The sequence below is a fragment of the Physcomitrium patens genome, chromosome 14, assembly GCF_059467195.1.
Source record: "Physcomitrium patens ecotype Gransden chromosome 14, ASM5946719v1, whole genome shotgun sequence".
NCBI classification, from domain to species: Eukaryota; Viridiplantae; Streptophyta; class Bryopsida; order Funariales; family Funariaceae; genus Physcomitrium; species Physcomitrium patens.
This window is the reverse complement of record NC_143423.1, coordinates 16,018,102-16,089,252: the sequence shown is the minus strand read 5'-3', so window position 1 is coordinate 16,089,252 and position 71,151 is coordinate 16,018,102. Positions and strand designations below refer to the sequence as shown.

General features: G+C 34.8%; 5 protein-coding genes and 1 long non-coding RNA gene across 13 annotated transcripts; 3 read left to right on the top strand and 3 right to left on the bottom strand.

Annotated features, from left to right (window-relative positions):
* The first annotated feature begins 4,176 nt into the window (after positions 1-4,176).
* LOC149987887 (uncharacterized) lies at positions 4,177-6,660 on the top strand. The gene is made up of 2 exons (XR_016506443.1): positions 4,177-5,173; positions 5,491-6,660. It is a non-coding gene; the product is annotated as an uncharacterized LOC149987887 (long non-coding RNA).
* On the bottom strand, positions 5,595-9,528 carry LOC112291251 (serine/threonine-protein kinase PCRK1). Its single transcript, XM_024538403.3, has 4 exons — positions 7,500-9,528; positions 6,899-7,153; positions 6,678-6,800; positions 5,595-6,550 (listed from the first exon to the last, which is right to left on the bottom strand). The coding sequence occupies exons 1-4, from the start codon at positions 7,893-7,895 to the stop codon at positions 5,747-5,749; spliced, it is 1,578 nt and encodes a 525-aa protein (XP_024394171.1). The 5' UTR covers positions 7,896-9,528; the 3' UTR covers positions 5,595-5,746.
* Positions 9,529-35,786: 26,258 nt separating this feature from the next.
* LOC112291252 (serine carboxypeptidase 24) lies at positions 35,787-40,339 on the top strand. 3 transcript variants are annotated; one of them, XM_090256049.1, is made up of 12 exons: positions 35,787-36,052; positions 36,361-36,502; positions 36,877-37,357; positions 37,803-37,916; positions 38,161-38,256; positions 38,396-38,488; positions 38,596-38,681; positions 38,841-39,113; positions 39,243-39,376; positions 39,508-39,609; positions 39,711-39,816; positions 39,949-40,339. In XM_090256049.1, exons 3-12 carry the CDS (start codon positions 37,102-37,104, stop codon positions 40,090-40,092), a joined length of 1,404 nt encoding a protein of 467 aa, XP_090112175.1. In that variant the 5' UTR covers positions 35,787-36,052; positions 36,361-36,502; positions 36,877-37,101; the 3' UTR covers positions 40,093-40,339. The 3 variants fall into 3 exon arrangements, with proteins under 3 accessions (XP_090112175.1, XP_090112176.1, XP_024394172.1); XM_090256050.1 differs by lacking the exon at positions 36,361-36,502; XM_024538404.3 differs by lacking the exon at positions 35,787-36,052 and having other exon boundaries at positions 36,078-36,502.
* A 1,534-nt stretch (positions 40,340-41,873) lies between these two features.
* Positions 41,874-49,498, bottom strand: LOC112291249 (uncharacterized). 3 transcript variants are annotated; one of them, XM_090256047.1, is made up of 24 exons: positions 49,053-49,498; positions 48,574-48,917; positions 48,160-48,298; positions 47,674-47,832; positions 47,345-47,416; positions 47,154-47,231; positions 46,926-46,997; positions 46,678-46,749; positions 46,451-46,522; positions 46,105-46,176; positions 45,806-45,877; positions 45,534-45,599; positions 45,365-45,430; positions 45,033-45,151; positions 44,801-44,869; positions 44,503-44,661; positions 44,143-44,363; positions 43,834-43,908; positions 43,623-43,674; positions 43,373-43,458; positions 43,063-43,208; positions 42,778-42,922; positions 42,532-42,678; positions 41,874-42,369 (listed from the first exon to the last, which is right to left on the bottom strand). In XM_090256047.1, the coding sequence occupies exons 2-24, from the start codon at positions 48,662-48,664 to the stop codon at positions 42,151-42,153; spliced, it is 2,469 nt and encodes an 822-aa protein (XP_090112173.1). In that variant the 5' UTR covers positions 48,665-48,917; positions 49,053-49,498; the 3' UTR covers positions 41,874-42,150. The 3 variants fall into 3 exon arrangements, with proteins under 3 accessions (XP_090112173.1, XP_024394168.1, XP_090112174.1); XM_024538400.3 differs by having other exon boundaries at positions 48,574-48,870; XM_090256048.1 differs by having other exon boundaries at positions 48,574-48,870; positions 49,099-49,498.
* Positions 49,499-51,566: 2,068 nt separating this feature from the next.
* On the bottom strand, positions 51,567-58,235 carry LOC112291248 (uncharacterized). 3 transcript variants are annotated; one of them, XM_024538397.3, is made up of 13 exons: positions 57,867-58,235; positions 57,566-57,666; positions 57,255-57,401; positions 56,946-57,125; positions 56,522-56,620; positions 56,034-56,093; positions 55,088-55,681; positions 54,867-54,963; positions 54,106-54,588; positions 53,901-53,957; positions 53,345-53,639; positions 52,384-53,171; positions 51,567-52,082 (listed from the first exon to the last, which is right to left on the bottom strand). In XM_024538397.3, the coding sequence occupies exons 1-13, from the start codon at positions 57,955-57,957 to the stop codon at positions 51,958-51,960; spliced, it is 3,117 nt and encodes a 1,038-aa protein (XP_024394165.1). In that variant the 5' UTR covers positions 57,958-58,235; the 3' UTR covers positions 51,567-51,957. The 3 variants fall into 3 exon arrangements, with proteins under 3 accessions (XP_024394165.1, XP_024394167.1, XP_024394166.1); XM_024538399.3 differs by having other exon boundaries at positions 57,566-57,628; XM_024538398.3 differs by having other exon boundaries at positions 51,952-52,082; positions 52,374-53,171.
* Positions 58,236-59,774: 1,539 nt separating this feature from the next.
* On the top strand, positions 59,775-62,451 carry LOC112291025 (uncharacterized). Of its 2 annotated transcripts, XM_024537959.3 has the most exons (6): positions 59,775-59,916; positions 60,094-60,588; positions 61,125-61,330; positions 61,508-61,606; positions 61,820-61,893; positions 62,033-62,451. In XM_024537959.3, exons 2-6 carry the CDS (start codon positions 60,282-60,284, stop codon positions 62,292-62,294), a joined length of 948 nt encoding a protein of 315 aa, XP_024393727.1. In that variant the 5' UTR covers positions 59,775-59,916; positions 60,094-60,281; the 3' UTR covers positions 62,295-62,451. The 2 variants fall into 2 exon arrangements, with proteins under 2 accessions (XP_024393727.1, XP_024393726.1); XM_024537958.3 differs by having other exon boundaries at positions 59,806-60,588.
* Positions 62,452-71,151: the final 8,700 nt, after the last annotated feature.

Genomic DNA, 71,151 nt, shown 5'->3' with positions numbered 1-71,151 from the left:
TTGACTTGTTGTAGAAATCCTCAAAATTTTGATTTTGTTCCATCAAACTTCTTTGACATACTAGTCTTTGTCTATATCATACTTATACAAGCACAATTTGCTAGATTTGGTTATGAGGTCGATCTACTTGCTTTCTTCAATTGCACAACTTCTTACTGCAAACTTTGAATTTCTTCCATAGGTATAGGAATAGTACCTCCATGATTCAAATTAAAAATATGTAAAATTTCTATTCTTAAAATATTGACAAGCTCATGAAGATCTGTAATAGTTACAAATCTATTTTTATTTTTGCTAAGAGTAGCATCTATAATCTTTCCTTCCATAGATAACTCAAACAAATTCAAAAGTTAAATTAGAGGAAGATAATCTACAATTTTTAATATCAAATGAATTTATTTAGAAAGCAGAATAATCTATTTTCTTTAAAAAAAAATCAATGTTAAAAAATAAGATTATTTTTTTAAAGGTGGCTAGTCTACAACCTTCAAAGTACAACAATAGAAGTGGGATAATCCACTCACTTCTAAAATAAGATAAAAATAGTAAGTTAGCATTCTTGTCAAATTATCAAAGATATGAGTTTTGAAAAAAGAAATCCTTAATATACTCTTGTGTCATTGAAAAAAACTAAAAATTCAATCAAAGGTGATGTAATATTGAATTAGAATAGCTATTGCCAAAAATAAGAAGTCTAGAAAGTCTTGAAACAAGACTAAAGATTAGAAAGGCATTGACAAGAGTAAAGAAGACTTCACTCTTATCTCCATATATATTCTTAATTAGGAGCTATATGGCAATGTCCTATGAGACCTCCAAAATATGTTGACTTTGCAAGATATGTATCTTAACTTACAAAGCAAGTTTTTTCTATATGCGCCTCATAATTAGTTTGTTCTATAAGTTATTAATACTTTGTCGTGTTGTAATATGACTATATGGTAAAAGATGATAATATGGATCTTATTATAGAAGATCCAAATTAAAAGAAAAAGTAGAAAAATATAGATAAAAGATAGGAAGGTAGTAAAACTTTTAGTAGTAATGCTGCCCTTTTAAAAAAAATAGCTTCTACTTACTTTGTAGGACCAAAAGTAAGGCAAAATAAGGTAGATTGGAAAAATAAATGATATAGACATCTTTAGAAGGAAGTCAAGAATAAATTCTAGTAAAAATTACTTAGAAAAACTAGATGTTGATACACGGAGAGGGCCGGTTATGAACAAGGGTCGAAATCAGACCCTAAGGCACAAAACTGAGTCTCAACGACGACTCCAAGGTTCTTTGGCAAATTGGAGAGTGGGATTTGATAGAAGATTGAATAGAATTTTTATAAGCATTGGTTTTAGGTGATTTGGATCTGTATTGACTTTGTAAGAGCTTTGTAAAGTCAAGGTTTGTTTTGGATGACTTGAGTTTTATGAAATAAAATAGGATTTACGTTTTGAATGATTTCAAGTTTTTTATAATAGATCTACAAGTGAAATTTTGTGGATTATTGGTTATAGTTGTGTTCAATATGTATTGTGAATTTGAGCTCGATCTAACAGTTGAATTGAGGGTTATTGAGGTCTAAGTGGGTCACGGTCTCAGAAAGTAGAATTTTATGCCTAGTGAAAGTTTTTAAGTTTTCTTGCAATTTACTTATTGAATTGGAGTAAAATTTATATGAGAGGATATAAGACTTGTTTTTCTATGTGTATGAGAATTTTGAGATCAATTGAATGGTGAAAAAGAGAGATATTGGCTCTAGGAGATTGGCATTAAGGTTGAAGAAGGAGGCCGACTAATACCCAAGCACATTTTTGAGGTTATCGTCTATTTGGTAATTTCGATCTTTTTCAAATTTTTTGTACTTGTTTTCAACTTAGTTTTTAAGAAGTGTGCAAAATTTAAGTTAAGATCAATGGTTCATTCATTAGTTATTGAGGTTTGAATTTGTTGTAGAAATTACTAGGGTTTAGAATTTGATTAAGGTTTCATTTAGGATTTGATTAGGATTTGATTTAGGGTTTAAAGTTTGGTTAGGATTTGGTTTAGGTTTTGATTTAAGATTTAAGATTTGATTAGGATTTGATTTAGGGTTTAGGGTTTGATTTAGAGTTTGATTTAGGATTTAGAATTTGGTTAGGATTTGATTTAGGATTAGGGTTTGGTTAAGATTTGATTTAGGGTTTAGGGTTTATTTTAGGATTTGGTTAAGATTTGGTTTAGGATTTTTTTAGAATTTGATTTAGGATTTAGGATTTGATTTAGGATTTAGGGTTTGGTTGGAATTTGATTTAGGATTTAGGATTTGATTTAGGATTTAGGGTTTGGTTGGGATTTGGTTTAGGATTTGGTTTAAGATTTGGTTGGAGTTTGATTTAGAGTTTTTTTGGATTTGATTTAGGATTTAGGATTTTATTAGGATTTTTTTAGGATTTAAGATTTAGTTAGTTTTGGCCTAAAGTTTGAATGAAGTCTAATAGGATTTTAACTAGGATTAAATTAAGATTGAATTGAGAGGTATTTGAGATATATTTGTGATCATTCTTATATTTTTTTAAGATTTCTTATTGTTTCTTTGAAATTTCTTTGAGGTTTCTTTGAATTCGATTAAAGCTTGCTTAGCATTATTATGATCTAATTAGAGTTTAGTTAGTATTCTATTATAGTTGGGATTTTGTTGTTGCAATTTCCATTCTACCTTCCACAGTTAGATGCCCGAAGCATTCTCAAGCAAGACTTCACGTATTACAACAACTTAGTTAATTTGTTGACAAAATTTCTAACCTAGCAATGAACTACAAATATATGTAAAATCAAAGTAGCATCTATGAAGCTTCTAAAAAGATTTTCTAGAAGATATTATAAAATTAATCTATTTTTATCTACTTTTGCCTATTTTTACTTAATCATATAGATATTTATTAAAGTATGTATGTATATATGTGACAAATTGGTAAGTTAAAATATTAGCCAATGTGAGGATAATATTTACTTTTTAATCTAAATCATGAGATGGCTTCAATTAAAAGTTGCTTATAATTGATAGTATTAAGTGGAAGGTAGAATAAAAAAAATAATAATATAAAATAAATGAAATAAATTTTTTCAATATAAAATAAATGAAATAAATTATGATGGTTTAAAGATAAAATATAAATAATAAAAAAATCAAATTAATAAGTTTTACTTTGAGGATAATTTTCATAAGAAATCAAGATTTTGAACCTCACCAAAGTTCATAAGTAGTGTATATGGGTGTCTTAGATTTATTATTGGTCATCCTATTTTTTGTTAGTAGAAGTAATATTTTTCTATTTCTGATTATATCATAGTATTTAAATATATCCAATTAGCTTAATAACCTTATATGACATTCAAATCTTAATCTATTTATTCAGAATGACTTCTAAGGTAGAAAAACTTATTTTTATTAACGACTTAAAATTACTCTAAAAATTCTTAAATAATTCTAAATAAATTCTAAATAAATTATAAAAATTCTTATAATATTTTTTTAATATTTTATTTAATTTAAAGTTTTATTTTTATATTTTAATAATTCTTTATAATAATAAAATTAATTTAAATCAACTAAAAATTATATTTTTTTATATAAAAAAACTAAAAAAATATGAGGTTCTTTTTCATGTTTTTTTTAATTACTAATTAATATATATAGATTTTTTTATAAGTAATACATGTAGATAGAAGGCCAATGTAGACATTGATTTTAATAACTAATCATTAATACTTTATAATAAGTAAAGATTCTAAACTAATCAAGATTATTGCCTTCTAGACTTATTAAGATTTTATTTTTATTATTTTTTATTGATAAGATTCTTATATCTTCTATATATATATATATATATATATATATATATAAATCTAGTAAATATTTAAATAATAAAAAATACTCTCTAATTCTAATATTTTATAATTAAATAACTTAAAACTATATTTTTTATATTTCTACCAATTAAGATTCATTGGTAGGACTTACAAGTAAGAAGTTACCCATGTATTGGATATGTGTCAAAGGTCCTATAGAATGTTGCCATGTAACTTCTAATTAGATAGTATATATAAAGGTAAGAGTAAAGCCTTCTTCATTCTTGTGAACTCCTTTTTTGTTCTTATTCTTGTTTCAAGAATCTTTTATCTTCTTGTCTTTAGCAATAGTCATTCTAATTTTACTACTATAATATCTTTGAGTAAACATCTACTTTATTTGAATAATTCAACAATGTATTGATGTTTTGGTTGTTTGTGATTTATGTCCTTGATATGGAAATGGAACATCACTCTACAAATTTGAATCTATATTTGACAAATCAAACAAAATGTAGAGACGAGAGCTTGCCTACATCTTCTATCTTTTGTTTTATATGGTTAAGAAGGCTTATCTTTCTCTCTTGTTGAGCTGAACTTTTACGCCCTATTTTTTGTAGCCATGTTAAGAGCCTCCTTTTGGATCTAGAACCAAGGTTTAGGGTGCTATGCAGCTCAAAATGTGGTATAATTGCATATTTTTGTTGTTCCAAGGGCTGGTGGGTTGATTATCCAGAGCACCAGATAATGAAAATATACAATAATCCATTCCAAAATCTTTACCTCCATACTTGTGCTTGGCAAGCATGGAGGAGAATTTTGAATCTGCAGGTTGGCTGACCTCGTTGAGTTGGAGGTGTGAGGGAGAGGTTCGTGCAAAAGCCGCTAGAAGAGGGAGTTCCAATCCCTCTACAGGGTTGCCACAGAGTATACACCCAACTAGTGGTCAAGTCTACGGGGCTTGAGAACTGTCAGTGAGACTGTATGTTGTGAAAATAATTGTCAAGTCAGGTTCTGTCTCTTAGTCCCACAAGGAGCATCCCTGCTTGCTTCCCTTTGTGGTCCTTGTATCCAGTCCGCGACGTGGTGGGTTCCTCTGTAAGGCCCTTGCATTATTTGAGTCGAGGTCCGACTTGCTTCCGAGTACCACTCCCATGTACTCACCCCGAGTCGGTTATGGTAGAACGGTCAACATATTCTTAGCTCCTTCTGCCTTGGAATTGGTGTCCATTGACGCGTCTAGATCCGTGGAAGGCGGATTTGGTGTTGCATGGTCGATGTTGTGCAGATCAAGCCAAGTGTCTGATATATAATACGGCTCCGCCGCAGAGGTGGCATCTCAAAACTTGAAGTAAGCTAGAAGAAATTATCTCTTCAATCATGCCTCGTAACACATAATCAAAGGTTCCTTCAGATTGCTTAGCCCCCAGTTTCTATTTTATTTCTTTACTTTTAACTCATTTTTTGGCCTGAAATGGAGGCAAAGATTGTTTAGTGATGCATTTTCCACGCCAGGATGACTAACAGTCAAGCTGAAGTCCACAGAGTCGGCGATCAGTGAGTCAGCATTCAATTCCACACAACACCATGTAATTAAAATTTTCAACTGTGATGTGTGAGTTCGAAAGGTGTGATTTAAGACAGTTTGTCGCACTTGACTCCATGCAGTGTTTTTTCATGTGTGCTGGTACAAGCCCAGAAAGAATGAGCTCGCAGCTATATCGTGGATCCAGATAGAGGTACCCGAAATTCAACACAGATCGTCCTTGCAATTAGATAAGATTTTCGTTTCATTAATCCGATATGGATAGCCTCAGATTTCAAGAGACGCAGCTGTATTATTCGCACTTGGCTAGGGTGGTATCCTATTCCTCAATAGGGTTGCTGTAGTTCAACTCTATGGTCCTGATCTACGGTTTAGTTCTTAAGTTCGAACGCTATTCACCTTGTTGATCCCCACATCAGGTTTGCATGGAATTGATTGAGGTTTGAATGAGTCCAGGGGTGGTAAAGTATCTGGAGCTCTAGTGGTAAGTCTTCTCTGTGCATGTGGAGTGTTGAGTGGAACAGGGACATCCTGAGTTGATGCCCAGTCCATCAGGTTCGTGTGCTTCATCGGAGAAGACGCTATGGAACGATAAGCAGGTGTAGGTGTTCTCCCCGATGCAGTTGGAGAAGGTGATTCAGGTTGATTGGTGCTTCGGCGAGGTGATTTTAACTGTGGAGCGGCGAGATTAGGGTTTTCCCTGGTTTCACCTTTTCGACGAGGCAGTTTAGGGCTTATGTTGTTGTTGTTGTTGTTCTCTGAGGCTGTGGCTGCCTGCCCGGAGCGAGGAGTTGTAGGTGTCGAAAGCTTGGGTGACTCCCACAAGTATGTCATTTCGAGGACTTTCTTCAAGCCTTCGACTACGTCAACCATCTGCAGCCTTGCTTTGGGTTGTTTCTCAAGACACTGAATTCCAATAGTTGCAAATTTTATGGCGGCTTTCGTAGGGTACTGTAGTTCTAGACGGGGGTCCATTGCGAGGTGAAACTTTCGTGGGTCGTTGATGAAGGGTTTCACCCAATCTAACATTCTCTGCTCCATCTTAGGTCGATTGCTATCCAAAGCCCTCCGGCCCGTTAGCATTTCCATCAATACCACCCCGAAACTGAACACATCACTCTTGAACGTCAAATGGCCCGTCTGGATGTACTCCGGAGCTGCATATCCATACGTGCCCTTTAGCTGCAGCGATTCAACAGAGGGGGTCAATGACAATGCATGAGTTCTCGTAACCTTTTTCGCATGGTTTTATAAACATCGTGTTCTGGGAAAAGGGAATGTACTGTTTCCAAGTGAAGAGGTGTCATACCCCAGTGGTGACATGAGTCTTGCCTACGTCTGGCCCTTGTCTAGCAAGCCCAAAGTCGGAGAGTTTTGGATTGAGTTCCTCATCCAGCAGTACGTTTGCCGCCTTGAAATCTCGAAATATTACCTGCAATGCACACAAAGATGATTCCCAATCAGATTTCGGATGTGAAAAGAAAGTGACAAAGAGGGCATCAATGTTACATGTGGCGTTGGACTGCTTACTCCCTTCTCATTGTGCAAGTAGGCAAGTCCTCGTGCTGCCCCGAGGGCGATTTTCACCCTGGCTTGCCATGACAAAACTGGAGGAACGGTGCGGAAGATATGGTCATCGAGGCCCCTGTTTGGCATGTACTCGTACACGAGTAGCCGTTGAATCCCCCTCTCGTCCTCATCGGCGCAATACCCAATCAGCTTCACCAGGTAGGGATTATCCACAATTTCCAGAAAATGAACCTCCGTTATCCATTCACGGTGCCCCTGCAAGCTTGATTATAAGCATAGGATCGGACTGCTTGACTCATGACAACCAGGAGTGCGTAAAAGGCTTATGCCGAACTTAGACCATAAATAGTGTGAATCGAAACATGTAACAGCGAAGAATCTGCTGCAGAGCTGTGTAGACTCGCTGCACCAATTTCCCAATTACGGTGACCTAATGAATTCATCTGCAATGCTGTAGCAAGCGCCAATTTTCATAACGTCGACTCTTCCGGCTCCAAGCCCAAGTTTCCACAGATTTCCACAAATCATTTACGTGCATGGGATTGTGGCAAAAAGCAAAATTTGGGCTCCTTTGACAACGGTACTAGTTCGGATGTATTACCTGTGGTCCACCATTGTTGAGTTGCTTTACAGCAACCTCAATTTTCTCCTCAACGCCTTGCAATTTCGATTTCTGCTTGATGGTTCCCTTGTAGACTTGTCCGAAGCCTCCTTCGCCGATCCGATTGCTCAGAGAAAAATTTTTGGTCGCAAATTTCAGCTCTAAAAGAGTAAACGCTCGAAGCTCACGACGTTCGCTATTAACCAAGAAAGTTGAGTCCTTGCTTGTGGTCTCTCCGTAGCCAGGATGGGACATCGACCCAAGCTCAGGTCTTGCTGTTAGACCTGGCGTATTTCGCCTTGGAAATTCCTCGGGGTCAGACTTGGTACCCCGTCTCCGAGTGACTCTTACCTCGAGCTTCCGTCGTCTCTTGATATCTATTCCGAAGCAGCTCATGGTTTACAAACCTTTGCTTCGATTCATAAGGTTATTAGTTCGGTGATCGTCACACCCAAAATCTAAAAACCACCTTTCGCAAGAAGTTGTTGCTACCTAGTTCAGACACAATCCCTTCGAAGTGCCGATAGAGCGCAGTTTGTTTAATTTCAGCGCTTCCGAAATTGGTACTATCAAAGGGAAGAGAATCAAAAGAATAACTGACATACGAATTCCACTTCCATGCAAGGGGGAAGATGATCCTCGCGCCGCCTGGATAACCTCTCGCACCCTAGAAACCTAAGTGACCTGTGACGTTACAATTGAAATCCTCCGCCAATTGATACGATTACAACGTAATGGAGGTTGGAGAGTACACAGTGATTTTTGCATGTATTGAAGCGTGATCTAATCTAACCCGATCGGTCAACGATTGTATGGACTTGACCAATTACGATGATCAAGAATGGTGGCCATGAAATGTGAGCCAATTGTAAACGTCACTCAGCCAGCAAACGGAACCTCCATAAACTTTAGAGAAACCCGTCGTCCTACTTTCAGTGCGTTTAAACGAGAAGTATTTCTAGATCATGAACAGCGAAGTGAACAGTACATTAAAAGAAGATCTTGCCGGGCCTTCAGGAAAAGAGTGACCTACTTTGTGAGTTTGACGTCAACAGCGTGTCAAACTCAGGTTTAACCAAAATCGAACTCCTGTGCGCCGACATCACCGATCCCCAGCGCGAGGCCACTAAGAAACCATGTGCTTAGAAAATCAGGGACACCTCTGATCTCGAGAACAGACAAACCTGCAGATTAGTGGACAAAATTTAAAACCCGGAGCTGAGAGCTGTATGAAGATCTTTAACCTTCCCTCAGCTCATCGATCGCTCAAGCATTTCGGCTAATCAACACTGAGTTTAATAACTACCCACAATGAAACCTTCAAAGTTGAACGCGTTACCGGAAATCACCGAGAGAGTTACAATCAAATTAAGAGCTTCAAGTCAGTCAATTTTCCTTCGACAACCCTTGTCCAGAGAAAACGCAGCTAAATCAGGAAGAAAAGAGCCAATAGAGAACTTTGGCTTCACAGAACCATCTCGAGCCTTACAGACACAGATGACTGCACGACGAGGCATAAGCTGACATCTGGAGTCGGATTCCAGGCACAGAAGAATGAGTGCCAGGGAAAGTTGCTTTTTGTGTTTGTCCAGGCCATTTCGCCACAGGAGGCGGTTCAAGAGAAGTTCTATTTGAACCTAATTACTCTGGGGAGATGATCAACATCTCCTGCGTTACACGGAAAATGGAGGTGGAACAGTCAAACCTACAAAGTCCAGCAGCGTTTGTTGAGAACCATGTTCCGCCGTTGAACAGTATGGTCAAGCTATTGTCGCTTAAGCATTGGCCCTACCTTGAAACCTTTGCATTGTGACGTGGTTCATGTCTCTATATTATTCTTGTGTGACAAAATAGTCGCTAGGACTCCTGGCGTACCTACTTGTCTCCAGTTGAAAAGTGACGTCCCTCTCGACCTCAATAAATCTGTCGTCTACTCTCATGACCCTCTCAACAACGCGAAATTACCTTCGTCTTTTTTCGAATTCGAGTAAGACTGCGTTAAGTTACATTGTACTGTGTAAATAATATTTCCTTCCTCCCATTCAACCCACGCCTTCATCACATCGTGTGGCGTCTGCGGAAAATTAGCAAAACGAATGATGAGATAACTGCAATTGTCAAATCTGCCTGCATGTAATGAACCCGCGACGACTGAGTTTCCTTATCTGCTCTTCTTCTGATGCAAGCAACTGACAATCGATCCCGACACAATTAGCCGAATCTGCTAATGCACGTTCACGACTTCATTGATGCTCTTCGTGAGCACAATTTTGACAACACGGTGAAAACATGGTACCGCAGTGGTGAGACTTTGAAACTCATGCAGGCTCAAGAGCACTCACGCCGGCAACGAGTAACTGAACTTATTGGTTGGTGATGTTTCGCGCTCACTGCTGTGGCTGATCACTTATTGTACCAAAAAAACACTTTCCATCTTCTTCAATACATCATCTGCTCATTACTCTCAAATTAAAACGGCCTACCGTCCTGCCTTCCTTCCTGACCCAGCTACAGTCTGACAACACCCTGCTCGCGATGCTTCAGAGCACAAACGGGTCCACGATGTATCATTTCCTTCGCTGCGGTTTATGATGGTGTCGGTGGGTAGCTTTCATGATTCTGGCTTCCTTTTCAGGTTACTTGGGTACACATGACACAGCGTGACGTGCTCAATATGCTGTTGAGCGTTGGAGTCAGATTCTAGAAGGGTGGGAATGTGTCTCTCAATCTACAAATGCCGACCACGACACTGTTCGCCGAGGATCCCGCGGAGAAGGAATGCTTTTTCGCGGCATTCTATTCTTTATTCCTGCGGAGACCGCGATCGCCGCGTCGAAAGGGGAAAGCCAACTGTCTGCTTGTGCACTTGCCTCGACAACAGTTGGGAATTGTTTCTCCTTCGAGATGGTTTGCGTCACAATTCGTCAACTCCATCCCGGTTTGAAAAGCTGGCTCTAGATTAGATTCGCGTGTGAGGAATCATAATCGAAACCTCTCTCCACATCCCTCATCCCAGTGCGGCGGATTTGAATTTATTATTATTATTATTATTATTATTTTCTTCTTGACACAGCCGGGTTATATCTGATGCATTGATTAGTGAGGGGTAAGGACTTGGCCTTTAAAGGAAGGACCTGAGAAGCAGGTGACTCGGCTGTGAGGGAAGCTCAAATTCTAGGAATCAAATCATAAGTTATGGTATGTTAGTTGTTGAACTAGTATGAATTATTATTTTGTTGTGGAAAAACCAAAGATTCCACACAAATTTTTTTTAACGTGTAAAGTCTAACAATTTCTGAGCTATCTATGCTCTATCCCAACTACAGAGCAAGGTTTCACTCTTGTTAGTTTGTGTATTTAGTTTGTCCTAAATGAGTTTTTATAACAAATGGCCATAATTCAAAAGACTTGATCAAATCTCAACATATACTTGCTTATTATACCATACTTTGTTGTTAAAAGAGAATTCATTATGTTGTCTTTCTAGAGATAGAAGAAAATATTATAGATGCTATATTTAACAAAAGTGAAAATAGATTTACAACTATTGCAAATCTTTATGAGATTATCAATGCTAATTATTTCACATATTATCAAAGTCAATCATAGAAGTACTATTTCTATACCTATAAAAGAAATTAATAATAAAATTTAAATTTTGTATTAAAAAGTTTTGTTGTTGAGAGAAGCAAATAGATCAACATTACAATTGAATCTAAAAGTATTTTATTATTAATATGAAGGAGGTAAGAATAAATTTTCTAAAAACATTTAATAGAATATAATCAAAATTTTAAGGATTTTTACAATAATTCAAGCTTTATTTATGATTGCATCCTCCTCAATATCTTAATGGATTTATTCAAGTTGGATTCATGAATGTATTTTTTTCTTGAAGTACTTTCTTTTTATTTATAATTTTGATGGAAAATGAAGCAAAATTTCTTTGTGATCTTAATTCATTCTTGAAATTATTTATAGCTATATTTGGAGAAAATAATCAAGAAAAAATAGTAGCAATCAAACTCCTATTTTTATAATGAGATTTATATTTAGCCACTATATATGATGTTAAAATTGAATGATAAAGGCTTTTTTATTTTAATCAATGTCAAAAGTAAGGTTTTGGAATTTATCATAAATTACAAGATAATATAAAAGATATATTATTGATAATATTAAAAATCGATTTATTAAAATAATTTATTATTCAAACAAATACATGTAATAATCAATTTTTTAAAAGATGTCAAAAACAAAGATTTGATTGGAGATGTACAAAAGAAGTCATAGCCATAATTCTCAAATTTTTAAAATTTTAATTAATGAAGGCAAAACCAATACAAAATTATACCATATGCTTTTAATCTCTCAATGAGTAAAAAAAGACTTAATATTATTGAATAAGATTATCCTTATATTATAGAAAATCTAAAATTACTACTCAACATTATTCAAAGAAGCAATATAATTATAAAATAAGCATGATTGTCAAAAAAGACAATATATTAAAAAATAAGTTTTTTTAGTTATAGTATGAACCGTGCACCTAAAATCTTATACAATATCTAGTCAATATTATATTCTTTTCTTAGATCCCTCTCCTTGATTTATAATAGATATTTATTTAGAACTACAAAATAACAAAATTCTTATCTTAGATTCAAAAGCGTAAATTCCTTTTATTGACAAAGACTTTGTTAAAAATCAAGAAATTCTATTAATCAAAAAAATAAAATTTGTCCATATAGAAGTCGTAAATGGTCATTTGTATTTTATTAAAGATATCATCTATCAAATTATTTCTTTAAATATAAAAACTAATGGATATTAAAGCTCAATAATATTTAATATGATTAGATCTTTATCCAATTCAATTATTTTAGGATTATTGTGGCTAGATTAGTATAATTGTTGAATAAATTAAATTTCTTGCAATCTTAATTTTTTCTATAGCCTAAGACCTTTGAAATAAGTGCTAAATCCAATATAGTTCTATTTTCATTGATTAAAAATAGGTTGTGGATTAATTAAAATAATGTTAAGTTGGAAGCAATAAATAAAATTTATTGTACTTGAAATAGGTTTATAAGAACTATCAATAAGTGAAAAATTTTAATTAGTTGAAGTGGAATAATAGTATAATTGGTACCACGTATCATGCTTTTGTAAAAGTTGGATTCTTAGTTTTATAACCTACCACTGCTCAAAATAAATTAAATAGGCCTATATATCAAAAATAGATGAATGAACATGTAAAAAAATAAAAATGAAAATAAATATGTTAAAAAAATCTTTACCTAAAATATTTATATAAATTTTATTTTTAATCCAAATTGTATTGAATATCCCATATTGTACTAAAAGCTGTGACTTATCTAGTTTTTAACTAAGACACAAGAAGTACCTTTCACTTGACTTTTGATACTTTTTGATAGCAACAAATAATATCCTTTTTGCTTTCTTCCTTTCATCTTATTTTTATAATATGATATTAGAGCTGGATGAACATTAGTTTGAAAAAATAGAATCATGGATGAATATTAGTTTAAATGAATAGTATCAAAAATGAATATTAATATGGATGAATAATATTATGGATGAAAATTATTTTGGATGAATAGTATTATGGAAAAATATCAATCTGGATAAAACTAACTATTTTTTGTAGATTTTTTATTTTTTTGAATGATCTATCTACCAAAGCTCTATCATTGCTAGATTGCTATCAAAGCCGAGGAGTTGCTAAAGCCCTATTGGAACTGCTAAAGCTGAAATTAAAATTCTATTGATTTTGGATTTTACTTATTTTAATCCCATTTGTTGCTAGTGGTGAAAACAAGACTTTTTTGCTCCAATATAGCTTGGTACTTCTACTTTCTAAATATTATATTTTATAGATTATTTGTTAATTATTTTCTTATAATTATTTGTTGGAATTGTATTAATTGTATTTAATAATTGCATCTTCAATGGATCATTATATTGATTAATTAGATGAGAAAACTATGGCATATAGGCATTTTTTATAAAAACACTTGATGCACATTTGTAAGCTCTATATGTATGTAGACAAGACATTAAAATGTCCTATGGATGTTGATAAAAAATTAAAATAGGAATCAAGTGAAGAAAAAGTACAAGCATTGATTGCATTGAATATTAAGCCTTTGCAATTAATTCATATATGAAAACATAATTTTACAAAAGAAATATAAGACGCATTGGCTAAAATCCACAAGTCCTTAAGAATTATTATTGAGATATTTTTAATGAAGAAATTATATAATCTTTGATATGTAGATAGAGAATCTATAGAGATTTTCTTTGGAGAGATTTTTTATAATAAGAATCAATATATTGAAGCCAATGGTGAAATAAAAAAATAAAGTATAATATTTTAGCTCAAAAGACATCATTTAATTCTAAAACAATGATTGTATTATTTTTTTAATTACAACATTATATATGCATTGATAGTATAGAAGATATATACATTCAAGGAGACAACAATAACCTTTTCAATTTTGATGAAAATACAACTATTCAATTCCAAGGCTATAATCGTGGCATTAATAAATCATGAGGCTCAAGTGAGATGCATCTCACAATTTTAGATCCTATAAAAAAATGCATTCATATAATTATGAAGGATGTCCATTGGATTCTTTGAGCATATGATACTTTATTATCAACTACAACTTTATACAAGAAAGGTTATAAATTTAACTTGCATGTCAATAGAAATAATTGGATTCTACTTTTAGATGGCTTATTCATAAGAAGCATCCTAGCAAGTAAAGCTTATCTTATGCCTTATAAAATTGAAGAGGTTTCTTTAATTTTTAGCTCATCTATTTCAAGTCATATACATATTGAAGGGCATCAAGCATTAGCATATATTTTAATGCATATAATAATAAAGACAAAGCAGATTAAAGATCAAGAGAAGAAGGATAAAATACCTATATGTAAGTCATGTATTATTGACAAGGTCCATAGGCAACCTTTCTCACACAAGCATAAACATGCTAATAGTATTTAAGATGTAATAGTATTTGCTCTTGGTTATTCTGATACAATTAACTTTGGTGGTCCTAAATGGTTAGTTGTGTAGATTGACAAATTTTCTAACTATTGTAGCCTTACATTTCTTCAAATTAAGGATCAAATATATATTGCTTATAAGACTTAAAAATAAAGGAACAAAATTTTTTTGGAAGAAGGATAAAAACTTTTCTCACTAATAAAGGCATTGAATTCTTGAATAGTAAGTTTGGTTTTCACTTCAAAATTAAAGGCATTCAGCACATGATCACTCTTGTATATACAAATGAAATTTTTGACATGGTAGAGCATATGATGCAAACTATTTTTGAAGGAGTATAAATATTTCTAGACAATGCCAAGTTAGATTGTCAATATTAGATATTTACGGTAAAATTTGTGACGTAGACTTGCAATTGTCTTTTACTTGCATGACTTAATGGTAAGACACCACATGAAGTTTTTTATGGTAAAAAACCTTCTCTTCAAAATGCTCATTGCTTTGGTTTCCCTACTTAGTATTACATATTAAAGGAAAAATATCAAAAGCTTGATGCAAAGATAAGGAAGGGTATTTTTGTTTGATATTCAAAATTAACAAAAAGATATGAATTTTTTCTATGTAAAGAGAAGAAGCTGATCTTTAATCAAGATATAATCTTTTTTAACAACAAAGATGAATTACTTGGTGAACCACTAATTCATCAAGAAAAAATTGGAAAAGATATGGATCATAGAAATAATCTTGATATATTAGATTTTTAACATCCAAATAAATTAGAAATATCTAAACCTCAAGCCTCTAGATTACATGTATACAATAGATTGCATGAAAAAATAATTGAAGCAGAAGCAAATCCTATACCAAGAGAAGTAGTGGACTTCTATTAACCAAAAGCAAAGGCAATCACTTAAGCTCTACTACCAAGACATCATTATATATGTGGCATGACTTGACAAATATTATAAGTGATAATAGGATGTATTACATGCTTTAGGATATATATATATATATATATATATATATACATACATATGCATTTGACAAATTTATAACTTGTCGATTGAAACAATAGATGTGATTTATATTGATAAATATTCAAAATCAGAGACTATTGAATAAGCCATGAATTCACTTTTTTGCAAAGAATGGAATCATGCCATGAAAAAAAACTTTATTTTTTGAAAGATTATGGTACATGGAAATTTTTATTTTTATCCAATGGTAGAAAGGCTATGGATTAAAAATGGTTTTTTTAAAAAAAAATCTTGCTAGCAATGGTTTCATTAAACATTTTAAAGCATGATTGGTAGCAAAGAATTTTACACAAATAAATGAACTTGATTACCAAAAAAAGTTTGAACTGATTACTTGCCGTGCAATAATTTACATATTTGTTAAAATTGCCACTACCCTTAATTGAAATATGTTACAACTTGATGTTGTTTCAGCTTATTTAAATGCAAACTTTAAAAAAAAGATATATATATATATATATATATATATATTTCAAAATATTTAGAAGTTCTATTGGAACATAAAGGCAGGGTGTTGTGATTTCTAAAAACTTTATATGGCTTGAAGCAATTTGGACGTAGATGGAACAAGAGTTTGGATAAATCTTTATTGAATCTTATTTGAGAATATTTAAAATCAAATCCTTCTTCATACATAATCTATATTAATGAACTAATTCTTATATTGATTATCTATATCAATAACATACTTATTAGTGGCAAGAACTTTGAGATCCTTGTAAAATGCAAAGATGAATTACAAAAGTGCTACAAGCTGAAAGATCTTGCTGAACGAAGCAATTTTATTTGCATTGATTTTTTAGAAAATAAGAAAAATAGTACTATTAGTTTGAGTTAAATTAAATATATTTGTCGAAAGTTGGAAGAATTTGGAATGCAAGATGTAAAGAAAATTGCTACATCAATGGTACAAATTCATATCACTAAGTATGAGAATGATGATTTTTTGGACATAGAAGATATAAAGCTTTATCAAAAAGCTTTAGATTTGTTATTGTACCTTACAAATGGTATAAGGTATGACATTGCATTTGCTTGTTAATACTTTGCTCAATACATGGTATATCCACATGTTTCACATTAACAACAAATCAAGCAAATATTTTATTATTTGCGAAGAACAAAATATTTGATATTATAGTATGGAGAATAGGAAGCAAATTTGCAACTTGTAGGTTAAGTGATGCAGATGGAACAGGTTGTGTAGAGACACGTTGTTCAGTAAGAGATTATGCAGTTATATTTGGTAAAACAATTATCACTTAGTTAAATAAGAAGTAATCTTTAATTTCTATTTTATCAACAAAAGTGGAGTATGCAACTTTGGTTGCTACAACAAGACAAATTTTATAGCTTTATAAAGTACTTAAGGATTATGACATTCTTGAATTGGAAAGAATTCTTATTTATGAAGATAATGACAATGCCATTGCTATTACAAAGAATCTAGCATACTACGATTGTACAAAGCATTAGAATATAGAACATTATTTTATTAGGCAATGTATTGCAAAAAAATAAATTGATTTGGAGTATTGTCGTACAGAGTAGATTGCAATAGATATCTTCACAAAACCTCTCCCTAAAGATAAGTTTCTAACTTTTAGGAATATATTAGATCTTGTTTCAGTAAAGAATTAAGTCCTGCTTTTGGAGGAGGAGTGTTGAATATCCCATATTGTATATACCAAAACCTATGACTTATCCAATTCTTAACTAAGATACCAGAAGTACTCTTTCTTTGGCTTCTGGCACTTTTCATTAGCAACAAATAATGTCCATCCTGCTTTCATGCTTTTATCATGTTTCAGTAACAAATTATGTGAAAACACTTAAAGTCCTGTAGATTTTTATTTCCCTACACAGGTATTCTTTTTCCATTTTTACACATACTGAAAATATATAACATATATACGTGTATATATATATATATATATATATATATGAACACACTGAAATGCTTAAGTTATCAAAAATGGGTTGTTTACCTTATATCATTCTTACAGAACTCATCCTGACAATGAGCTTGTTTCTGCAAGGCATTTCGAAGTGTGTGACGATGAGCGGCAGTGAGATCGATCTATCGATGCCTGGATGCTCTGATCGATCGATGCCTAGATTCTCTGATCGATCACGCTCTGGCACGTGTGAAAAGGTAGAGAAGATATCACGCAGCGCTTAAGAATTGGTGGCATCGCAATTCGTGATCTCGTCTAGCAGGGCTCAGATGATCCAATCCGCCTGCTGGAATGGATGCTACCTCGTCGAACGGCGTTACTGCCATCCCTGGGCCACATATAAGGAATAAAAATATTAATGTCAATAATAATAATAATAATAAGACCGAAGACTGATCGATGCTCATCACTGCTACTGCACCAAACAGTGTGTCTCTTCCAACTCAAATTCCATGCAGACTCCCCTCATCCTCCTCGGCCAGGCGGTAAAGCCTGACTGTCTAGAGTGATGGCTAATCTCTATCTCCCCTCCTCCCTCTCCTCTGACGCAACCTGAATCTGCAAGTGGCGCATGACCACGCCTGCAAGCGTCAGCTATTGGCTCTGTAGCAGATATGCCGATTCGGTATGCTCACTAACAGATCCGAAGTTGACCACTCCAGGCACTGCGCAGATTCACTACATGAAAATTTTCGTCAGTGACAGATGACCAACGCTCACAAAGCAACGATAACTCTCTCCTCAGCACCCACGTGCTGCAGTCTTTATTACAAGTGTTCAACGCTTCAGGCTAAGTTGCTACATTCTACATATCTGCCTTCTCTCTCTTTTTTTTCATCAAGTTTTCGATCTGATACCAGAGTATCTGAAGAACGTTGTCTTGTAATTCTAGCTTTCGTTGGCGTCAGTAGGTGAGAATCACTCATACTGACGGATGCTGAGTAACGTCATGAGATGGGCTCTCGCGGACTCACTGTGCCCGTCATACAGCGGCAATTATTGTTGTGGAGAGGAGTCCATCCTTGAAAGCCAACTGGTGGCAGAGTTCATCACGTTCAGGGATTAGATGATGACAATCCGGAGCACCCAGCAGTGTAGTGCAAGGAGCATTCGAGAGTAGGAGCACTGCTGGCATTTATCTTAGGACTAAGTAACTGTTTAATAGCAGTAGTTAGGGGGCATTTAACCTCAATCCGATCTCTTCGTCGTACTTGCAATGAATGATAGAGGTAATTAAGGTTTTTACTATGGTTACTTTGAATTGGTCCCATGAGTGATTTTATGAGATCTTTATAGTTAGTACTCAACATGGTTTAGTACTCAACATGGTTTTGTATGTAAAGATATTTAAGGCAAGGAGGTTTAGTACTCAACATGGTTTTGTATGTAAAGATATTTAAGGCAAGGAGGTTTAGTACTCAATATGGTTTTGTATGTAAAGATATTTAAGGCTAGGATGGTGCATGCTCCAATGGCACCTACCACCTCAAAGGAGGGAAGGTAGGTGGAAAGAACATGCAAACATGATCAAGTGGAGCCACAACATCAAATCTAAGCAAGGTTGCCATTCTAGGTGAAGTTCTTTTTGAGGACTTATTCTATAGTAGTATTAATTTTTTATTGAATACTTGTGTGATAATAGTACTTTTAGATAGGAAAATAATAAAGGTAGAAATGAACTACTCGCAACGATGAGTCAACATTGCCTATTTTGTTAGAAGACGACCTTTCAACAAAACCTTACAAACCTAGCTTGGGCAATTGAAAAAAAAGGTAAGAGAAGATATGCAACTCAATCAATAGCTTAGACATGGATTTTTTTCAATTAATAAGCAAGATTGAAGCTACATCTTAAAAAATCCTTATTTAAATCCTACACATCTTACAATAGTGCATGTGCATTTTCTAACCATAGAAAACATGATTCAATTTGAACTACTCCATTAATATGAAAATGCTGATATAGGTTTATCAAGGATATGAATTTCAAAGAAAGAGAATCCTCAATACACTCTTCTATCACTAAAGAGAATTAGAAAGTCACTCAAAAGGTAATGTAATATTAACTAGAATAGTTATTGATAAAAACAAGATGACTAGAAAGTCTTGAAACAAGACTAAGACTAGAAAAGCATTGACAAGAGTGAAGAAGGCTTCATTCTAGCCTCCATATATACTATCTAACTAAGAGCTACATGACAATGTCCTATAGGACCTCCAACATGTGTTGACTTCAATAGTCACATGTCTTATCTTACAAGGCAAGTTATCTATATATGTGCCACGTAGTTGGTTTGTTCCACAAGCTACTACACAGAGATTACTTGTTCCACAAGCTACCAATACATGGTTAGCTTTTTGGCCAAGTTTCTAACCTACAAACACATCTAAACTCAAAACAATATCTATAAAGCTTCTATAAAGCTTCTCTAGAAGACTTAATGAAATTATTCTAATTTACCTACTGTCAAGGATATGAATCTTTAAGAAAGGGAATCCTCAATATATTCTTCTATCACTGAAGAGAACTAAAAAGTCATTCAAAAGGTGATGTAATATTAACTAGAATGGCTATTGCTAAAAACAAGAAGACTAGAATGTCTTGAAATAAGATGAAGACTAGAAAGGCATTGTCATACTATAAATGCTTACAGTATGTAAAAATTAGTCAAAACATATTATATATTAATAAATCTAGATGTGTGTTAGAGTGACTAGTAGATTAAATTAAAAGGAGTTGGTATAAGAAACTTTACTTTGTTTCTTTACTTGTTTTGATTTTGACATTAAAAAAAATATATATATATATATATATATATATATATATATATATATATATATATATATATAGGATCCATATATTTAGTATGAAGCCTTGGAAGAAGGTAGAAGCCTAAGGATGAAAAACTAAACTAGTATGAGTCTAATTGGAAGGGATGAAAGCAAGGCATGGTCGGATGAAGGCAAGGAATGGAGAACTTCATTCCTATTGGTTGAATACCATGCCCAATTAGCTTTGAGGAAGCTATCCTTGACCTTAACAAGGATTTTCATGACTTCAAAGAGAGAATTCGGAGATTACAAGCTAGGGTTGTATACTTTAGGATTTGGAGTACAATTTGTGTATAAAAATTAGAGGATTTGGAGTTAGGGTGAAGAAGTTATAGCCGTTTGAAGTTAAGGTATTAATTTAAGACATACTATTACTCTTTTGAGGATACGAGGAGATGTATAGTAGCTTTTGAAAATCGGAAGGTACAAATGGAATGGCGATTTTAAGACCTACATCTTTTATAAAATCATTATTGCTTTTGAAGTTCATGTGAAGGAGTTATAAGGAGTTAAAAGTGGCGCTTCCAAATCAAAGGCAGTAAGTGAGCGGTTTTGTTTATAGTAATAGTTGGAGCCATGACTAGAGTTTTCAGACAAATTTTTGGCTCAAACTTTTTGGAAAATATAAAATTTTGTGTTAAAAAGCTATACATATAAATTTCGTGGAATTTAAGCTTATATTTTGTGAGATATAAAGAAAATTGCACGTAGGTGTATAAAGACAAAGGTTTGAAGCGATTATTAGGGTTTTCAAAATATCTCAAGATCCGTAATGAATTTGCAGTTGAAATTTGTTGTAGAAGTTAATAGAAATATATCAATACTTCATGTAAAATTTGATTTTGTTTGAATAGTCGGATTAGGAGATATGAATTGTTGAAGTTCAAAAAAATTTCTACATAAGGATATATAAAGTTTCAAAGGATTTATCATATTTTGGATTTTGTTGGTTACTTGAGGCTTGTATATTTGGTGTAATTGCTCAAAAAAAAAAATTATATATAAAATTAGGGCTTCCCATATTTTAAAGCTTGATTGAAAGATTAGTGACAGTTAGAAGCCCAGTGTTTTCTTGAGGCAAATTCTCTCTACTCCCACACCGTCTTTCTTTTTCACAAATAAGATAGGAGCCCCGTTGGAGATTTAGAATGGCCTATGAAGTTCTTTGCCAAATTTTCATCAATGTACTCCTTTAATGCAGCCAATTCATTCTACGATAAACTATAAATTGGTCTGAATGGTAGTTGAGCTCCTTCTTGCAGATCAATTGAACAATCATAAGGTCGATGTTTGGAGAGAATATCTACATTCTTCTTTTCAAAAACGTCTTGAAATTCTTGATATTGCTTAGAAATACCACTCGATGTTGTTTCACCATTAGAAATGGGTGTAGCATATATAGCAAAAGATGATCCTTCTTTTGTAGCATGCATGAAGGCTTTTGTACCTACTAATAAAGGTTTAGACATACTGGACTTACGTACTTCTACTTTCCTAATGCAATCTTGGATTAAACTATCAAGAAAGTTAAGGTTACGAGAAATCCAATCTATTTGAGGGTTATATTTTTCTAGCCATAATAATCCTAAAATAACCAAATTAGAGGGAGATTTTATTATATTAAATACTATTATGCTGTTATGATCTTTAATTGCTATATCTAAAGGAATAGTTTTATGGTAATATTTCCAAAAGACAACAAATGACCATCTATGACTTCTACATGTATGGATTTAACTTTCTTCACTAAAGATATTTTTTGATTTTTGGCAAAATCTTTGTCTATAAAACATACTAAGGCTTTTGAATCTAACAAGGCAAAGACTTTGTGATTATTAGGTCCTAAATATACTTCTATTATAAAATAAGGTGAGAGATCTAAGGAGAAGATAGGACCTTTATTAGGTGTTGCATATGATTCCAGTCGCATGGTCTCTATTATAGTTGGAGAAACTCGTTGTCTGACACATTATCCTCTTTGGTAATTATGCTCCTTATTTTGTAATTGTGTTGCTTCTTTGGATAATATTGAGTAGTGTGCTTAGCTTCTCCACAATATAAACACAATCCTTCTTGGCAACGTCAAGTTTTTTTCTGCTTCATGAGAGGTTTAAAACATATCATATCAATTTGCAATAGTTTCAACTTTGACAAATACATTTCAGAAAACTTGGAAGTTGCCACCATTACTTATCTTATTCCTTTCCAACCAAATCTTTATTCTTGACACCTTTCAAATAAATAATTGTCGTATACAATGGCTTGAGTAATAAATTGTTTCAGAGATTCTACTTTTGGCATTGTTAATAATAAATCTTTGACGCTATTCTTCAATCCATATCAAAATTGGTTGATAAGTGCTTTATCGTTCCAGTCCATGTCACAAGCAAGCTTTTAGAATTTGCTAGTATATATAGTGGCTGATCGTGATCCTTGTCGTAAGAATAAAAACTTGGTCTCTCCTACTCGTTCTCAATCACTTTCTCCGAATGTGGCCGTAAATACTTCTAAGAATGAATTCAAATCATAAAAGAGTCGTGAATCTTTTTCTATTAAAGGTGCAAACCAAGAAAGAACACTTCTTAATAGTAGTGCGCTTATAAATCTGACTTGGGTAAATCCATCAAGATATTGAAAAGGGTGTAACTTTAGATAGAGCTTGATTTATTGCAAAAATCCTCAAAATTTTGATCTTGTTCCATCAAACTTCTCAGGCATACTAATCCTTGTCCTTATCATACTTGTAGAAGTAAAACTTCCTAAATTTGGTTGTGACGTTGATCTACTTGCTTCTTTCAACTGCACAACTACTTACCGTAGACTGTGAACTTCTTCTATAGGCATTGGCATAGTACTTCTATGATTCACATTGGAAATATGTGAGATTTCCAATACTAGAGTGTTGACAAGCTCATGAAGATCTTCAATAATTGCAAATCTATTCTCACTTCCATTGAGAGTAGCATCCATAATCTTTCCTTCCATAGACTACTCAAACAAATTCAAAAGTAAATTAGAGGAGGATAATCCGCAACTTCTAAAAACAAATCCCACAAAGAGAGGTAATCCACTTTCTTTAAGAAAAAAATCAATATTAGAAAATAAGATTTTTTGTTTAAAAGTGGATAGTCCGCAACCTTCAAAATACAACAATAGAAGTGGGATAATCCACTCACTTCTAAATCAAGACAGAAACAATATGTTAGCACTCTTGTCAAATTGTTAAGGATATGAATCTCAAAGAAAGAGAATCCTCAATACACTCTTCTATAACTAAAGAAAACTAAAAAGTCATTCAAAAGGTGATGTAATATTAACTAGAATGGCTATTGCCAAAAACAAGAAGACTAGAAAGTCTTGAAACAAGACTAAGACTAGAAAGGCATTGACAAGAGTGAAGAAGGCTTTATTCTTGCCTTCATATATACTATCTAACTAAGAGCTATGTAGCAATGTCCTATAGGACCTCCAACATGTGTTGACTTTGCTAGCCACATGTCTTATCTTGTAAGGCAAGTTACCTATATATGCGCCACATAGTTAGCTTGTTCTATAAGCTATTAGATGGAGATAACTTGTTCTATAAGCTATCAGTACATGGTTAGCTTTTTGACCAAGTTTCTAACCTACAAATACATCTAAAGTCAAAACCATGTCTATGAAGCTTCAAGGAAGCTTTTCTAGAAGACTTTATAAAATTATTCTATTTTATCTACTTCTACTTAATCTTATAAGTAACTATTGAGGTAAATATATATGTCCGTGACAATGTTACATTCTAATCAATTTCCTATGAATTTTTGAACAGTGCTAGAGACCTTGTACAAAGTTTTGGACTAGACTTGGGAAGAAACAAATGAACTTAAATATGAGCAAATAAGAAGTTTTATCTTACTCTTACAAATAGAGCTTATACAATATTATAATTGGTACTTTTAATCTTGTTACTAGTATTACCACAAAAATTTAAGTGATTTATAATAATATATTGATCTAATATAGATATTATCTATCAACTTCACACATAATACAAAAGTATTTAGCAATCCAATATCAATGACAAGCCAAGCTAACAATCATATAGCTTCAAACGATGTTCTTAGAAAAATACACAAATAAGCAAAAGAAATTGAATTCATAAGAAGAAACCATCCCTCTTAGTTAAGAAGATTTAGGGCTATTATTGACTTCAAATACACAAAGAATAATAGAGTTGTGAAGGAAGTTTCTAATAATTAGTTTTGTCATTAGTCCTAGCAATTCAGCAAGGAGAGATGGACACAATTTCAATCAAAAAAACAAGATAAGCAAAGATAAATTGAACCTTAAAGATCCAAAATACAAAAAAAAAAAAAAAAAAAAAAAAAAAATCTTCAGTAGGTGTAGCTACAAAGAGGATAGAGGTTGAAAATCTTCATCAAATATTAGTGAATTTTTTGGTATTAATGAGTTCAATAAGGTACATAATGATTGGGCCAGTTGATAACATAAGAATTTATATGAAAAAATAATACTTGTACTACTTGACAAGATTAATCTTCTCCATACACCTCTAATGGTAGAAACAAACAAGTCAAATAGAAGACATACAACTATCTTCTTGAGTTGTATTGAATCACAATCTTCACATCCATAAAGAACCAAAAGTCAGTAAAGGATGTTACAAGAAATTATCTTGATCCAGCCCAAACTAAACTCTAAAAAAATTTGAGCCTTTCTATGACCTCAACTCAGATAGATTGGGCCAATGAAGAGCCAAGTTTAAAGGAGGTAGGAGGAAGAAACACATTGGCTCTTCCACTAAGACCATCTACAAGAGAATAACTAGAAGCATTGTTCAAATTCAAGGTTATTTGGTGAGACATAGATTTGAATAGATGCCTCACTTTGTGATCTATTTCAAAGAATGTCCACTATAGTAATGCATAAGACATGGCTCAAACCTCTTGCTTGTTTAACTTGGAAAAAAATGAAGTAAGATCCAAAGGAATTATCTAGTTTTTTAATACCATCAACCATCCATCAAGGCATGTAAGTTAAAAATTAATTAATTATTTAACTTTAATGTTTATTAAGCGATGTTGTATTACGTGGCATTTGGTTTGAGAATGCACCAAACATCTAACTGTGGAAGATAAAAAGAAAATTGCAACAACAAGTTCTAACAACTCTAATAGATTTTTAAACAAATTATAATTAAAGATTAGCAAATATAATCAAATATCAATCAAATTCAATCAAAATTGTAAAGAAATTATATAAGAAATAAAAATTATTCTTAAAGACACTTTAAAGAAATCATAAAGAAATAATATAGGAATTCAAAAATATACTAAAATAGAAATCTTAATTAAATTCCAGTCAAATCCTAACCAAATCCTAAATAAATCCTAGTCAAATTTTAATCAAATCCTAACTAAATCCTAGCCAAATCCTAACTACTTCCTAATCAAATCCTAACCAAATCCTAATCAAATCTTAAATAAAATTTAATCAAATTCTAACCAAATCCTAACCAAATCTAAATAAAATCCTAACCAAATCCTAATCTAATCCTAGTTAAATTCTAACCAAATCCTAATCAATCCTAACAAATCTTAATCAAAACCTAAACAAATCTAAACAAACCTTAAGAGAATCCTAATCAAACTCTAAACATATCCTAACCAAATCCTAAATAATCCAAATAATTCCTACAACAGATTTAAACCTCAATAACTAATAAATGAATTCTTGATTTTAACTCAAGTTTTGCACACCTCTTCACAATTAAGTTGATAACAAGCACAAATTTTTTGAAGAAGATCAAATTCACCAAAAAGAAGATCAATCTTAATATTTACACAAATATTGGCCGGCCTCCTTCTCCAATCTAAATGTTAAATTTTTAGTACCAATATCTCCTTATCAAACCATTCAATTGATCTAAAATTTTTCACATACATAGAAAAATAAATCTATTATCTACATATATAATTTTTATTCCAATCCAATTGATAGATTGCAAGAAATCTTAGAAATCCTCATTAGACCTAAAACTCTACTTCCAAAGACCTTGACCTACTTAAACCTCAATAATCCTTGATTCAACCCTTCAATCAAGTTCGAACTTACAACATATATTGAACACACATATATATCTACAAATCCTCAAAATTTCACTTGTAGATCTACTGCCAAACTTACGAAATTCTCCAAAAATTATCACCTACTTTATTTCACAAATCCAAAGTCACCCAAAATAAATCCCAACTTTGCAAAGCTCTTACAAAGTCAATTCATACTTAAATCATACAAAACTAATGCTTCTCAAATCCTATTAAGTCTACTCTCTAATCCTAGTCTTTGAACTACCAAAGAATCCTCGAATTATCATTGGGACTCAAATTTGTGCCTTGAGGTCTGTTTTCAATCCAGGTTCGTAACCGGCCCTCTTTGGATATCAAAATCTAGTTTTTTTTGAGTAATTTTTGCTATAATTTACTCTTAACTTCCTCCTAAAGATGCCTATATCATTTATTTTTCCAATCTACTTTGTTTTGCTTTATTTATGGTCCTACAAAGTAAATAAAAGTTACTTTTTATAAAAGATATTATTACTATTAAAAGTTTTACTACCTTCCTATCTTTTATCCATATTTTCTACTTTATCTTTTAACTTAGTTCTTCTATAATAAGATCCATATTATCATCGTTCACCATATAGTCATGTTATAACACGATAGTGGCTATGTAGATAAGACCTTTTTGATGAGCTAACAAGCTCTCCAATTAATAATTAATTATTAACAAAGTCATTAGTAAGATGGAGCCAATGATTAAATTTCTTGAGACACCAATGCTTTTTATGCTTCAACAAGCAAAGAAAAATGCACCGTCGATTCTTGAGCCATACTAAGAATGACTACCAAGATCAAAAATTCTTCTCTCCTTACTTTAATTGATGAAAATTTCAATATTAATATAAAATGTACAAGGTTCAAATGACCTAGCTAAGTTTAAAGTCATATGAAACTATTTCACAAGATATAATAGTAATACGAATTTAATATACATCTAAGAATGCAAATTAAGAGGCATAAAGCTAATCGAGGTCGAAAATCATTTTTGGCTAGGGACAAGCTTCTTTGGCTAGGAGGCAAGGATAGCATACAACTATAGTATTGATGGTGCATGAGCTAGTAGTGGAAGGAAAAATAAGTAGAGAATCAATATTTTTACATTGGTCCAATTCAATTATATGTTGTTGTGTTATAATACAACTATTTGGTAAAAAATTTAACAAAAATGATATTATGATTTGTACTCTATCTTAATTTAATAATAATTTTATATATTTAAAAAAATCTATATAAAAACCTCTTGGTTTTTTTTCTTATTTAAATAGCTACTAGATTAAAGGTTGGTTAGCAAATTTACCTTCTAGGTTATAAAAAAAAAAAAAAAAAAAAAAAAAAAAAAAAAACTCTTCTAATATCTTAGAAAGGCCATAAATTAATAAAAATATAAAAAATTAGATAAATATTTAATATAATCAACTTAAAGATGAAATTAAAGATAGGATTGTACTAAAAAATCTCTAAAAAAAGGTTAAATTGATTCTTGAAAGATAACCATTTATAGATAAGGATCAAAATTAAACCTCTAACTACTAAAACAACTACTTAGGATAAAATAAGGGAGATTTTGGAAATTAAAGAGTTGAATCAAAGAACTAGCTTTAAGCTTGTTTCAAAATTATGAAGTTTTTTTTCATAGGTTTTGAAATGACTTTATAATCATTATACAAAATCAAGGTTTGTATCAGTGATTTTGGATTTTTGTAATAAAATTAGAGTTAGCACTATCAATTGGTTTATAAGATGTGTACAACATCTATAGTTAAAAAAATTTCAATGCTTAGTCAAATAGATTTGTTAATTTTATATAAAATTTTGTATTATTCTGATAGTGCAATTAGAAGATATTTAGTTATTAGTGCAAAGAGGTATCAGAAGTTGGAAATTTAGAATTAAATAGGAATTTTATAATATCTAAAGTTCTACTTATTAAAACAAAGAGAAATTTTAGTAGAATAAGATATCAAGATAATTATCAATTTGGAACTAAAGTTAATAGTTGGAGACAAAATAATTGCTATTCGAACTTCATTATCAACCTTTAAGTTAGCAACTGAGAGACATCAATGCTATTTTTTTTGTATTTATTTTATAATTTATAAATTAAATTGGATTGAAGTTTTTTAAACCTATAGAAGACATATTGTTTCATTGATATGCAAAATTTTGTATCAATTAGATGGTTAGATTAGGAATTACAACTAATTGAAGCTAGCTGTGTAGGATTAGGATTTAGAAAGAAAATTGGAAGTTTCAAAAAAGAGCAAATAATAAGACAATTAGAATTTATATTTACTTAAGGTAATTAAGAAAAAAAAATTAAACACTTTGCATTGACTTTAAATCCTTTTACATTAAAATTCAAATTTTTTTTTAATGGTTGAAACCTATTAGGATTTTTTAGATAATTATAACATATAACTTTATTTTCTATAATTAGGTACCCAAAGAATTTTCAAACAAAAAGATACATAATATAACAATATATATGTTTGAATCTTATGCAAATACTACTCTGAACTTTAAATACACCATTTTAAGACATAATTTGTATTTGGATCACCTTGTACTATGGCAAAAAGTAAAGCTCCAACCTAAAAAGAAGGAGAAATTAATGTAAATAATGAATACTATGCACCTTACAAATTCAATGCTTCATAACTAAGTTTATAAGATGTAGTCTTTGAATCCCTTACTATCATTCTTTAGTAGACTTTAATGCTATATAAAATTTTATTAAGCTTATTATATAGATAAAGTTATAGCTAAGAACCAAAAAAAAAAAAGATCTGTAAAAGAAGTTAGTCAAAGATGTTGCTAATCTCAAAAATAATTCAAGGAATATTACTTATTAATCTTGCTTTGCCATCTATATCAATCGCCTTAAGCCAATGGAATACCAAAAAGAACTCACACATTAGATTTGAACCCACCTCAAATAGATGAAAAAAGGCAATAAATGCTCCTCTGATTTTTTTTGAATCCATAGAAAGCTACACAACTACTTAGAAATACTCAACTATATCAACTTTATCTTCTACAAAAAGTTCTACAAATGCCGACTCTCTTCATTTTCTTCCAAAGAGCCAATAACCACGCTCTACTCAAGGTTATTGACCAACTTAAATTGGAAAATAAAATAAAATAAAATAAAATAAGTCTTTTATTTAAGCAAAATATTTCGTAGCACTTCAAGACATTGATAAAGATAAATCTCTAAATCTTTTCATATAGTAAGAGAGATAAGATAAGGTTGCTTACTTGCTCTATATTAATTTCTTATTAAGGTAGAGGTTTTCAATACAATAATCATGTAAGAAGCAAGTTTAGTACTACTAAAAGAGACCTAATTTTCTATAATACATGGACAACAAATTATGACACAATATGTAAATGATACTTAGAATCTAGCTTCATGACTTAGGATCTAGCTTGATTTTGAATTGGCATAAATCAAGTAGACACTAGAAAGGTCACTATATACAAATTTTCCTACCATAGAAAAGTAATTTAAGCATATTATGGTTTGAGAATGATGAAGTAAGCAAGCTTTTAGGTACACCATTTGAACTCTCATTAATCTCAATAGATTTTGATACCTTTTTACAACAAAAAGTCAACACAAAATTCAACTATTGGAGCTCATGAATAATCAATACAATAAGAAGGGAAGTAATTGTTAATATGGTCTTACTTTCCACAGTGTTTTTTTTTCATCTCCCTCTAAGGTGGGACAACGAGAGGCATCTCTAAAATTAAAGAATCTCTTAGCAATTACATGGCAAGTAGTACAATGCAAAGAATTCTTACTAAAGCATTTGGTTATAATATTATCAATCCATCCACAAGAGGATATTTAACTTCATAAATCCAATAAATGTCGTTGTTGTCTTACTATTCAAATGAATTGTCAAAGCAACAAAACCATCAAACTCAAATCTACATGCCTTATTAACACACTATCTTAATTCATTTCAACCATATGCAAAAAAGATGTGGCAACAAAACTTAGAATTCTTCATCAAATCTAAAAATCAAAATTAGAAAGACTTAAATATATGGAATAAAATTATATGAGCTTGAAAAGATTTCCTATCTCAGATATCATACCTACCTCCTACTTGTCAAGAAGAATGGATTAATTGCATCATTTCGTACAAAAAAAATTCAATGGCATTGGGCCTAGATTTTTTAAACAAAAAATAGTAAAATTATATAAACAAGGTATAAAACTATAGGGCAATATTTAAAAAAATGATAACTTCTTAAACTTCACAAAAGATATAAATTACTTTAAATTGATGCCATATGAAGAAGAAGCATGGAAAGCCTTAATCAATATAATACAACAATAAAGAGAATTAATCTCATCAAACCTAGCCTATGAACTTAGAAAAGATGAGTATGTTGATTTATTCTTAGATGAAGTATCAAGGTCACAAAGTATGATGTAGAAATCTAGAAAAATTTATCAAACAAATCTAAGCCTAACAAAGTTTTGGATCTCCCCTTACATTTTCTTACACAAATCCAAAAAGAAATAAAATGGACTCTCTAAACTCTTACTAGAAAGAAGGAGGGCTCAGTTCCCTGCATACATATTGATAAACACTAGCAATACGTACATTGCCAACTTACTTAGGAGAGTCTATATTAAAATAACAAAGAATAAATACTCTAAGAAGATAATTTATTTTTGTAATAGACACATTAATTCTTTAATATGGAATCTTAGCTAGTTTCAATAGAAGGGAGAGTTGTCTTTTATAAAATATTTAACTCATCTTGAATGCTCTATATTCAAAAATTGATATGATTTGACATAGAGCAATTGTGGTTAACTTGTGGTGAAAAAAGAAACCGTAATGAAATTAATCAAAGTTGTCTAATCTACATGGTGAAAATAAAGGAGTCAATTCTCTATGAGTTTTAGAAGTTTTAAGCAACAAGAATGTGGAAGTAGTAAGTATACATCTTCTACCTTCTCATCTCAAATCTAGCAATGAAAAGGGCTTTCAAACTAAAGTCTTGAGATAACGTGAATCATGGCACCTGACAAGATGATAGCCATAGGCTACGAGATAATACCTTGATTGATTGTCCATAAGAATAAAGACTTAGAATATTCACCCCTTGGTGGATTCATTGTGTCTTTGCATATTGCATCCGTAGAAGATTCAAGCATGTTAGTTGAGTTTAGCTTTTACTTTATAAGATAGTCATCTAGGCGCTTTGAATAAAAAGAAACAATGTAACATTTAATGGGACCATGTGGTACCAAGAACAAGATACCACACAATATGGCTGAAACTAATTGATTAAAAAAAGAATTTCTTGATCAAAACACAAGCACATACAAAACATAGTCCCCTTCAGGTTGCAAAATATTCTTAGTTTTTCCTTCAGCAATAATGTACAAATAGAACTTTGGCAACATGGATAGGTAATAGACCTAAACAAAAATTATCAAGACCAATTAGTACATTTGTCAATAGTATATAGGTAAATATCTAATATCCTTGATTGGACCTAGTAGGGGTTTGTAACTTTTAAATTACCTGCAATAGAGATGTAATTCTATTTGTATCAAAGATCAAAGAATGAAGAAGAAAAAAAAACAAAACAAAACAAAACAAAAAACAAACAGTGTTTCTACTTTGTCCTATTGAACAAGCAACCCAAAGCCCATTCAATACTGCCGGGATTCAGCAAGGAGTAACGTGGCCTCGTAAACCTTCACTGCCAACTTAGCCCTCAACTGCCTTGGCCATGTTCTGACTCTTGATTGAGTAGTTGTTGTGGTAGTAGTCGTAGTCGTAGCAGTAGCAGAACTTCTGTATTTTTGTTATAATCATTTACTTCTCTTTTTCTTTTTAATAGTTTTTGAAAATGCAAGACAAGTGACAGAGCCTGGTACAAATTGTGTCTCCAATTCCGCCCTACAAGTTCCGGTTGGATTCAGTGCTGTCAAGGTCAACTCTAAGCTTGGAAATTGGGCTGTCAATAATTGGGTCCAGGACTGAGCCTGCTGCTTCCGAGGACACTGAGTCTCAACATTGATTCATCAACCTATGAGACAAAACATGACTTCGTTATATTACATTAAACTGTTGTTTGTGATTCCATGAGCCAGGTAGTTGTAGCAATGAAATTTTGGGTCTTATCTTACCTTGACTTCTAATGTGTTCTGTTCATCTTTGGTAAACCTGGTGTTTGAATGAACATGGTGTTTTGTTGTTCACCTTTCAAGTGCTTGTGATGTGTGTTTCTTACAAAATGTACCCACAATCATTGCAAACTTTGAACGATTTTTTGCATGTAAAGTTGTATAGGGGAAATCAAAGAAGTTGAGTTTTAGTTTTTAGCGTTTTGTTTGATTTACTCTTGATACATGAACGATTATAAATGGCTGATTATAAAATTCAAAATGTTTTGGCATCTTTACAATATAATATAATTATTTTATAAACTGGGTAGAATAAAGGTTACATTAAAATTTAATTTTTTTTAAACTTAATTTTTTTACATAGAGGATTATTTTTAATTTTTGAGAGCTTTGAAAAAATTTGACCAAAAAATTAAATATTAATTTTATTCTATTATGCTTTAAAACTTGATACTTTAATTATAGAGGAATTACTTATAGTAAAACATTAATCAATAATAAGATAATTGGACATTCTAATTGTCTTAAGCTAAGTAGGTTTTTAACCATATTATTTTAAACTTAAATATTTATTATTTCAATTATATAATGTAGAATATTTAATCTTAGCTTTTATAAAATTATTTAAAGAACTCAAGTAACTATAAAAAACTTGGTGATTGAAATCTAACCATCTAAACTTTAAATACTTTAATTATTATAAAACCCCAATATCAACTACAAAGATTAAATTAATATTTTTGATATTTATATATACTTATTTTCTTTTGATTCTATAAAAAATTATTTTAAAAATACACTAATAATAATAAATTTATTAATAAATATTGGTATATTTTTTCACTATATTTCAAATAAAAATAAAAAAACAATATAATACTATAAGTATGATATTAAAAAAATGATTATGTATCTAATAAAATTAAAATCAAAAGAAATATTACAAATTTTATGGCATGATGATAAAAATAAGAAGCATAATAAAACTTTAGTTGTAAATGAAAAAATTTAAAGCTAAAATTTTACATTTAAACCATAGTATTGTAGGATATTTTGTGGTTGATTTTACAAAAAAAAAATGAATAAATAAATAGAAATTATATAAATTTTCTAACCTAAGTTAGAATGATATTAATATTAATATTTTATAAAAATTCTAATTAAAAAAATTGAGTTTTAAGTAATTATATATATATAATTGTATAATTATATTTAACTACTTAAAAAAACTTAGGAATTCTATTATTTTTTAAGATTTTTATCTCATAATAATAAATGATTAAATTATAAAATATTCTACAAATCTTTAAAATTATTAAACATACAAATAAGATGCTTATGAATTATAAACACTTTTTCCTTTTCGACTCCTACAGATTTAAGCATAATTAATGAATTTCTTGTTTTTTTTCTGAGATATAGCTTTAATAATTATACTATCATAATCACAAATTTCAACATAAAATCATTATTACTTATATAGTTTTGACAAATAAATTAAAATTAAAATTATTTATGTGATTTATTATGTGATGATTATTATTATGCAATTGTAAAAAAAATGATTTTTAAATTTTTTTAATTTAACCATAAATTAAATGGTTTTGTTTAATCGCTTAGAAATGAATATAGAAAAATTATTTTTTTACTTAAGTATTATAACCTATAAACAAATTTCTATAATCTTTTAATTTCTAATAACTAAAATTTTCTAAAATAAGTATAAATTTATACATATATAGATATATATCATGTATATATATGTATATATATGATAAATAATTTTATATTGATATTTTATTATATATTTATAATATGAAATATTCTATTTATGTTATATTTTAAGAAAATTGTTAAATTGACCTATCCATCATCATTGGTTGAGGATCCAACCATTTTTTCATTGGTTTTTGTCTAATGCAGATCTAACAGTAGAGAATTTTTTTGATGATGGTTAGGATGGGTGGATCAATTTAGTAAACATTGGGGTCAATTTAAGAATTCCCTATTTTAATTGTATGATTTCTCCTTAATAATAGAACAATAATATTGGCATGACAACATCAACAACATACAAGATAACAATCCACAAATTTTAAACTATTATACTACTTTGGAAAAAAAAGAAACGTTTACAATCATTTTCATACAAAATTAAACAATCAAACCAACAATTGTGATCAAAATTCCTTGTCAAACAATCATTAATACAAGTTAGCAATCTATTACACAAATCAATAATCATATCTAAACAGAAGCAAAGATAAAATATACACCCAAACGATAAATGAAGTGTAATCACAACTACACCAAAATGTTGCAAAGTTTGCAAACTACAACACGAACATACCAAAAAACAAAAAATAAAAAAGACTACACACCCAAGCAGCAACAAAACCCACACACATACACGGGAATGAAGGAAGGAAGGAAGGAGGATATGCAACGATGCTTTCCTGAAGCTGAAGCAACAACACAGAAGCAGCAACACAGCGACATCTTCACACACAAACAAACAAACAAACAAACAGACAGACAGACCCATACAAACCCACACAACCACACACTCAAAGTGGGCTGGAATGATCCCCTGGGGTGTCTGAATTGCAATGCACCGAACCATGACATGACCCACTCACGGCACAGCCACAATGAACACACACACACAGAGAGCCATAAACACGTGGAGAAAGAGAAAGACAATGGGTGCAATTGTAATGTTGTTGTGTATTGGAGTTATGGTATTGCTGGTATTAAGAAGTGGTGCTATTGCGGAATGACGTGGAGATGGGTGCAAGTGAGGGACGGCAATGATGCAACAATGAAGAAGGTCGCAGAGGAAGCAGAGATGCACACCACAATGAATGAATTAATGAATGAATAGAGTGGGGTGAGGTGGGGGTGAAGGGGGAGTGAAGAGGGCCAGAAAATGTGCTGCGGTGGGGAGGACGGAGGAATCCGGGGAATGAAATTTGCCTGTGGATCTATTTGATTGATTCATCCCCCTCTGCTGCGGTACCGCCAGCGCCGACTGTAACAGTCACCCAACCAACGCTGCGTTGCCTGCAACGTTTGCCACCACTGATGGGCGTGGCCAGCCCAGCCAGGGTGGGATGGAGGCGACACCGGGGAAGCTGGGGCCACAGTAACTTAGTGCAATTGTTGGAGTGAGAACAGTTGCTGCAGAAGCAGCAGAAGCTCAGCAGACAGTGATGGGAGCGGTGTGACTGGACGACGCATGGACTGGCGACATCACCCGGCTGACTTCCACCATAATGGTCGCGCTGCCGAGCCCAGCTCTGCAACTGCCCCTGCCTGTCCCAGAGCTTTGCGCCAGCTTGGAGCTTGAAGCTTGAAGCACTGATCCCGATCGCAGGCTCGGGCGACAATCAGGTCTCTCTTCTTGCGGCCCTCTCTGCCACTCCTTCTCTCATCTTCTACGTTTCTCCTTGGGATCGGTTCCCTCACTCAGTCTTTGCCGTCAAGTACATGCCACACATTGCCTTGCAGCAGCTGTCTGCAGCGGCAAGGCGGGGCAGGAGACCCGGTAGACGGTGCGAGGACTTGGAGTGACTAACGAGAGCAGGCTTCTTCTCTCCATCCCCATCCCCTAACACCACCACCACCACCACCCAGCAGCACACTTGTTGTTTCCTGAGCTCCGCATGTTGATCTCTGCTTGTTTGCTTGCTCACTTGCAGCAGCAGCAGCAGCAGTGTTTTGCTGCAATGACGACTACGACGACGGTGCTGCGAGGACGGATGAGTGGTCTCTAGGAGTGTCCTCACTCGCACCAGCTCCGCTTCCAGCTTCTCGTAATGGAAAGATCAATCAATTGTCTTGGTAGGGCGAGTCGTTGATCCTTGGGTTGAGTGGGGGTGTGGCCAGTTTCTGTTTCACTTTGGGTTTTTTTCTCCTTTCTGTTTTTTTCTTTTTTTCTTTTTTTTTTATTCTTAAAAGAAAAACTGTCATAGTATTTTGAATTTTCTGGTGAAGTTTTCTTGGTTAGTGTACTGATCGCGAGAGGAGGAGTCGGGCAACCAGGGTCATATTTAGAGGTGAAAAAGAAAGAGGGAGGGTAGAGTGGCGGCGATGGAAGAAAAGCTGGTGGTGGGTGGACTATCAATCCAGCCCCTAAATGAGTGGGATGATCAGTGTGGGCGGGCATTGTCCAAAGCGTCCGAAGCTGGTTGTGACCTTTCTCTGTGGTTCTGCAGTTCTTTCCCATCAGCAGTGACGTCACTGCGAATCGAACCGGGCGGTGGGTTAATTGCGCTATAACCTTGACGAGTCACAATATTCTCGGGGATCGCACTGCTTTCTTCCTCTCTTTAGGATTCTCATGCCAAAATAAAATATTGTCCAAGACAACTTGTGCGATCGGTTGCACTGCCGGCTCCACAAGGACGAACTAATTTGAATTTGAAAGAAGGAAAAAAACGATGCAGGAGAGCATAAAATGCAGTGTGTGGCTAGCTTCTTTGGTGGTTTCGCTGTGTTTGCAACAAGCCTGGGTCGTTGCTGCAGACCCCTCGCATAGGGTGCTCAGGCTTCCTGGTCAGCCTCCAGTTCGTTTCAAGCATTACGCAGGATATGTGTCTGTGAATGAAGGAAAAGGCAGGGCTATCTTCTACTGGTTCTTCGAAGCTGACCACCGGAAAGCAGGCACATTGCCTGTCTCGTTCTGGTTCAATGGAGGTAAAAAAATGAAAATTCTCTTCACTTCACTGACCCCTAATTTTTTATGCTTCTATGGAGTCGATCAGCTCATCGGAGGAGAAGCTTATTTCAACAGATACCCTCGTTGCTCCAATCTTATTGGTCAAGTAGCCTGGAGATTCCCCAACTCACAAACTTCGCATCCTTCTTCCAAAAAGTCTCTGCAGATTGAAGTCTTCAGATGTTTAGGCTAACACAGGCAGCGCTATTTGCCCTCATTCGTCATCATATCATGATCTGTCTCTGTATCTGCAACTAGAAAATCAATGCATTAAGCTTACATGGACAACTGAAAGGCTTCTGCCTATCCTGGCCAAGGATTTCGAAGGATTAAAGTAGTTGCTGTGAAGGCACATCAGCGTTCTCAATAATTTTACCGAGTGTACTAGCAACGAGCGGTGGTCCGGCATTGTTGTTGTTGCAGGGCCAGGATGTTCATCTATAGGAGCAGGTGCAATGTACGAATTAGGTCCATTTTTCAATGCAAACGAAGCTGGCAAGTCAGGATTGGTGCGCAATAAACATTCCTGGAACAAAGGTAAAAGGACGTTCAATACACTTCTTTCTCAGACTCTTTTCCTGCAAATATTTCAAATGGAAGTATGCACCAGCGTTCAATCGCCTGGTTGAAATTGTAAGGTCGAATAATCAGGCTGATTGAGATGTCTCTTGCATTTTGTGTGCTGACTTTTACTGAAGGTTTTTACCACGTTTTTCTGGTTGAGGTTTGAACCCCTTCCTATTGACTCGTTGAGCTATACGCCTTGAATTCATGTGTGCAGCTTCGAACATCGTCTTCGTGGACTCGCCAGTTGGAGTTGGATATTCGTATTCCAACACTTCGGCGGACTATAATTACTTGGACGACGAACTGACAGGTATAGCGTTTTTTTGTTCACCACCGTCACGCTGTCTGGTAATTTCCTTGTCTACTGGCGATGCCTGACTTCGAGATTGAGTAACCAAATTGGTTCGATTTTGAGTCTTTTGACGAACCCATTGAACTGCTGTCTACAGCTATCGATGCTATGGCTTTTCTTGTGGGATGGTTTACGAAATTTCCCCAGTATCAGAGCAATGACGTTTATCTCCTTGGTGAAAGCTATGCAGGTATTGGTAATTCATCTTCCTTGCAATAAATCAGCTGCTACAGTTCATATGCTTCATCTCTCTAAGTTTTAACCTACTTTGAAACTTTTGGGATGCTTTGACTTCAGGTCATTACGCTCCAAACCTTGCCAAGAAGATTCTGATCCACAACGAAATCCCCGGGAAGCTCAGGATCAAACTTAAGGGATTCCTGGTGCGTAGACTTTGTCGTCTCTCTTTCTAGGATCCGCCGAGGAGTACTTTGTTCATTCTTAAAGACTTCAATCAATAATTTTGGCAAATGTGTAAAGTTGATGAAGGATTGGAAATCTCATTTATTTTTTAAGTCGAATGATATGGAAATACTGGCCAGATAGGAAACCCGTGGACAGATTCCTACTATGACAACAAGGGCGCTGTGGATTTCTGGTACCACCATTCTCTGATCTCGGATGAGACCTACAACGAAATTCAAAAGAGCTGTGATTATAGACAGGAACCTGCAGTTGGATTCTCTAGTAGTGCTGCTTGCAGAAACGCCGCTAGCCATGCCTCCAACCTCGAAATGGCAGAAATTGATGCTTATAACATCTACGCTGGCAACTGCAACTCTATCAGCGTTAACGACTCCGCAAAAAACACTAAGGTAGTCTCCATCCTAAGCATAACCGAACTTTGCAACTGCCTCCGTCCTTGCGCTCACCATTCTTTTGAAACAGAGGAGTGTTGGAATTTGCATGACCTTGACAAAGAAGATTCAATTTTACAATGACAGACGAGGCCGAGCTTCTTCCTCGCATTGAAGGACTCAAACTTTTGTGGACCTGACACGACCACACCGTATCTCAACTTGCCAGAAGTGAAAGCTGCTCTTCATGCACGGCCAGGGATCAACTGGACTGAATGCAGGTTAGCCTTTTTTTTACTGAACTAAATTTTGCACAATTCTTGACAAGCTCGGCGGGTATGATAGAATGTGAAACTCGGGAAAGACTTCGGCGCTTGCAGACTTAATTTATCGTGAATGTGCCCCTGTACAGCCTGCAAATCAACAGTCAATACAGTGTGACGAGCGTGGTGGAGTCTATGCTGCCAGTTTATCGGTACCTCCTCACGAGAGGGCTAAAAATGTGGATTTACAGGTACAACACCACTACTTCCTCTCTGCTGCAAGGACATTCATTTTACAGTGCATTGTGTGACATTCAAATACCAGATGGTCACTTCGTTAGTATTGTTGCAGTGGAGATATTGACGGAGTAGTGCCGACAACGGGCACAAGGTACTGGTTGAGAGAGCTCGACCTTGAAGTGCAGGTGCCATGGTATCCATGGAACCACTCTACTCAGGTATAAGTCGATCCATTCATGCTCTTCAATTTAATTGAAAAATCCCTTCACTGCCGTCCACATGGAGTATTTTTCTACAATTCTAGATTCCATAACTGACAGAGCATACGCTCACACGAGATTTCATCGCAGGTGGGAGGATGGACCCAAGTGTACAAAGGCTTGACGTTTGTGACAGTGAGAGACGCAGGGCATATGGTTCCAGCAGACAAGCCTTCCCAAGCGTTGCATGTATTTAGAAGATTTCTTGCTGGGAAACCACTCCCCGGTTTTTAGGTCATCAAATTAACCCTGCTGGGATCAATTGGAACTTTCGTGCCTGCTGAAAACTCCTACTGCCTTAGCAGAATGTGGGTTGAGAATGAAAGATGTGAGGAGCTCAAGGCCATGGTGTTTCCATCAGGTGGATGATGTTAAACATGTCCTCACTGTTTGAAATTGTTATAAAAGACGTTTGCTCAATAAAATCTGCACCTGCGGCTTCCACTAATGAAGTAGAGGAAGCTACTCTCGATTATCTAAACATTATTATGTTTGGTTTCTGGTTGTGACAATTGTCAGTGACAGCTGCACTAAAATTTCTCATGTGAGTGTATCGAAGCAATGGTGAAATGTCGCAGTGATTGATATTTACAGCAGTAAAGAGGTGCATGAGGTCTGGAAAGCCCTTGTTCGTCCGGGTGGCTGTAAGAGATATTAACTATGAATCATGTGTCTGTTGATTACTAATTGAAAAATCCTTATTCAAATTAAGAGTGATTTTGGGATTAGAACAATGCTGATGCAAGTTAAGACAAAGAGATTTGATGAAATAACAAAGAGACATTACAATATTAGGTTCTGTTGAACAATACTCACGCATGGTCTAGGTTTCTGTGTTAACAAAAATGTGTTCATATTTGTTACGGTGACAACTTCAAAAACTATCTGATATTTATCTTACAAGTTGTAGGGAAATGAAGTCATTATGTGGTAATTTCTTTAACATATTTTGTCATTTCAAAGATGACGTCTATAGAATCAACTATGAATTATCTATCTGATATATATTTGCACACATACATAGACATGTAGAACAAAGAAATTGTTACTTGTTAGTACAAACTTTTCCTACAATATTTTTAAATTTAATTTTTATTTGTATATGGATGTAGTATGAATGATTAGTATAATTTAGATGTATTTTTACTTCAAGTAGATAGTTATTCACTCTCTAAAAAGATTATATGTATATATATATATATATATATACACACCTATTAAAATTAAAAAATCATATTTGGAGTATTTAGTTATATGATATTTGTTTTACTTGTACTCACTTTTTTATAAGTTATATATATATTCGTTGACAACATCAATACAAAAAAGAATATTACTTTAAGTTTTTTAAGTTTTAGACAAATTAAATATGAAAAATTATGTACAAAATTAAATTACAATAGAGCCATAAAACTAAACCAAATCTGTTTTGGTGTTTACGTTTTAGTTTTGGTATACTGATATTTTTTATAAATTTACTCACAGTAGGCTTTGAGCCTCTTGTTATCATTAGAACACGTAATGATTTCTTTTTTATATATTAGGTTTTTCTTACGAATTCTACTTAATTTTTTAAAAAACATCTTAGGTACTAAACTTTATAATTCATAATAAATTTTTTATTTCTGTTCTAGTTATCTAAATTAAACTTATTTAAATTTTAACTTTAAAATAAAATAAAATAAAATAACCATGCAAATTTATCTACTAAAAATTTCACCAAAGCCACGTTTGATATTTATGAAAATCTTACACTTTTTAATTCAACTATATTTCTAAAATCACAATATTTAAATGATGATTTTGTAGTTCTGGCAAAATTCAACTGATATAAGGTCCAAGCTGAACAAAAACGAGATTATCTCTTTCCTCAACAGCGGCAACTTTTTAGAAAAAATACGCATTCTGTCTGTCTTAAGCCTCAAGACGAATATGGGTTATTACTCTACGAAAGCTCTCTACTAAGCCAAGGTTTCAGAGCTGTAAACACCGACATCTCAAAAACGAAAGCAATGTAAAAAGAATTGATTTAATGCAAAACAGTTCATTGATTTAGTTGATTACCATGTATACACTAGTCAAACTACACATTGCTTCGCTCCTGAAAACAGTGACCTGAACTTTACACATATCAATAGTGACAAGCCAGAATTACTTGCAACAGACAGTAGTTGAATAATACTAACCAAGCATGGTCATCTGGAATAGCTCTAATTTGGAACCGGTATAGCACACCAAATTCTAGACGCTTGTTCTAAAGATGAAAATAGAAGAATTCAAAGTGAGGTTTTGTCACCGCGGCAACAAGCTGCTGCTCATTTTTTTGTGACTGAGGTCGGGATCAGTGAGCTTACTACTGACGTAGCTACTTGTGCTTGCACCAGTGACGCTTGCGCTACCGCTGGCTTTCGTTGGATAATCAGAGTCCCCGGATTCCCATGTAAACGAATAGTCCGACGGAGGAGGCGGTATGCAATTACTGAGGTTGGTATCTAGAATATTAACTACCTCCTGTAGAAAGGACAAAAAGCAGTGGTTGGTTAACACTCTCATCGGCCACCTCGTCAATGTGCTTCAATTTCGTTCCACCACTAAATTTAATGAATCTCCTAAGTATCGAAATGAAGAGGAGGAGAAGCAACAGAAAGTGCAGGAGCTTGAACTAGGCTGAACCTTCATTGTCGGTCGACTATCCTTGTCAAATAAGGCGCACTGCAGACCAAGCTTGGCCATGTCCTGGTAGATGTCTTCGGGGTAATCATCTCCAAGCTTGGGATCCACAATGGCTCGTATTCCTTCTTCTTTTAGCTTTGGTCTCACCTGCAAACCAAGGGACACGAACAGTGAAGGCATAAAACATTGGTTGTAATTTATGGTGCGCAAGCGATCAAGTTGCATCGTTTGTACATGCGGACCTACCCATTCCACCAGATTGAAGTTAGATATTCGTGTGTGATCAATGGCTCTCTGGCCAGTCACAAGCTCCAATAGCACCACACCGTAGCCGTACACGTCACTGGCAGTTGTCAGCTGCTGGCGAATGAAGTACTGAGGATCAAAGTACCTGACCATCGAAACATTTCAACGCCACAGTTAGCACCAATAAACAGGACTGTTAGTGAGCATCTTGCAGTTGAAAGAATTACAGCACTTTACATTTAGAAAGAGAAGGTTTATACAGCTAGAGTTCGATTAATAAGGTACCCTGCAGTGCCAGCTGGTCGAGTTGAGACATGAGTTGCCTCTGTATCTGTGGCTTTAGAGATACCAAAGTCAGCTACCTTTGCTATTAAGTTATCGTCAAGCAGAACATTGCTGGGTTTCACATCTCTGTGAATCACTGGTGGGTCCTGCACTTGTTTTAACAAATTTCAATCATTAAAAATTACAACCAGTTGTATATCAGCAGATTTAGAAAATTCCTTGGATAGGTGAGGCATCAGATACGAATGCTTTGCTTTCACTTCGTTATTCTCAGAGCGAAATGGAAGAGAAAAGGAGGGGAGGAAGATACCGCATAAGAGTGCAGATACTCTAAGCCATGAGCAACGCCTACTGCTATTTCCAACCTCTTATACCAATTCAATCGCTTGGTTGAGCCTTCCGGTCCAGACAAGAACATAGCCAACATTCAGCTTGGAGTTAGTTGCTCATACAAATTATGTTTAAAATACGTAGCTCGAAGAAACCATATTAGACTACTTGTGATTACCAAAATCCGAACGACTACGAACAAAAGAAGTGAATGTAGGGATTCAGCTTACGGAAAAGATGAGCATGAAGGTTTCCTTGTCTCATGAACTCGTACACAAGGACCTGCAGAGCCGATGCATACAGTGACTTCAGAGCAAAGTTGAATGAAATTAAGCAAATGGGTGTGATTGGATACAAACTCAATCATCCGTATGGTCCTGATCGTACAGTAACATTGGAAGCAGTGCTCAAGAACAACTCAATGCAGACAGAATGTACCACCTGCACGCCAGATTCGTCGCAAAAACCCTCCAATCGCACGAGATTTTTGTGGTGAAGCCGACTTAGGAGTAGTACCTGGATGAACCAAATGTAACGGTTGCATAAATGATGAGGATTAAGAAACGTTAGAACCCAAACTTTGAATTCAAAACTTAATGTCTGGAAGTAGTACTAAGAGAAAAGCTCAAATTATCGGTCTAAAATGGACAATCTACAAACAAAGCCCACAACAATGGAAACGTCGCGATAATTAAGTGTTTTTTTTTTTTTAAAAGGACCATGAGAGAAGTTTAGGAGGGATGAGATTACTTCATTTCGAAACTCTGCCATGCCTTGAGAACTCGAGACAAGACCTGAAGCACGCTTGATCGCCAATGTCCTACCATCTTTGAATTCCCCCACAAAAACCTTACCAAATCCGCCTTCCCCAATTTCATGTGCCTCATCAAACCCACCTGTCGCTCTCGATAATTCTGACAGCTTAAATCGCTGTACACCAGCAGGAGCTTGCCAATTTGGATCGTATAGCTCTGAAAAGAAACACATGCAAAGAACCTGAAAGTGGCTCCAAAACTTGAAGCACAAGATATAAATATAATTCTAAATCCATTAAAATCCATGAATTTGCAGGAGGTGGACATGGCCAATGACTTGGGAGTGGCTATGTACCTTCCGCAAGCTGGGGATTAAAGCGGCCCATAAGTTTAGCATGATCTTTCTTGCGTTTCCACAATATACAAAGTACGATACTCACAGTTAACAGTACGCCCCCAACTGCACCAACTACTCCACCTACGATTGCTGAAGTGTTCGTCTTTGACTCTTCATCTGAAATAGTCAGCGTTAGTCACCTCCAGTAGCTTGAGATCGGCAAAGAGCCTCTTCAATGTGGACACACTCAATTAGTAATTTTTTCCTGCATACTCTTGGACTATTCGGAATCATGCCCTTTTTGTTAAAAACGTACCTTTCGGTTTGCATGTACAAACGGTAGTGTTGTAGGGCTGCTGATCTGCTGGACACGGAGGACATGCACCTGAAGACATCTATCACGTGTATGAGAATCTCTAACCGATCGTACAAGGTACTCACTCTCGAACCCTGTTGCCAAAGCACCCTGTGATGTGTGCACATTCATAACCAGGCTTGTTCTATGTACATTGTCTCTTCTGAAGCCCAGAAACTTTGTGACCGCTCACCGTTCGCAACAGACGCAAAGTACTCGGTACATGCGGCATTACTGGCACCCCACTTGCACTGAATGCTCCGTTCCTTTATATCTTGTCCAGTGAAACAATTCTCATCCACATCCCACTTCCTGCATAGAAGACACACTGCAGTCTCACAAAAACTTGCTCCAATGATTTGTTTCCGGGACAACACAATGTGCTCAGTCGATGCATACGAGTTGATAAGTCGAACTAAACTCGCACCTCATGCCAGATATTTATTATGTGAAAGGATCCTAGACTTCATTTCACAAAACAGGGGCAATAGAAGCCGTCTATTAATGAGCAAACACTTCACTTACTGTGTGTTGCTGAATCGCGAAGGCATCACAGGCAATGCTCCATTCAGGTAATTGCAGTCTAATTGCCTGAAGAAACCAAGAAATTATTAGCATCCGATCGACGTCAACAACATGCAGGTTAATTCCAAGTCGACCCCACGAAACCACCTGAAGGTAAGAGAGTACTCACACATTCGACAGGGTCTGTTGCAACATTGCAGGATAGGATCCTTCGAATGAATTCTTTTCAAGTTGCCTGTCATATGCGTAGGAAATCATCAGGTATCCTAAGCTTAGAAATACATCTATTAAGTTCAGCAGGCAGAATTTCCTCGCACACAATTGCGTGCATAAGAACTCTATACATCGCTCCCTTCTTCCTCACTGACATAGGCGTGCCGGTTACATGACATCCAATGAAACCACCCAGTTAAAAATAGATGCCAGAGTGAGCAAACTTACAAGTTTGTGAGATTTTGAAAACTCCATATCCATTGGGGAATTTTTCCTGAAAGATAATTCTGATCTAGTCTACTGCTTGACACAGCATAAGCTCCAATCAAGTGATGCATGACAGAATGGTTTTTGTAAGCAAGGCCAGATAAAAGATTGCAGATTTTGCGCATAAAAGACAATAAAACTACGACTACGCTGTCCAATTAGTCTAAGTAGATAAACAGCAGGGGTTTAAAGTGGTTATCATCACACTCTCCGTCAATCAACTACTTAAAACAAAGTTAGTTGAGGAGGACAAAACTTACAGGTTACTCAAAAGCGTAAGATTTTGCATTGTATCAGGGATGCGTCCTGTTAACGTGTTAGAATACAGCTGTCTGTAATGAACACAACAGGGCATCCATTTTTTGAAGAGTCAGAAAATTTACGTGATCATAAGGACATCCATAGCAATACAGCCAACTGGACACAGCAAAACGCACCACACAGTCGACCTTCTGCAGCATCCGAATACTCTCTCCATTAGTCTAATGTGTAAGTCTTCTTCAAAAATTGAAACACGGATGGTGGAGAAACTGAAACCTCATTGAAAGCACTGGTTTAATGTTGTGAAGGGACCCATCAAAATTCTACGTGATAGATGGTACTTACAAAGTTCGCATGCGCTTGAGAGCTCCCATTTCTGAAGGGATCCCCCCCCACAATTTGCAGCCGTGTAAATTCCTACAACATCAGGAAAAAAAAATATTGGTTTGAGTTTGAGAGCATGATTGATGAAAATTTGTACCATGGGCTATGAATTAATGAAAGCTGAGAAAAGTTCATCGAGAAATTGTGTCCAAAAAGACAATGAAGGATAAATCGTAGTTGGAGCTTACAAAAACTCCAGGTTGGTCAGGTTCGCTATGGCCTTTGGAATCTCCGACTCCAATTTGTTCTCCCATAGTGAGCTGTGCAACAAACAGTGACAGAAATTTTCACTCAATTAAACAAAATGTGAAAGGAAATTTTAGTTACTGACATCATCTAAAAGCAGCAGAAACTTACTACCTACAAGCACAAAAACTTGTTTCAAGCTTGCAGAAGACAAGCAAGAAATCAGCTGTGGTAAGTTCAGCACAATTACATTTCCCGCAAGTTTCGCAAAGTCCAAAGCTCTGCTGGAAGGCTCCCAACGATATTATTACTTCCAAGGTACCTGCCACGCAAAAATGAAGCTAGTTACTTTTTACAACAACTAAGCAAACTCACATTCAGAAGTTACGAGCAGCATAGTGTTATTATCCATGAATTGCATGATTCGGTGCAAATGCTTGTAAAACACTTTGGTTCAAAAAATTCAGATAAATCTCACAATGTCTCCAGTTTCTTCATGTTGCCAATTCTGTGCGACAGTGAGGGATTTCCAGTAAATTTGTTATTGTCTGCTTTCCTGCACCATTGGTGAACGTAACATGAAATTAAGTAAGACCATTTATTATCATGTTGGCTGCTCGAGAAAGCAGGTACAAATTGTTGTATTCGGATCTGGAGTGGAAGACTCACAGCTCAACCAGGTTCGTCAAATTATATATCACATCTGGAAACGAACCATTTCTGTAATTTCTTGATATGTTCCTGCATTCGACAAGCACAGCACCCAATACTTGAGTGACTGATCGATCTCTACATGGTCGCAAACTTGTAAGTCCGAAGAGCAACTGAATATCATCATTTAACAGTCACTTACCACAACACTATCATCAAGACCCTACAGGGGCGATGTAATCTAACTGAAACAAAGAAACTCGAGCCAATAATGCCCTACAGTTAGAAAGCAGCATCAGAAAATAGAAGTAGGCATGCTACATTATAACTCTTTTCTGCGTACTTACAGAGACTTGAGATGGGTCAAACTAGCAAGCGGCCCCAAATCTCCTTCGATGTTAGTAGAAGCAGCTTTGTCCGGCTCGCTTGCGTCAAGGCTTTCCAAAAAGGTGAGCCTTCGGATGGCCTCGGGAATGGATCCATTCACTCCCATTTTAGTTACGTTCCTGTTGTCCATGCAACATTAGTTCTGAAGTGAGAGGTTGTAATCGATCATCTCACCCTGCTGACCTTCACAACTATTTGTATAAATTTCTCACAGCTTAAATAAGACACATTAAAGTCGAACTCTTCTTTTGGTTTGAAAACCAAGTTTGAAACAAGCAATTCAACAATGGGTGCAACCGAAGAAGTAAGGGTTCCTCATCTGACGAAAGGAAGTTACGTAAACATTAAGTTTAGTCTCTTACTATGATATGTATAACATTTCAATAAGGACTGAAACGAATTGGTTTGGACCATATAGAATTAACCCAGGAGAGAGTGATCATTACAGAGTGATAACATGCTCTCCAAGCGCGTCGCACACAATGCCTCTCCACGCCGTTATATTCAAGCAGGGGTCGGTGCCAGCGATCCACGAGGTAAAATTGGTCGTGATCCACTGGTTTTTTATGGTCAACAGCGCATCCTCTGCCATCCCACCGTAAACCCGGAATTAACCATGTGCTTGAGCTTGTTCAATAGGCTACAACACGACTATGTGTTTGGGAATATGCGTGGTGCCGTTCCCAAGCTGCAGGGCTTTATGGTATTGAAGGAAGAAACTAGGCTGGGATATACATGCAAGGGTAGCATAGAGTTTTTACAAAAACACGTTCGAGCTCAACATAATGAAGCTCAGCACAACCAAACAATCTTGATCAGCTCAACATGATAATCGCACTGGCTGTGAAGAAATTTCTTACTTTCGTCGGCATTTAAAACTGCATTTGAAGGCCCAAAGAAGACCACGATTAGTAGTACCGGGGTGAGAAGCCACCACGCACCGACTACCATCGCAACCAACCACGTCTAACGCGAGAAACGATTCAGCACCACTGAAACTGCGAAGTTTCACTGGTCCTTGCTAATAGGTCAAGTTGCTGAGCGGCAGAGAAGTGGCGAAGAAGCTCCGCTCTTCTATCACTAGAGAAGTTCCATTTTGCAGGTGTCCAATGTAACTCTGATGTAGTTGCAGACTTTTCCCTACCAGCTTTTTCCAGCTACAGCAAGATACGACTTCAGCAATTCTTCTCGAAAAACAAGAAAGCTGCAACTCAAAACAAGCTTAATCGCATGTGAACTTTCTATTCAACTTCTCATGTCACATAGAGACACAATGCTCCTCATGGCTGCTGATTATTCTGTAATACAACCCTGACACGATGAAGGCCCCCCTGCTTACTTCTCAGGTTATCTTCGCTTGGAATGGCTTGTGATTCGAAACTCACAGCAAGGATGTTTCGACGCCCAAGAGTACCCTTTCGATTGTCGAGGTCCAAAAGCAGTTGACCAAGTCCATAAAAACCTCCTCAACCTTCAAACATGGTTTCGCAACAGCGTCTTCTCCGCCAACCAAACAAACCCAGCTGATGGAATACGCAGAACCTACTCAACAAACCCACTCTCAAAGGCCCATTGTATCGCTGTTTCTTCGATAATTCTCCTCTAGTTCCGCGACGTCGTGCTGCCGGCCTGGTGGTTCGCTGAAGCACAACACTCCCTCCTCAAAGTCCCCCACCCCTACTCTCTGGCCAACGCCTACTTTGTCAGCTAGGACCCAGCCCGTCATTAAAACTGCAGGTGGCCAAGTTGGGAGAGTCATGGATATCTTCACCACCAAAAACGTTGATCATCAAGCCCAGCTAAGTCTATTTAGATTATCAGTAGTGGCAACTTTCACAGGACAGCATCGCATGGAGCAGCCTGAGAGCTCCTGACAAATCCGTAGATGTGTAAGTACTACTGCATCAGCAAAAGTGATACCAGTGCTCACCACCTGTGAATGACGCAGATTCTTATCGGAATCCTAATACCGACTAATTCTGAGGCTGGTAACTATCTGCAACCATGGTAACCAGATGAATATTGTTTCTGTTTTACCTGCAACAGACGAAAACTCTCATAGCGTTAATTTCAGCTCGTTCTATGTCGAGTCCGGAAACGCTGTTGGATACTTCGATGAGGATCTATCGATTCCTCAGATGGGGTTTTAAAAAAAATGAATACACTTGGTAAATTTTAAACTTTGAAGCCATGAAGTATTCAACATATTCAACGACCTTCATGACATACAAGTCCGAGGGAAAAGGATAATGCAGTGAGCTTGGATTGAACTTCGTAAATGGGAAACGAATCATACGCCACCTTCCAACACAACAAACAAGGACAGCGTTAACATTGCAACTTGTCAATAATTCATACATTTATACATATATATATATATATATATACATCTGTTCCAGCTGCCACTGAAGAAATTCACCAAAGAATTAAGTGTAGGATCCGCAATCAGTCAAACTGTACAATTGCAAACATGATGCTGAGTCAAAGACTTTTTGTTTTTTTGACTTCATCCCACGCATGAATTCATTACTGTTTGCAGAGCAACAACCAGCGGGTCCAATTTCAACTGCGCAAAATGACAGGGCACGTTGAGGATTGAGGTTTAAAGGTCCTAATTAATTTGGTATTTGCATATAGAAGTCCAGTTTTAAAGGTCATGATTTTAAAGGTTTATTATTGGTGAAGGAATTTTTTTATTGGTTAAATTTTTATTAATGACTTCCTAAATTTTTCTGAAAACCATTTCTTTAGATGGGCCCGACAAAAATTTAATGAGATAAAATTAATCATACACCTCAATTTTTCCTCTACATTCATTTGGACTCATTTTTCTAATTTAAAATCAACTAAATAAGATTTCTCAATTTCAACTAATCAAAATATTTAAAAGTTATGACCTTTCACCTTATCTCCTAAATACAAAGACCCTTTCAAAAACCAACTACTACAATGTAATGCACTTAAAAAATGTCGTTTTTTAACACAATTCGATTTTGATAAAATCTGTAATGACCACTTACTGGACAGGTTCGGAAGAAAGGTAGAAAAGGAGATTTTATTTTGTACACGTGACTCTTTTTTTTTTCTTTTTAAAAAACTTCATTCTGTCCTCAGTTTTGATGCATCTCAGCAACAGGACAAGATGGTTAAGAGACATTTATTTTACATCTTAATTGTTACTGTAGTGAGCATGGTGCTGCAGAATTCAGTGAACGAAAAGAGCGGGACCGACGGGATCAAACCCCATTTCCTAGACAGCGTGCTGAATTCTAGAGTCCTTCGCACACGTCTCGTGCGGAAGACCAAACAAGAGTAAGAATTGAACAGATTCCGTCGGTACTGCGAATGGACACGAGGAGCTCAGAAAGAGAGTATGAGGATACTGAGTCTGTTTGAAACTAAGTACGATAGCTTTGACAAGGAGTTCTGAAGGTACGGGGAAACAAGGCACAAGTTCCAAAGGACACGAGAGGACCGTCATCTACGAACCCAGTAATGAAGCGAAGCGAAGATAAGTGCGTTCATTTTCATCCCCTTCAGTTTCCAAAATTGGCCTACTCGCAACATAACGACAAAACTTTCACTTAAGCATTAGAACCAGCTTTTCCCATTCAGGTCGTAAACTAAATTATTCATCATTAGTTTTGCTCAGTCAGGCCCTAAATTGCATTCCAATTTCTAGCACTTGATTAAATTCCACTTGTTAGCAATTTAACATGTCTGGTAGCTTACAACCACCCTAGGCAGAATTGTTCTTTACCACCATAGTATTCCGGCCAGTACACGCAGTTCTTTTGTAGTGTAACGACCAGACGGAGAGTATACTGTTGGAACAAGACCAGAACAAATTACATTTGCATGTACAATAGTGTACATTACTCTCTGAAAGAAAGGTACAGCTGAATGAGCAAGACAGGGTCTAAAATCAAAATGAATGTGACATGTTACAACTCTTATGTCCTAACTAACTTCCAAATGTAATCACTCCAATCTTCGGAGCTCTTTGACCCTCTTCACCCATGGAATCAATTTCTACAGCCCTGCTGAGAGCTATTGAATCGTCAGCAAGGATTTCATGTACAAGTTGTACAACTTTTCTCTCACTAACTCTCACTAACTCTTCTCTCACTCTATCCGCAGGTAACTCAAAAAGTGTTACCAATGCAGATCAGGATCAAACAAAAATAAGTATCATTCGTAGCTATATCGAGGAGGAAGGCTCTGCCATCGAGCATTATCGCCATTCATAACTGACCTGGTAAGTTATTCCGACAAAAATTCTGATATGGTACAAATCTCTCTTGCCACTGCTTGAACTGATCGCGTAAGCTACTCAAACCAGACAGGTCTGCATGTTCACTTGTTTCACCTGCACCGTAGGAAGGAGAAAATGAGAACAAAAAAAATTGAGCTTTAAGTTTATCTGCAGGCAATTAGAAAGGTTTAATCAATTGCCTGCAGAAACTACATAACAAAACCCCGGCACATGAGGGAGAGACACTGTGAAAGGGGTGATATACAAATAAATTTAAAGATGATGATGATGATGATAATTATTACTGTAATAATAAGTCAACTTACCAACCAAAAACCTATACAGCGCCTTAAAAACCTAAAAACAGAAACAAAGCAATAAAGACAGACGGTACAAGGATGTAACCGATTCGCACTCGATGAAATGAAAGGCAACTGGATTGGACAAAGATGTGAGTCCTCCGAAATCCTTCCTGTCGACGAGCCGTCTACATATGTTCCAAGAAAAGTGCGTAGAGCATGCTTATCTAAAACCGAGGTTTGACTACGATCGTCTTCAGATGGGTTTCCTCCAAGAAAACTGCTTTCCCCACCATTTAGGTCAATTGCCATTGGAAAAATCATGTCTAAATGCTGCCCTTTAAAAGGTTTACCATGTACGCGGGGAACAATCATTTCTCTATCTGATGTTTGGTACTCAACAAGGTGACTCTTGTCAAGCCCTTCAACGCCCATGGGAATATTGTTCCATGCTTCCACGCTGTCAGCCAAGGATAAATCTGGCACCAACTCTTTGGACCTCACCTCAGTTGTGAGATTGTGCAGAGCAAGTCGCACATGATCACAACCTTCTTGAAGTATGCTTCGACCAGTTGACAAAGAGTCCTTCCGAGTCATAATGGACAACTGCGTGTTCTCTGCATCTCTCCTATCAATGTGGTTCAGCCACCTCTTACCTCGGTCTCCCAATGAGCATCTTTCCAGCAATACTGGAAGGGGCACTTTCAACTCCTCTTCAGATAACTCTGTGTTACTCTCTTGACTTGTATACTCGATCATAGAACCCTCCGGTACATGGGAAGTCCGCAACATTGATAAATACCTCCGTGAGCAATGTGATTGACCATCCACCGGCATACCCGCAGCCAGCTTTTCCAGGTCCGTTGGTAAATATCTTCGAAGCACTATATGGGCAATTTCGTATCTTTTCAATGGTCAAGTCTCAATCAAAAACTCAGCAACAAAGACGACAACAAGAACAAAAAGTAAAGGTTAAAGCGGCTACCGCTAAAATCAAGATTAATGAGCCTTCAATAACGATTTGCATAGTTATTCTAGAAGTTCTTGATTGACCTTATCGGTCACTTTGGAGGATACATGCTGAGAGCCACATTCGAATGCTGCAGCACCTCAACTGCAAGCGCCGACAATTTCTGTCTATTTGAATCCTCGTACAACTCTAGGAGGAAACCTTCCTCCTCTTCCACACGCGCGTCTTCTGCCTGGAATGCGAGTTGGTTGAGCGAAATATCCTGGGACGACCTCCACGGTACAAGAGCACATTGTTCTTCTGATGGATGATCAGAATCCATGGATACACCACTAACCTCATACGTGTGTTTGAATGGCTTTGAGTCATCACACTCGGAAAAACTCGAACCATTCCTGATATCTGCGTACCTCAATGAAGGATAAATCCAAGATATTTTGAAACAAGCCAAATCTGACACAGGTTGAATCTTACGCATCAGATGAACAAATGTAGATCCTAGAAGAAACCAAGAGGGGTTTGAGACAATGCGGTAACTTGATATAGATGTGAATCAAGTTTTGTTAAATCGTTCTACGCTACAGATTTAACGTCCCATAGATATGCATAACTCTGCAAGAGAACTTTTTAAACAAACAGCGTTCCAGATGGAAAGGAGGATACAGTTGAGGAAATAACCGAGCTCCATGACGTTGCATTTCTTGGACCTGCTTTTGATACCTATTCAATAGGGATCAAAGATTCATCTTTAGATTATGAAAGATGCACGAATAAAAGTTGCACAAGCTTGATCTTAGAGATTGCAGAAAACAATACAAAAAAAGAAGCACGTCAATCTAAATTTTTGCAATAGTGCAGTAACACGTACCAGTAGCGTCTGCATAGGCGCTTTGCACAGGAGGTACTTGAGAACCTGCACTATGTAACCTGCTCGCTGCTTGAAAATGCTGTGCAAAGATATTGCCCTCTCCAGTCAGCTGCATTAGAGAAAAGCCTCGGCCATTGGGCAGTTCGTCTAGTGTCTCCAACCTATGAAATGTTTGAGAGTCTTGCGGAAGAACAACAAGTCCAGAAAGGTGGTCCCATGTTTTCTTCGAAGGACCTATTTTACTCCTTTCTTGCTGGAAAAAATTCATGTCAGAAGCCAATATGGCAGCCCAGTTACTGGGAGCAGCCTGAGGGGCTACTACTTTAGATGGTAAGTCCCAAGAATAAATCCTTTCATCCAAGTGTGATGGGTTCAACACTGATATCAAGCCATTTTGAGGGGGTAAAGTAGGTGTTGAATGAGGACCGTAGCAAAAGGCATGGACATTACCCGAATGGAAGGAGGCTGCCAATATGGCGTTACCTGAATCATAACCGAGGTTATAAGAATAAGCACCAAAAAAAATCAAAATCCAGTGAAATTCAGTACATGCATCTCAAAAATTGCAAACTACGACCAGAGACCTTTGAACATCCTCACACTTCTTGATGAACGAAAGTGATTGCAACTAAAGCCCTCCACGTAGTGTACGACACGAAAAGTAGGGGTTAAATTTGAGAGAAAGACAAAACACCCCACACTTTTGTTTCTTGCAAGAAAAAATTAAAAGAATGCAGCAACACAGGTGATAAAACATCTACCTTTGCTGGAATCTATTGCTGGAGACTCTCGGCTTGATGAGGGAATAGGGCACATAGCAAGTAGACTTGGAGGTTCAGCTTCCATGCCATGAAGCCACTGAAATTCAACCACAGAGTATTCAATATGTGTGAAATGAATAAAAACACAGATGTTCTGATGGGATATTCAAATTCAAAAAAACATGCAAAATTCTGCAAATATACCAAACAACTCCGCATACCTGCAAAAGTGGAGTCCGAGGCTGACGGGTGTCAAACAAAAGCAGGTGCTTTTTGGTTGAGATGCAAAAATCGTACATTCCATCGTGGTCACCTCTTGTGAAGGAAAGTACAACATCACTGCCACCAGCATGATTGCAATAGCCTGCTGTGCGACCAACCCCTGGGATTCTCGCTACGACAGAAGTATTGAGATTTTGAGTTAGATGTCCCATGCCTGTGGATGAATTCCCCATCTGATCCGTCACGAGTTTGTGCTTAGCCCTGAAGTCCAAAAGAGATACTTCTTTTGACCCAGCCAAAAACAGTGTCTTGGGATGCCACGCATACTCACACTGCCACCACTCAAATGGATTACTAACCGGAGGGGGTTTTACTTTTTTCTTATGCATGGCTATTTTGGATCTTGGTCTGCTGATTCGTCTTTTACTAACAAAAGATAAAGTCGACGAATTCAATGACTCAGGGACAGCATTATAAGAAGCTTTGGCACTCAGATTACTCGTAGACCACCCACGCTGAAGGTCAAACAGCAGAACCTCCCCGGTTTCCAGAACTACAGCAGCTTCGCCTTGCACATGCTGATTCCATGCTACCTGTGAAGGAAAGATTTTAGAGATATTATCACATCTGTGCAAATTCCAGGTTCAGGTGACGCTTTACTCAGGTTAAATCAGGTTAGAACAGGATACTAACACTTTTCAGCCTAAAGAGTAGGAAGGTGCAAGGTGAACCCATTAAGTGGGCTCTCTAAGCTTCTGCGACGGCAGGTGAAGGAATTCCACAAAAACATGCAACGACTTTTTACAAAACAGGATAACATGAGCTTTGGAATAGGGTCAACAGTGGTGTAAATACGGACTGCAACTCGCCAACCCTGATAGAATTGTTACTAAATGTTACAATCAACAAATGTGTTATATGAGGAGCAGGGGCAGGAGAGATTACATGTGACACATATTTTGAAAAACTGGCCGTCATCGGAAGAGTAAAATCGAACTGCGATTCCTGTAAGAGGGTGAAGAACAAGTTGCCACAGTCCCCACGTAAGATTCGAAATAACAATCATGATTCGTAAAATCCACAGGAAGGAACATTTCTTACGCATGCACAACTAGTGTAAAACCGACATTTTGTTATCTGCAATTCCTACAGACCGAAACAAGCATTAACAAGATCACTATGGCAATAAGATGTTTTGCAACTGAGGCATCGCTAGAATTTGCAAAGCACACCTGAGAATATCACTCGACTTACTAGGGTAGTGTCGATTCTAAAATGCTATTAAGCGATTCCGATACTGATTAATCCAGTTATCTGATTCCATAACAGATTTCACCTCACAGGGATACAATAAGGAATCCTTTAGACTTCAGTGAAGTCTTTAGCCTGCACCCATTTTGCCTATTTAGCCTAGAAAAATGCGCTAACCGTACCTCCTGATTGGCTGTTAGAAATTGCACTTTATACAATGAGCGAGCTGCTACCAAACAACCATAACCAGGGTCCCACGGATCTTTCCTTACTGCTGACAGCTGCAATCATGACATCATCCATCAGTGTAAAAGGTGATTCAAACAGTAATAAAAACACAGCCAAATTCGATCAGGAGAAAGATCGAAAAACAACGTACAAAACTGAACCGACTGAACAAATTGCGATAAAGAACATGCCCTATTGAACAGTTGCTTGTGAGTGGTCAATTCATTCTAAGATTGCGTACTCATGGAGAAGTTGCACGCTACCGTTGAAAACTCCACAAATATAACAGCATGCACATCCACCTAAACTATGCCCATTGGCATCTAGTTGATATCCACAACTTGCAGCTCATACAAATATTGCAATTTGTATGAATACCTGAAGTACAGGTTGCCGTAGCGAAATAGAACTATTCCACAGAGGCTGCAAGGAATGATGAGAGGCTGCATTGATAGACACGTGCCACTTGCTGGCTGTATCTCTAGAACATAGGGCACCACCGATGCGGTCCGTGTTCCTACCTGTTGGAAAAAATAACGCATAGTCTCCATCTCTGCACTGCCGACACACGCACCCGCATTAAGAACTTCAAAAACTAAGAAAATACTCGACCCAGGAACACTTCAAAAGATGTAATTTGCACTAGTGAGATGTTGCGACTTCTTGTTTCAAAAGCATAATAAATACCTCCACAAGTTGCAAGCGATTGCCAAGAATCTGGGACTTATGATCACTAAAGCCCATTCTTAATAGACTGTCCTCCTGTAAATGTTCTTCCAGAAGATCTTCAGGAAAGTACGCATCTGCTGAGGACGACAGGAACTCTTCCTTTTGCTGCACTCAAGGGAGGGAACAATAATTAATCAATTAAAATCTTAAGAAATCATCCTCGGATTTGCAGTTTGGATCTTTAAGGGAATCACCACTATATCAAGGATTCAAAGGGCTCGCACCCACATCAACGTGCTGAAAGAACGAAACACACGCTACCCAATTACCTCTGAAACGCTTGGAACAGAGCTTTCAAACAGCGGAAGAGGGCTGCCCGTAGATAGAAGCCGCTGCGGCAATCCGATTCCATCGAACAACAAAGGGCCCACTGCACCATGTTGAGCCCAAGCAACACGAGGACAGCATTACGATAAACCACAAAAACTACAAAACGAATCCAAAAACGCAAAACCAAACCCCATCTTCATCACACGATCAATTTCCGACGCCATGAAGTGTTAGAATTATCACGATCCATCACTTGGTTTTGCGAAATTCAACCAACGATCGGGCTCAACTTTGGCTTACATGGAATTGCGGAAGCACCGGTGAGAAGCTGCGGTGCCGGAAACACGGAGCCTATACACCAGGGAGCCCCTCCACCCTGCCATGGCTCCATACGCACCACCACCACCACGCTCCTCACGATCCCCCGGTCCCTCCCTGGTTGTGAATTTCACGAGAAGATCCAACTCTTCCCTTCTAAGTAATCCCCTTCCCCGAGCCAATCCTTCTCCATTCTAACCCAAACAAAAACCAAAAAAATTCTCTCCCGCGCTCTACGATCACGCGCAGGGTTGAATGGAAGCCGAAGCGCGACGGATTGTCCTCCCCATCCGCAAAATCGAGACACACTCTTCACTCTTTCTATGAAACCCAGTGTTGTGTTGTATTGCATTGCCCCTCGACCTGTGGGCGGTTCATAAACCCTAAACCCTTGCTAAGCCCTTTGCTCCGCGGTGTGAAACGGACCCCCGGGCACGGATTCAAATTTCTGTCCTCGAGTGTTGAAATCTAATTAAGGCTCTGATTCTAATATATTTTCAATGCTTAAAATTATACTATTCTATTTTTTTTTTGTTAGTAGTGTTAGTATCATTTTACTGTGCCCGTTATGATCTTCAGAAATTTAACGATGACATGAGTGGTTGAAATAGAATTTTGTTTTTACATTTCTCATGTTGACGATAGGCATCAAAACAGCATGTGAACCTGCACTGTGTATGTGCCTCTGACAAGGAAAGTGTTATTCATGAATAAAAAATTAAATTAAAAAATGATTTCAGACAATGTTTGTATTGATGGATTCAACAATGAAAATTTTAAGTGTGTGATTTCTTCGTAAGTAATTATATATACATGTATCCATTTGAGATTTTAAGTATTAGTTTAATAGGAGAACAACATTCATGATTGTAACTGCAGTTGAGTACTACAACAAGCCCAAAAATATATAATATTCCAATGGATCTTCTTTTGTAAATGGTGTCTTGAGTTTTTATTTGCAACATCATAAATAAGTTGTTGGAATTCAAATACATATTTATCATTTTTATTCATTTTGATTCTTTATGTATTTTTTACATAATTTATTAATGAATAATACACCTAGCTACACCATTGATTTCTTATTTGGATATATTGCAATATTTATTCATATACATATATATTAAAGCTCCAACCCATCATATATTTTTGTTGGTTGGAATCTAATTTGATGAAACAAAGCACTCATAGAAATTAATAGGCATATGATGTTTATTTTATAAAAAGAAAATTAATATGTTCTCAGATCATGTATAGTTTAGTCAATCATTCGTGGCATGCAATATACTAATATATGCATCTTTTTGTTTTTCAGTTTAGACAAGTCTAGTACAGTTTAGCATGTTCTAATTAGTACCAAAAAAATTAAAAACATTAATTCAGAACTACATGATAAAAGATAATATTATTAATCAAAAAAATCTGTTATCTCACAAAATCCAATGTCTCATTCTTATTTTGTATACAAATTCTATTTTAGTTACACATTTTAAATTTGATGTTTCTAACATATTAATAAACACAAAGGTCAAGCTTAGAAAAAACATATTCACATTGAAATAAATCTCATAAATGAAAGACAAACTCCAGAAAATGTAATTAGATCATAATCAAACCTACAGAGGAAGACATGATACAAATTTAAGGTCAAAACTAAAGCTCTAATCAAACTCTAATCAAAATTGAGCAAACCTCAAAATCCTTGAGCATAAAAATCCTAGTTTTGACTCAACATTAAATTCAAACAGAAACAAAAACAAAAAAGTTATGAACAAACACAAATATTCTGAAACGAAAAAGCCCATGCAAGACAAAAAGATCTGTTTCAGCATTTTATTATTATTATCATCATTATTTTAATAGTTTTTTTCTATAGTTTTTTGGTATGAATGTGTGTGCAAGCAGAAACATCGCCATAGCTGTGGTTCCGTGGTTCCGAGCCAGGCTCCGGCCTCCGACTTGCGCAAGCGTCGCGCAGGATTGTCGCCAGCGACAAAAGCTTCGTCGTGAACATGCGATCCCGGGGCGAAGGGTGCGGTTTTGATGTCTAGCTTTGTTGGGTGTGTGATTTTGGGTTATGGGTAGAATTTTCCAGAGGTGTCAATTAGGGTTCTGCAGCACCCGAAGTATCGTGACGGGGTTATGCTCCCCTGCGTTGGTGCCTCCCGTAGCTCACAACTGAAATTCTGGGTCGTGGTATGTGATGTAGATGCACGGTATGTAGATCTGTGGCAGGATTCGTGGCGTGGGAGCTTAGGGTGGAGCTATTTGGAAGGGCTGGGTCGAAATGGAAATGTAGAGTGCGGAGTTTTGATGAAGAGGGGTGTTGTTGAAGCGGAGGTATTCATTTCGTGGAGGACGAATTTGGGTTGGTGTTGATTGAGAGAGAGGGACACGATGATTTTGAGACAGCCCAACTGGGCGCAGGACTTGCTCGCCGCGCAGGCAGCGGGTCCAGAAGTCGTAGGGCGTCAGCAGCAACAGCAATCGCCGGTGATGGAGCTTGTTGTGGCTCTCTCGGACCAGCGCATGTACCGGGAAGTGGCTTGGTCGCTGAGGAGAGGCCTGCGGGATGCGCGATCGGAGTTTGCCTTCGTGCGAGAGCGTGGTTTGAATGCCCTTGCCAAGTTCATGTCCTCTGCTGTGAACTCCGAGAAGGTGATCGAGCTTTTTCGAGACAGCCAGAGCTGCCGAGAGCTTCAAGGTTCGTGCATGTCACTCTTCTTTCCACTCCTTCCTGTGCACAATATGCACTTCAGAACTGATTTTTAGGGCTTGGTGCGATCCTTGTCTGTATCCTTGTATCCTTGATTCCTTTAAGAGAGGGATCATTGATTTGAGTAATTGTGGTACAGAACCTGGTTTTGGCCGTGGTTATCACCTATTCTTCTTCGAATCTATCTCAAGTTTTGTCATTGGCGCACACCTTGAAAGTATTGGGGTGATAACCACTGACAATTAGAGTATGATCTCATTTCAAACCGCATGTACCTCCAGGCACAACTCCTACCTCTGTTTTTATCTATTTGACCTAGGCAATGTCAAAAGCTTGAAGAGCAATCAGTCCATCCACATTTCCAAAAGCTGCAGCCTCCTACCACTCTCAGCACCAGTTACTCCATAGAAATTATTGGCAAGTGAGGTTTATGAACTATGATTCGTATGGAATAGTGAGGAATCGCTGTCCCTCTAACAATTTATCTCCTTGTCTGAGATACTTTCCTTTGTTGGTTCTGCCAGTTGTGCCGGTGTTATTCGATTACGCATTGGCTCCACGGAAGCGATTGGTCAAGAACCTCAATATCTCCGCAGGTGCAGAAGCTGGTTTGGATGTGGAGATTTCTTCCACCACTGCGGAAGTGGTTCTTGCACTTCGTGTGTTGGAAGGCTGCTGCCTGCTTTACAGTGGTTGCCGAACCACTGCGTCGCAGCATGCAGCTGTTTCGGTATTGACTTCATTCTCATCTCGCATTTTTCCCGTTTTACATGCCAGAATTTTGTTTGGTTTTTGGGGTCCATCGCTGTATCACAATATTTCTCCCCGATGTACACATACATCCATACACCTACACACACGCAAAAGTTCGATGCTTTCTCTCATAAGTGATGTTCGTGAAAAGCAGGAGGTTATTGACTTATTCTTAGCTGGAGGATCACCAGTACAGAGTGCCTGCCTGGATGGATTGCTTGCTATCATGCTGGAATCTCCGTCCAACCAGAAGGTATGCATCTGTACATTTCAGAGGATGCAATAAAGTCTTATAACTCAGCTTGAACTCAACAGGAAAAGCATACTTAAGCTGCAATTCTGGATCGAGTCAAGTACATCACTGCGTCTGTCCCGTAAAGCTTCTTCTACTTTCAAAGACCAATTATACGATATTACGCAGGCGTTGTGTGATATTCTTGTTTTCATAGATTGCATTTTTTGACAGGAGTTTGAACGGGTGCATGGCCTTCGCAAAATTGCTGAAATGCTTAGAAACAGTCATCTGGATCCCAGCATTCGGTAAGCCAACTATTACTTGTCCACTTGGTGCTTACACAATATGGTCCCTTCTTTTGATTTCCTTACTGCTGCTGCTTCTATTTCTTTTTATCCTCCAGTATTGATGACCTGTATTGAACTTCCTTGCGAATGGTACCAGATTGAAGATTGCAGAGTTTATTGTAATCTTGATGAGTCAAATCCTGCCTAGTTCGAATAGAGGCTTTGGTCTAGGAGAAGGCCCAAAACCAGCATGGATGACCAAATGGGCACAACAAGAACTTATCGAGGTTCTAGGCAAAGAGTGTAGTGCAGTCGTAGATGACATTATTGATGCTGGCCGCCAGACATACCTCGACAAAGATGGCCAGCAAACGGCCATGCTTCGGTATGCTCAAGAGCTTCTACAGTTAGCTAGCTGATTTCAGGCCTGAAATCATCCCTTGAAGTGAATCATAACCAGCAATCTGTACTTTATTGATTCAGTTGCACAACATATGTACATCTCTGATACCAACGTGGAAGTCGGATATTTCCAGAAGAGTGTATCTTGTTTTAAAACACATTTTCGACCCACCATTTATATCTGAATTTCTTACTTTTGAAGACAAGCAAATTCGTGTAGATCAGGAAAAGATTTAAATGTCATTACAAAAGTCTACATCATATTGAAACTCATAACTAGCATTGTACTTATCAAAGTATTATTCAAAGATCATAGATTTTTTGAAAAACAACTTTAAAATAAAAAATCAGAGTTCCTAAAGTTTAAACCATTAAGTTGTAATCATTGTGCATGTATAAGTCACAAAATAACCTTGTAATAATAGTTAAAATATCATTCCAACATTTCAAGTTATATCAACTTGTAAAAAAAAACTCTCAAATTAATTTTAAGCTTAAACATTGATGACAAGCAATTGTATCATCAATACAAATATTTGTAACAATAATGTTAAAAACATTTATTCATTTTCTACAAAAAAAAACTTTAAATAATTTATTTTGTGGAAATTTATTTATATACATAATAGATTTAAATATAAATTTATCTACAGATTTATTTATTTACATAATCTTTTGAATACTAGTAGACCAACATTTTAACATATCACATGTGTTTTTGTTTCATTGGTTTAGTTTTGTGTACATAGTTCTTTTTTCTAACTATTGCATGTAGTCTTTGAGTCATTGTATTTGCCTATGAGTCCATGTTATGGTTGCACAACCTCATGCAATGTTGTCCATTGCAATATGATATCAATGTTCACAATGTATAGCCTTGTATGGGATTGTGTATTTTAATAGAACATCAATGTTCATAATGCATAATCTTGAGCAATATTAAAAATAAAAATTTGTTGTGAATACAAAGCTCTATATAACATTGTGCATCAATACACTAAACCCATGGCCATGCCTAATCTTGTGGCCAAGGCTCTTTGTTGCTAGTCTAGAATTGTCGTTGGTCAAAGAGAGTTGTTAGACCACCAATAATACTAGATCAATACAAATTTGTTTTGTTTTTATTTTTTGTAAACATAGTGTGTTATTTATATTCAAATATTGATACAACATGTGTGTATATTTTATGTAATTTTTTGATTATTTGGTTTTTTTAAATATTACTTTACTTGTGTAAATATAAGATTACTATCTTTCATAATTTATATACTTTTATATTTATTCTTGTAGATATTATTGTAGATATCATGACTAGATTCAAAAATCTTATATGTGCTCAAATTCTCTTTCAAATTCAATTTGTTATATAGATTTGGATTTTTTTTTAAATCTTCTAGAAAATTCTCAAATGCATCTTTAATTGTAGCAATTATGACTGCTTATACATCATGTGAATGTGTGGATAAAGTTTTAGCCAATTAAGTCATGGAAGATAAATTATGTGTTTCTCTGTCAATTGAAAATTCTATCATAGAAAAATTCAATTATATTTTGTTTCCAAATAAAATCACTATTGATACAAATATGATATATACATATATATACACATATATGCATATGTATTTAAATTAATTATAATATTTTTTAATTAATTATATCTAAATATATATCTTAAATTATATTTTAAAACATATCTTTGGTTTTTTGTATAAGTATTAATATAAGCATGAGCCAAAAAATCATTAAGAAATTTCTAATAATTCTAAGTTTTGTTTTAAATTTTTTAATTTTCTGATTTTTCATTTTAAAATTAACATTATATCCACATATTTGAAAGATCAAACATAATTATAGTGATTATTTATTAATTTTAAAAAATAACACTTAATATAACATTCTTGTGATTATACTATTGAGACTCTTTTGTTAGATTTTTTACCTTGTAAAAAAATAAATTGATTAATTAATTTTTTTATTTACCATTGATATTGAAATGCTTTTGCAAAAAGAAATACTTTTAATACATGGTAAGAAGTCATGTATTTCTATAGATTCTACATCTAAAACATAAAATCTCATGTACCATATTTTTACTTTATAAATATTTAAGTGGTACAAAGCTCTTTCAATTACTTAATTTTTTACCTCAAAATAAAAATAAACAAAATACATCTATGATTGGTTGTTAACTTTGAAAGTATTTGTAAATAGTAATGATTTAATATAGACAATGTCTTCCTTTATTACAGATGATGTAGTTCAATTAAGTCATTCTTTTGTTTTTTTATTTTAACATATTTTTTGATAATTTTTGAATTTTTATATTTTTAAAAAATAAAAGGTATAATATAAATATAGAATTAATTAAATATTTTTTTACCAAGTAGAAGATTTATCATAAAATGCATCAACTAATGTTTATAAATCTAAATTATTAAGAAACAAAAGAAGAATTTATCATTTGTATAAAAAATAAACAATTCAAATCTTCACTGAATACAATATCTCCATTATGAAAAAATACTTTAAAAAATATTATCCTCAAATTTATGGTATAAATCTTAAATTTTAATGAAAATATTAGATATTCTTATATTTATTTATTCATTTTTGATTTTTTTCAATTTTGATGATATATAATATTAGATTTTTTATTGTCTTAATTTTTTAAAAAATTCAATAGATTTTTGGTTGGTTAATTGATATGATTTCTTTATGCAAATTAAGATAGAAATAATAATATCAAATCTTATCATCATACTTTAAAGAAGTGGTTAAGTTCTTTCATAAGAAGATTGTTAGAAAAAAACTATATTGATTATTGACCCTTTTGATAACATCTATTATTACTTATTATATATATTTAAATGATAAAAAAATATAATGGATTGATTTTTAATATATATATATATATATATTTATTTATTTATTAAAGTAAAATCTAATTTAGTAAAAGCTTGGAGCGTAAGTAAGGATGTCATATTAGACTTAACTATGGTGCATGAATCTTTAAAACTAAAATCTCAAAGTTATTAAGATTAAGATATGTAACTCTAAAGCATTTCTTGCAATGCTCATGTTGTTTTTATAAACACATGTCATAAATATCTATAATTAATAAAAATAATAGTAAGTAAAAATAAATAAGAATAAATAGAATTAAATAATAGTAGGTTAAACTACTAATATATTTTTTTAGACATACAAATATGACTTTATATTTGTTTATAGGTAATTGGTAGGTTAAAATTGGATCTACAAGTTAGCCATATATTGCACATATTGATTACTTATGCTACAAGTTGACCATGTAGTGAACTTATTGGAAACTTATTCTACAAGTTAGACATGTGTCTTGTAATTTAGATTCATGCTAGACTTGTAAGGCATTGACATGTAGCTCATTATTTATATAGCATATATAGAAGTTCGAGGTAGGCCTTCCTTATTCTTATCAAAACATTTTTTACTTCTAGTTTAGTTATAAGACTTTTTTGTCTTTTTTGACTTTGATCATAGTCATTATTATTTTTGCTTCAATATATATATATCTCAAGGATATGAACCTCAAAGAACTAAAATATCAATATACTCTTATGAAACTCGAAAAGACTAAAAACCACTCAAAGATGATATAATATTGAGCCATGATGGCTATTGCTAAAGACAAGAATACTAAAAATTCTTGAAATAAGACTAAAGACTAAAAAGGCATTGACAAGAGTGAAGAAGGCTTCAATCTTGCCTCCATATATATTCTTAACTAAGAGCTATATGGCGATTTCCTATAGGACCTCTAAAATGTGTTGACTTTACAAAATACATATCTTAACTTACAAGACAAATTTTCTATATATATACCACATAACTAACTTCTTTTTGTAAGCTATTAACATGTGGTTAATTAATTAACCAAGTTTCTATTCTATCAATTAACTACAAATACATCTATAGTCAAAACATCATCTATGAAGCTTCTAGGAAGTTTTTTTTAAATAATAATATGAAATAAATCTATTTCTACTTATTGATATAGATAAATATCATAGTGAATATGTATATTTGTGACATTACCTCTTATTATGGATATATATATATATATATATATATATATATATATTGTAATTTTTATCTAAGTAATATGAATAAATAAAAATATATAAAAATAAATAAATTTCATAATACTTTCTAAAAAATCTTCTTAAAAGCTTTCTAGATGTTTTTTTAACTTTACATGTCTTTGTAATTGATTGATAGGTTAAAAACTTGGTCAACAAGCTTATTATATGGTGCCCATATAAAAAACTTACCTTACAAGTCAAGATATGTGTTATACGAATTCAACACATTTTTGGAGGTCTTATAGAATATCACCACATAGATCCTAGGTAGATAGTATATATAGAGGCAAGAGTGAAGTCTTCTTCAATCTTGTCCATTCTTTTTTTGCTTCTACTCTAGATTCAAGAATGTCTAATTTCCTTATCTTTTGGCAATAGCCATTTTAGTTTTCTTTTAATATATATATTTTTTAATTTTTTATTTTGTTACTTTTTTTTTGACATGGATTTCATAAATTTATGTATTTTCTTTCAATTTATGTTCTTGACAGATTGACATGAGTGCACTTACAATATTCGAGCTTTGTATTCTTTTGATTAAGATTACATTATTGCTTTCCTTTAATATAAGCTCTTAGTGATCATATACAAGACAAGGATTCAAGACCAAGAAATGGAATTAGCTCGACATTAGAACAATAACTTCATACAATGTAAGAAGATCTTGGCTATACCACAAGAAGTGAGTTGCCAAAATTGAAGATCTCTTTAGCCTTGACTCCTATATAAATTAGGTCCTAGGAAGCTTCTTGAGAAATTTCTATTAGGCTTGAGAACAAAGCAAGCCTAAGATCCTTCTTTGGCAACTTCCTAAATCATCTAAAGCCTCCTAAAATCTTTTAGAATCTCCTATGATCTTCTAAAACTTTCTTAGAATCTACTAAAACCTTTTGGAACCTTCTTAAAACCTTCTAAAATCTCTTAGAATCTTTTCAAACCTTCTTCAGTTATATGTCCATGACAATACTTCCTCCTCTAGCTTCAAGGTTTCTTGGAAGTAATTTTGCTACAAGTCAATATATGCATAAGAAATTGAAGATTTGTTGTATGGTATCTGCTATATATTCCAATTATTTTTCGTGAGGCAAATAGTTTATAAGCTATTATAGCTATTAATAGAACCTTGAGTCTTCTACTTGTGACTATGCATGAACTTCAGTATCTTTGTTATGGAATTTTCCTACAAACACTCTTTTTGGGCATCGTTCATAGGCAAGTTCTACCTCAAACATAATAACTAATGATCTATTACTGTGTATTCTTTGATGTCTTTGTCTTTCAAGCAGCTCTTCATCTCGAGATTGTCTTCTTGAGCTAGTTAGTTGAGATGGTATGTTCAATAGGGTGTCTATCTCTTGACTATACATATTACATAAAGTAGATAAGACCAAAAGAATATAAACAAGCTATGGTCGTAAACTCAAACTACTGACTTATATTTCTCTAAATATTTGAAAAAAAATGCCTCTTCAGATGTTGTCTCCCCCTCTTTTTTATGAAGCCAAGAATTAAGAATCTTCATAATGAAGCCATCTTACCAAGCTACTATTCTTCATTTAGCTATTTTTGGTTTAGATGGATATTGTTGATGGAAATTTTGAACCTTTATTTGTGTATTTATAAAGTTGCTAGCTAATTTCCATTTACAATTATTGATATCATATCCACATCAATGGACCAAATATTGAAGCCGTCCATATCTTATCCTTGAATCTAATTCCTCTTCTATCTCAAATTCAATATGATCATTGATTTCAACCATAGGAGGTGGTGGTTGTCTTTGACTTGGTATGTTCGATTCTTTATACCTTTCCAAAAGTAACACAAAAAAGACTGAATGAATCTTCATGGATGAAGGTAACTCCATGTAATAAGTTATATTATTAATTTGTTTTTAAATCACAAATGGTTCCAACCTTTAGTAGTCCAACTTATTACATGGCCTATTGTATTTTATATTGTACCAAAGAAGCCATACTTTGTCAGCAACTTGAAATGGAGGATGTTCCTTCGTAAATTCATCTACTACTAGCTTATAATATTGTTCAGTCTTTTCTAGGTGAATCTTCATGGTTGCTTGAAATTCAACCATCTTTGTAACAAACTCTTTTATTGCTAGATTTATCAATTATAAAGGCTCTATTATATCCAATTTTGGATGATGATCATAGTTTGAGTAGAATGACATTTGTTGTGTAAATGCATGTATTGTATTATTATATTCAAACTCTACCAATGACTAGTATGAAGTCCTATTGTTTTGTTGATATTTGATAATGCACCTCAAATATTGCTCAAGAATTTGGTTGATCTGCTTCATTTGGCCATCAGTTTGATATAGAAGGTAGAAGAAAGGTTGATGTCAATTTTAAAAATTTGAAAGAGTGCCTTCCAAAACCTTGATAAAAATCATAGCCCACAATCTGATAAAATGTTGTGTGGCAACCCATGGTAATCATAGACATTGTCAATAAAGAATCTTGTTGTCTCTTTACCAATAATTGATATTTTATAATATATAAAATATACCATCTTAGTCAATCAAGCAATAACTATGAAGATAGTGTCAAATAAGCTTGATGATTGAAGATTTGTAATGAAATCTATGGAGATAGATGATTATAGTTGTCTTAGAATAGAAAAAGGTTGAAGAAGTCCATATGACTGGTGTTGAGGATTATTTGACCTTCAACAAGTATCATATGATAGTACAAATTTTTCAATATCTTTCTATATTTTAGGCCACCAAAAGTCTTTAGACAAAAGTTCCAAGGTCTTATTGAATCCAAAATGTTTGGCTGCAAGGAAGTCATGGCATGTTTGAAGAACGCGCAAGCAAGTTGGCTCTATAGGAATAAATAAACACTCTTCAAAGAACAAGATGTTATCTTCAATCTTGAATTTAAAAGACTCTTCAAGAAGGTTGTTAGTAAGATACTTGATATTAAGAACAAAAGGATCCGTGGTTGAAGCTTTACAAACTTGATCAAAAACTGAAAAATCCACAAGTATTAATACATTGGTTGCTCAAAGATGAAATTGATCAAGCTTTAATAAGGTTGTCCATTGTTGCTTATATGCTGCCTCACTTTTTTTTGGTTTAAAGTAGGAACATTTTGATTATACATTTGATAATTCTTGTTGGCTTTCAAAAGTCAAATCATCATAAAAATACATGATACAAAAGTCAAATCATGATAAAAATATACTCTAACACGCTTAGTGATGATTGAAGACTCAAACTAACATGAAATATTCAAGATTCTTATGATTTATATATACAGTCACATGATGAAAGATACCTTTAAGAAAGTGGTACCATTCTTGGAAAGAATCGACAATGATAAGCAACTCTTTATCATGGATTTTGTAGTAGATTCACCAAATAAGTCATATTACATGAAGTCTTGCTTGAGAATGCTTCGGGCACTTAGCTATAGAAGGTAGAATAGAAATTGTAACAACAAAATCCTAACTCTAATAGAATACTAACTAAACTTTAATCAAACCATAATAATACTAAGCAAGCTTTAATCAAATTTAAAGAAACCTCAAAGAAATTTCAAAGAAATAATAAAAAATCTTAAAGAAATATTAAAATGATCACAAATATATCTCAAATACATCTCAATTCAATCTTAATTTAATCCTAGTTAAAATCCTATTGGACTTCATTCAAACTTTAGGCCAAAAACTAACTAAATCTTAAACCCTAAATAAATCCTAATAAAATCTTAAATCCTAAATCAAATCCTAAGAAAATCCTAAATCAAATCCTAATCAAATCCTAAATCCTAAATCAAACCCTAATCAAATCCTAACCAAATCCTAAATCAAATCCTAATAATTCTTACAACAATTTAAACTTCAATTACCAATGAATGAACTGTCAATCTTAATTCAAAATTTACACACTTCTTAACAATTAAGTTGAAAATAAGAACAAAAAAATTTGAAAAGGATCAAAATTACCAAATTGATGATAGCCTCAAAAATGTGCTTGGATATTGGTTGGACTCCTTCTCTGACCTTAATGCCAATCTCCTAGTGCTAATATTGCTCCTTTTCACCGTTTGATTGATCTCAAAATTCTCATATATATAGAAAAACAAGTTTAATATCCTCACACATAAATTTCATTTCAATCCAATTAATAGATTGCAAGAAATCTTAAAAACCCTCACTAGACCTAAAATTCTACTTTTTGAGATCTTGACTCACTTAAGCCTCAATAATCCTTAAGTCAATCATTAGATCGAGTTAAGATTCATAACACATATTAAGCACAACTATGGCCATTAATCCACAAAATTTCACTTATAGATTTGTTACAAATCTCTTGAAATCGTCCAAAATGTCAACCCTATTTTATTTCACAAAATCCAAGTCATCTGAAAACAAAATTGACTTTATAAAGCTCTTAAAAATTTATTACAAATCCAAATTGCCCAAAACTAATTTTTATAGAAACCTTATTTATTTTGCTATCAAACCTTACTATTCGATCTGCAAAAGAGTCCCTGAATCGTCGTCGGAACTTAGTTTTGTGCATTAGTGTCTGTTTTCAATCCAAGATTGTAACCGGTCCTTTTTGGATATCAATATGTAGTTTTTCTAAGTAATTTTTGCTAAATTTTACTCTTAACTTCTTCCTAAAGATGTCTATATCATTTATTTTTACAATCTACCTTATTTTGCCTTATTTTTGGCCCTACAAAGTAAGTAGAAGTTATTTTTTCTAAAAGGGCAGCAT

Coding starts and splice junctions, on each gene's coding strand:
- LOC112291025 (XM_024537959.3), top strand. CDS start 60,282: ATGATTTTGAGACAGCCCAACTGGGCGCAGGACTTGCTCGCCGCGCAG. Junction 61,607..61,819: donor AATCTCCGTCCAACCAGAAG/GTATGCATCTGT, acceptor ATTTTTTGACAG/GAGTTTGAACGGGTGCATGG. Junction 61,894..62,032: donor CATCTGGATCCCAGCATTCG/GTAAGCCAACTA, acceptor GAATGGTACCAG/ATTGAAGATTGCAGAGTTTA.
- LOC112291248 (XM_024538397.3), bottom strand. CDS start 57,957: ATGGAGCCATGGCAGGGTGGAGGGGCTCCCTGGTGTATAGGCTCCGTG. Junction 56,094..56,521: donor TTCTAACAGCCAATCAGGAG/GTACGGTTAGCG, acceptor ACCCTCTTACAG/GAATCGCAGTTCGATTTTAC. Junction 53,958..54,105: donor CGCCTATGCAGACGCTACTG/GTACGTGTTACT, acceptor CCTATTGAATAG/GTATCAAAAGCAGGTCCAAG.
- LOC112291252 (XM_090256050.1), top strand. CDS start 37,102: ATGCAGGAGAGCATAAAATGCAGTGTGTGGCTAGCTTCTTTGGTGGTT. Junction 38,257..38,395: donor CTTGGACGACGAACTGACAG/GTATAGCGTTTT, acceptor TGCTGTCTACAG/CTATCGATGCTATGGCTTTT. Junction 39,817..39,948: donor CATGGAACCACTCTACTCAG/GTATAAGTCGAT, acceptor ATTTCATCGCAG/GTGGGAGGATGGACCCAAGT.
- LOC112291251 (XM_024538403.3), bottom strand. CDS start 7,895: ATGAGCTGCTTCGGAATAGATATCAAGAGACGACGGAAGCTCGAGGTA. Junction 6,801..6,898: donor ACTTGCACAATGAGAAGGGA/GTAAGCAGTCCA, acceptor TGTGCATTGCAG/GTAATATTTCGAGATTTCAA. Junction 6,551..6,677: donor AGACTCATGTCACCACTGGG/GTATGACACCTC, acceptor GAATCGCTGCAG/CTAAAGGGCACGTATGGATA.
- LOC112291249 (XM_090256047.1), bottom strand. CDS start 48,664: ATGGTAGTCGGTGCGTGGTGGCTTCTCACCCCGGTACTACTAATCGTG. Junction 47,232..47,344: donor TTGACGAACCTGGTTGAGCT/GTGAGTCTTCCA, acceptor CCAATGGTGCAG/GAAAGCAGACAATAACAAAT. Junction 45,431..45,533: donor CAACAGACCCTGTCGAATGT/GTGAGTACTCTC, acceptor TGGTTTCTTCAG/GCAATTAGACTGCAATTACC.